Below are 72,089 nucleotides of genomic sequence, written 5' to 3'. Positions count from 1 at the left end.
TTGTTGCATCCAAGTGGCAATTATGATAAAAGTCACATCAATAAGCATCCACTTTCTTTGGAATCTCGATTATTATATTCCTCTTGAAGTCTGATGATATATCTCCTTTGTCATACATTTTGCTCACCAGCCTTGTCATGTCTGGCTCTCCCAAGGATAGCTGTGATGGAATGTCGTGTATTTCTGGGCCTCGTTTCGACTTCGGTCTTTTCTTGTATGGACTCTCTATACACTCCGACAACCTTTCACCTTTCCTTTCATTGCTTAGGACTGGTATTCCAACAGAGATCATGCTGATAAAATATTCTATGTTCCCGGCAAATTTTCCTGTTTCTCGTTCTCTCTCGTAACTTTCGCTTGAAGCCTAATACTTTGCGAAGCGTATTAGCGAATATTACCGCATATAATTTCATTATTGATACCAACTGTACGAAATGGAGTTTGAATTATTATTGACATGGTATGCATCGTTTTCACGACTCACAGATACGGGCTGTTTGGCTGTTACAATACCATGACGCTGCAGCTACAGCTTATTCCTCCTCTGGGGCGGAATCCAGTGTGAGAGAGGGCAGTGAAGCTGCACGCTAAATGCTAATGCCGGTAAGGTGATTTGAGAGCTAAAAGGTTCCAGCATCTACGTATCGTAACACTTACACGCGGCTGAACTTGAAGAGACGTAATATCTCCGCTGGCAGGAGTTTCTAATGAGGTAACAACAAAACACCTCAACAAACTACCTCGAAGAAACGATTTACTGACACAGTCAGCACAGATTCAGAAAATATAGTTCTTGCGGACCACAACTAGCTCTTTATACTCATGAAGTAATGAGTGCTATTGACAGGGGATGTCAAATTGACTCCATATTCTTTAGATTTTCAGAAGGCTTTCGATACCGTTCTTCACAAGCGTCTTCTAACCAAACTGTGTTCCTATGGAATATCGCCTCAGTTGTGGGGACTGGACTCGTGATTTCATGTCAGAAAGGTCACCGTAATAATAGACGGAAAGTGATCGAGTAAAACGGAAGTAATATCCGGCGTTCCCCAAAGAAGTGTTTTAAGTCCTCTATTGTTCCTGATCTATATTAACGACATAGGAGACAATCTGAGTAGCCCTCTTAGATTATTTACAGATGATGCTATCATTTATCATCTTCTAAAGTCATCAGATGACCAAAATGAATTGCAAAACGATTTAGATAAGATATCTGTGTGGTGCCAAAAGTGGCAAATGACGGTCAAAAAAGAAAAGTGTGAAGTTTTTCACATGAGTACTAAAAGAAATCCGCTCAATTTCGATTACGCGATAAGTCACACAAATCTGAAGGCTGTAAAATCAACTAAATACTTAGGGATTACGGCCGGCTGCGGTGGTCTAGCGGTTCTGGCGCTGCAGTCCGAAACCGCGGGACTGCTACGGTCGCAGGTTCGAATCCTGCCTCGGGCATGGGTGTGTGTGATGTCCTTAGGTTAGTTAGGTTTAAGTAGTTCTAATTTCTAGGGGACTTATGACCTAAGATGTTGAGTCCCATAGTGCTCAGAGCCATTTGAACCATTTTGAACTTAGTGATTACAATTACAAATAACCTAAATCGGAACGATCACATAAATAATGTTGTGGGTAGAACAAACCGAAGACTGCGGTTCATTGGCAGAACACTTAGAAGGTGCAAGAGATCTACTAAAGAGACTGCTTACACTACAATTGTCCGCCCTATTCTGGAGTAATGCTGTGCGATGTGGGATCCGTATCAGGTGGGACTGACGCATCATATTGAAAAAGTTCAAAGAAGGGCGGCTAGCTTTGTATTATAGCGAAATAGGGGAGATAGTGCCACAGACATGATACGTGAATTTAAAACAAAGGCGTTTTTCGTTGTGACGGGATCTTCTCATGAAATTTCAATGACCAGTTTTCTACTCCGATTGCGAAAACATTCTGTTGGCACCCACCTACATAGGGAGAAATGATCATCACGATAAAATAAGAGAAATCAGGGCTCGCACAGAAAAAATTAATTGCTCGTTTTTCCCGCGCGCCGTTTCGAGAGTGCAACGGTAGAGAGAGAGCTTGCAGGTGGGTCATTGCACTCTCTGCCAGGTACTTAATTGTGAATAACAGAGTAATCACGTAGATGTAGATGACGAAGTTTATTTCCGCGCAGAACTATTAATCGCCTGACGACGGTCGGTCTCGCTATGCCCGAACCTGGAGCTCGGTTTCTCAATTGGCACTGTGCGGGATCTGTTATCGTGTCTGTGTACTGAGGCGTACAGGAGGCTCAGACAAGGGAAGTGTGTTGAGACTGGTGTGGATCACATCACCAGCCAGTCATCTTGAGTTACAGGTTTCGTGGTAGGGAGTTGACGATGTAGTTCCTGGGACAAGGCAGCTGTTGCTTTCTTTCGCCTTACTTGTTCAACTCGCGAGAATTCAATATCTACTAACCTCGATCACTGACATGTTACAACATAAAATCCTTTTCTTATGACTGAAAAGATTAGCGTGTATGTGAACTCTTGTCTCAACCAGATATAGCTTTTATTTGACGCCACATGGGCGGCTTCCGTTTCAGATGTGTTAAGTACGAGGATCTGTTCAAAAGTAATGCCTCCCAATTTTTTATGTGAAAACTCTTGAAGCTTTGTAAATAAAATGAACGTTATTAACATTCTCCATCTTTGTTCTTCATGGCTACTTGTTTGCACTCACCTGGCGCTGGAGGAGTCCGAATTATGCATAGCGGCATGTAACGAACTATTTCGGTGCGTGAGAAACAGCGTTTCGAATTCGAAGAGTTGGTCTACACGTGGAGCACCCCCTGCTTCAGCGTTACAACGTCAGACCGCCCACGAGCGCTGCAACGTCTGCAATAATCCGACGCCCTGGTCTCGTTGTTGTCTACTATGCTCTGTACTAGTCCCGACTTGGCCGCGTCCGATTTTCATGTTTCCAAAACTTGAACATTGGAGGAGTTAATTGTGACGGCAACGAATCGGAGAAGTGAGGTTGTGGCTCCGTCATCAAAGTGAAAGTGACGGCATCAACAAACTGGTCTCCCTTTTGCACTCGTCACGAGGGTGACTATGTCGAGAAACATGTACGTACACGTGAAGGACAAAGACGTTGAATGTTAATAACGTTTGTTCTCAGAATGAGATTTTCACTCTGCAGCGGAGTGTGCGCTGATATGAAACTTCCTGGCAGATTAAAACTGTGTGCCCGACCGAGACTCGAACTCGGGACCTTTGCCTTTCGCGGGCAAGTGCTCTACAGCGGAGTGTGCGCTGATATGAAACTTCCTGACAGATTAAAACTGTGTGCCCGACCGAGACTAGAACTCGGGACCTTTGCCTTTCGCGGGCAAGTGCTCTACCAACTGAGCTACCGAAGCACGACTCACGCCCGGTACTCACAGCTTTACTTCTGCCAGTACCTCGTCTCCTACCTTCCAAACTTTACAGAAGCTCTCCTGCGAAACTTGCACAACTAGCACTCCTGAAAGAAAGGATATAGCGGAGACATGGCTTAGCCACAGGACACGAGGTACTGGCAGAAGTAAAGCTGTGAGTACCGGGCGTGAGTCGTGCTTCGGTAGCTCAGTTGGTAGAGCACTTGCCCGCGAAAGGCAAAGGTCCCGAGTTCAAGTCTCGGTCGGGCACACAGTTTTAATCTGTCAGGAAGTTTCATATCAGCGCACACTCCGCTGCAGAGTGAAAATCTCATTCTGGAAACATCCCCCAGGCTGTGGCTAAGCCATGTCTCCGCAATATCCTTTCTTTCAGGAGTGCTAGTTCTGCAAGTTTCGCAGGAGAGCTTCTGTAAAGTTTGGAAGGTAGGAGACGAGGTACTGGCAGAAGTAAAGCTGTGAGTACCGGGCGTGAGTCGTGCTTCGGTAGCTCAGTTGGTAGAGCACTTGCCCGCGAAAGGCAAAGGTCCCGAGTTCGAGACTCGGTCGGGCACACAGTTTTAATCTGCCATGAAGTTTCAACGTTTGTTCTATTGAAAAAGCTTTTAAGGACACTGACAAGAAATTGGGGCGCATTGCTTTCGGGCACACTTTCCTAGATGTCTGATTGAGGTCACTGTAATGTGTGTGTGTGTGTGTGTGTGTGTGTGTGTGTGTGTGTGTGTGTGCGTGCGTGCGTGCGTGCGTGCGCGCCGCGCGCGCGCGCGCTCCCACCCTTTCCTTATGTCATTAATGTCTCCATCCAGCGCAGTGGATCACCGTAACCGGGACCATATATCCTCACGGCATGAGAAACTGCAAGAATATTTGGAATTTAATTCAAAATTTTAGCTTAGAGTCAGGTGACTAACAATCCTGCTCCCCTTGCCAGCCAGTTAGTCACCTACTTATGAGTCAAGCGCCATTTCAGGAACCTGTATTAGCAAGATCTGCTACATTAAATTTATTATTGATTTTTAAATTTTAAATTTTTGTTTATTCTTCTTTTCTCGGCCAATCGGTCGTCAAACTGGCCTTCCTTGGCCTAGCTTCTTTGATCTACCCTCCCAGTACAATGCAGTTTTTCTGTGAGCAAGGTAACTCGAGTTCCTTCATTCCAGAATTGTCTCGGAAGAGCTCTTCTTGTGGAGTAGAAAACTCCTTTTCCAGAAAGTAATAGCTTTCTTTCGAAAAGCTCACAAGTTCCTTTCGTAAAGCTAATAAGCTCCTTTCGAAAAATTAATATCTTCTTTTCAGTAATCTACTAACTCCTATTCGAAAACGTTATAACTTCTATTAGAAAATCTAATAACCCTCTTTCGCAAACCTAACATCTCATCTACAAAAATTTGGGAACCTCCTTTCAAAGAAAAACAGACACCTCCTTTAAAAACTAGACACCTTCTTCGAAAACTACGCTACTGGCCATTAAAATTGCTACACAACGCAGATGACGTGCTACAGACGCGAAATTTAACCGACAGGAAGAAGATACTGTGATATGCAAATGATTAGCTTTTCACAGCATTCACACAAGATTGGCGCCGGTGGCGACACCTACAACGTGCTCACATGAGGCAAGTTTCCAACCGATTTCTCATACACAAACAGCAGTTGGCCGGTGTTGCCTGTTGAGACGATGTTGTGATGCCTCGTGTAAGGAGGAGAAATGCGTACCATCACGTTTCCGACTTTGATAAAGGTCGGATTGTAGCCTATAGCGATTGCGGTTTATCGTATCGCGACATTGCTGCTCGCCTTGGTAGAGATCCAAGGACTATAAGCAGAATATGGAATCGGTGGGTTCAGGAGGGTAATACGGAACGCCGTGCTTCATCCCAACAACCTCGTATCACTAGCAGTCGAGATGACAGGCATCTTGTCCGCATGGCTGTAACGGATCGTGCAGCCACGTCTCGATCCCTGAGTCAACAGATGGGGACGTTTCCAAGACAACAACCATCTGCATGAGCAGTTCGACGACGTTTGCAGCAGCATGGACTATCAGCTCGGAGACCATGGCTGCGGTTACCCTTGACGCTGCATCACAGACAGGAGCGCCTGCGATGGTGTACTCAACGACGAACCTGGGTGCACGAATGGCAAAACGTCATTTTTTCGGATGAATCCAGGTTCTGTTTAGAGCATCATAATGGTGGCATCCGTGTTTGGCGTCATCGCGGTGAACGCACACTGGAAGCGTGTATTCGTCATCGCCATACTGGCGTATCACCCGGCGTGATCATATGGGGTGCCATTGGTTACATGTCTCGGTCACCTCTTATTCGCATTGACGGCACTTTGTACTGTGGACGTTACATTTCAGATGTGTTACGACCCGTGACTCTACCCTTCATTCGATCCCTGCGAAATCCCACATTTCAGCAAGATAATGCATGACCGAATGTTACAGGTCCTGTACGGGCCTTTCTGGATACAGAAAATGTTCGACTGCTGCCCTGGCCAGCACATTCTCCAGATCTCTCCCCAGTTGAAACCGTCTGGTCAATGGTGGCCGAGCAACTGGCTCGTCACAATACGCCAGTCACTACTCTTGATGAATTGTGGTATCGTGTTGAAGCTGCATGGGCAGCTGTACCTGTACACGCCATCCATCCAAGCTCTGTTTGACTCACTTCCCAGGCGTATCAAGGCCGTTATTACGGCCAGAGGTGGTTGTTCTGGGTACTGATTTCTCAGGATCTGCCCGCATCTCGTGGTCGTGCGGTAGCGTTCTCGCTTCCCACGCCCGGGTTCCCGGGTTCGATTCCCGGCGGGGTCAGGGATTTTCTCTACCTCGTGATGGCTGGGTGTTGTGTGCTGTCCTTAGGTTAGTTAGGTTTAAGTAGTTCTAAGTTCTAGGGGACGGATGACCATAGATGTTAAGTCCCATAGTGCTCAGAGCCATTTTAACCATTTTTTCTCAGGATCTATGCACCCAAATTGCGTGAAAATATCATCACATGTCAGTTGTAGTACAATATATTTGTCCAATGAAGACCTGTTTATCATCTGCATTTCCTCTTGGTGTAGCAATTTTAATAGCTAGTAGTGTAGGCATCTTTGAAAGTAAACTAGAAGCCTATTTTCAAAACTAGAGACCTCCTTCGAAAGTAGACATCTCCTTTGAAAGCTAGACATCTCCTTTGAAAGCTGGACATCTCCTTTGAAAGCTGGACATCTCCTTTGAAAGCTAGACATCTCCTTTGAAAGCTAGACATCTCCTTTGAAAGCTAGACATCTCCTTTGAAAGCTAGACATCTCCTTTGAAAGCTAGACATCTCCTTTGAAAGCTAGACATCTCCTTTGAAAGCTAGACATCTCCTTTGAAAGCTAGACATCTCCTTTGAAAGCTAGACATCTCCTTTGAAAGCTAGACATCTCCTTTGAAAGCTAGACATCTCCTTTGAAAGCTAGACATCTCCTTTGAAAGCTAGACATCTCCTTTGAAAGCTAGACATCTCCTTTGAATGCTAGACATCTCCTTTGAAAGCTAGACACCTCGTTTGAAAGCTAGACACCTTGTTTGAAAGCTAGACACCTTGTTTGAAAGCTAGACACCTCACCTTGATTGAGCACTAGACACCTCACCTCGCTTGAAAACTAGATATCACACCTCACTTGAAAACTGGATATCACACCTCGCTTGAAAACTAGATACCTCCTTTCGAAAATTAGTGATCTTCTAAAACTAAAGCATATCTTCGAAAAGATCAAAATTCTTGTTTGTTAAGGGTAAACTCATCAGAAAAAAGAATCTCTGAGAAAACTAAAGACTTTCCTTCCAGAAATAAAGCTTCCTGGTTAAGGGTGCGGGCGGCGAAATTGGCCACAGTTATATAGATTCGTTCTATAAGTAATTTTGTTAAAATAAAGTTCGTTCCTATACAGTTCACAGCAATACTCAATTGCAACATACACAGAATTAGTCGCTCTGTATTGGCATTAAATGTACTGTACCGGAAAGATGTAAGCACCGCGTACGTTTGAGAGGGCCGAGGTTCAAACCCGCATCTGGTCAGCCATTTTCATGTTTACAGCGGTTTCATTAAATTATTTAAGGTAAATGCTGTGGCGACCGTTTGAGAAAGACATACGTTATTTCCAGCCTCATCTTTCCGCATCCAGAGCTCATACTACGTCTATAAAGTCTTTATTCCTCATTTTCTTCATTTTTACATCTCAGGTACTTTCAAATTTGAAACTGAGTTCTATCTATGGGCTTGGTTAGTTCCTTTCGTCACATTACTTCACTTTTCTACGCTTCAGGTGTTCAGCTAAATTCAAACACATCTGACACATAAAATTTCATGACTTTTTCTTTTTTTCTTTTTCTTTTACGGATATGAGTGCGAGGTTAGTCGGTTTTATATACAGAAAACTGTTTCTTCCAACGTATCACATGAGTTTTGGCACCCAGCGTTAGATACATCAAATTTTGTGCGTGTGTCATCTCTTCCTTTATTACTTCCAGTAAGATTTTGCATATGGCGAGCTGCTTCCAGGTGCCGCACACTGATAAATGATGGCTACCAGGTGTGACCACGTCTACTCCGAAACTTGGAGGTGGTCTGCAAACTTTGGCTGCCTTGTCACTGGAGCTTAAGTGCCCCTCAGTAACTTTTAAAATTGAGCAGTACTCACCGAACTTAGAATGGCGCAGTGACTTCCGCAGATTAACACATATCAGTCAAAGATGAGGAAAAAATGACGTAAGCAGTGAAGACATAAAACTTTCGAAGGTTCCGAAATTTTGCATCATGGCGTGACAAAAATTAGGCAGGTGACTGAAAAATGTTTAGAGAGGAAACGTTACTACTGCAAGTAACATGCGATTAAGACAGTACCTAGAAATAAACACAGAATCGGACTACGTAGTTTTTCGTGGTGATGTTCTTCAATAAATGTTTCACGGATTTCTTGCCGCCTCAGGGTTTGTCGATATCGAGCTTTCGACGATTTCCTCCATCGTCAGTCGGATTTCAGAAGGCGGTTAAGTACTTTATTTGGACGGATCATGTCATGGTGACGTTACAGAATCACGGAACTTCCATATGCTACTAGAGTTTATGCCTATGTCTCTCACTGAAGAACACTAGTAGTGACGTAGTTTCCAAATACGACACACCAAAAATCACGCATTTGAAATAAGCTGCTTTTTTATGGTAGTTTATTGTATCAGACTACTTTCACGGGTATGCCCGTCGTCGGTGGTGTCTTTACTACAGAAGACAAATATTTGTTATGAAATGTTATTTTTAATACATAGTGTTTCACAATTAGTGCTTTCCTACATAATCGTAATATGTCTTGCCTTATATGTACTTCTTTTCACCGCACGTGAATATCGTTGTGTGATTTATATATGCATATCTGCATGTACACTGATGGAAAAAAACCAATATCAAATAACAAGTAATCCAGAGTAATGAAGTTATGGGAATACATTTGTCTACATAACATATTTAAGTGATTAATGTTACAAGACCACATGTTAATGTAAGCGAGAAAAAATACTTGGCGAACGTGAGATGTTGTACATTATTAACCGGTGTAACCACCAGAATGTTGGATGCGAGCATGCAGACTGCATGCATTGTTTTGTACAGGTGGCGGATGTAAGGTTGGGGGATGGAGTTCCATACTTGTTGCACTGGCACGGTCAGTACAGGGTTGGTTAATGCTGGCTGTGGTGAGTGGCGCTGCAGTTGTCGTCCGATGATGTCCCCTTTGTGCTCGATTTGAGACAGATCTGGTGATCTAGCAACTCAAGGACGACACTTGATTGAGCGTGTTGGGTTGCAACAGCTGTATGTGGGCGAGGGTTATCCTGTTGGAAAAAGCCCACTGGAATGCTGTTTCTAAATGGCAGCACAACAGGTCGAATCACCAGACTGATGTACAAATTTGCAGCCTAGGTGCGTGGGATAACCTCGAGAGTGCTTCTGCTGCCATACGAAATCTCACTGTAGACCACAAATCCAGGTGTAGGTTCAGTGTGCCTAGCACGCAGCCTATCCCCCTCCTAACCAACACACGGCCATCACTGGCACTGAGGAAGAACCAGTTTTCATTAGAAAACACAACAGACCTCCGCCCTTCCCTCTAATGAGCTCTCGCTTGACATCATTGATGTCAGAAATGGCAGTGGTTTGGGGTAAGTGGACTGCACGCTACGATGCGTCCGGCTCGGATCCGTCCTTGAAGTAACCGATTTGTAACAGTTCGGGGTGCCACTGTGCTGACAACTGCTGCTCCGATTGTTGCTACAGACGCAGTACTATGTGCCAGAATCATACACCAAAAACGTTGGTCTCTCCTCTCCGTAGTGCCACGTGGTCTTCTGGAGCCCGATCTTCTTGCGACAGAACATTTTCGTGACTACCCAGCAGTAACGTAGTGTGGCTACATTTCTGCCAAGTCTTTCTGCAGTATTGCAGAAGGAAGATTCAGCTTCTCGTAACTCTATTACAAGATCTCGCTCAAACCCAGTGAATTGATGATAATGGCCTCTTTGTCACCTTAAGTCATTGTTGACTAACAACAACTCAACACGTTCTACCTCAAAGGTAACTAACGCTCAGGACCGTTACAACGTGTATTTGAAGCAAACCTGATGTTTATCCTCATAGTGGCGCTGCTAGTGTCACTCTTATGCGACTGGCGTAAAATTTGAATAGACATCGTCCTTCAGATATAGGATCACGCCTACCAACTTTCGTTTAAGTCGCACAACTCCTCTGTGGACTTGCTATTTTTTTCGTCTGTGTATTGTAGCGAGCGTAAGAAATTTTTACGAGAATGTGTAGCGATTACTACGCTTTCAAAGATTATTATTTGTTGAACGTACCAGACTATATACGAGAGTCGGAACTTAAATAGTGGCAACTATTTATCCACAATCGATACAAAGATTAACATGGTCGCACATAATGCTAAAAAAAAAAACCTTTTCGAAAGAAGCGGCGCCACTTTCTACGCAACCCACCCATCATTTTGCACGACAATGCGCGGGCGCTTACAGCGCAAACTGTGGCTGCTCTGTTCGATCGATGGGACTGGGAAGTACTGTACCATCCACCAACCGTTCCATTCGCACCATCAACAAAACAGGCTCTGCTAACGGTATACTACGCCTCCCACATCGCTGGTAACGAGTTCTACACAACGCTGGTGACTACTTTGAAGGACAGTAACAGGTGCAAACATGTAACTCTTTCGTAGTTGTTATGAATAAATAGCTGCCACTATTTAAGTTCCAACCCTCGTATATGTTGTTGCTTCTAATATTACTATGTCTTTTTACAAAGCAAAGAAATGTGTGATATGCTAATTACATATACAGAGTGTAACAAAAAAAGGACAGCCAAACTTTCAGGAAACGTTCCTCACACATGTTTGAACTCATGTTAGAACTCGTTTTCTACTTGTCTTCATAATCACGTCAACCATGTGGAACACACGTAAGCACAATGTTCCAGCATTACATGAAACGTTTTCTTACTCGAAATACCCTAAATATCTTTGGTTAGAATGTGCACTAACTTGTAATTATTAGGCTCACCCCCAGTATTCTTTTTTCCAGTTGAACGAAGGTGATGTAGACATGCGAGTATCTTCATTGGTCTATCAGCATCAAGTACGTTGCATGAACGGTTCAGTGTTAATCACGAACTTGGTTTCCAGAACAGTACAAAAAATGCGGTGTTACGAGATGCCAATTTGCTGTACGGATTAGCAGATGGTAACGGCCATAGCGCTCAGCGGTTGTGTCGATAGAGATTTTCAGAACTACGGTTCCCCAATAGGAGGACGTTTGAAGGAACTGGTCGTCGTCTCAGGGAGCATGGGATACTGAAGCCTACTACTCGCGTCTAGGCAAAGCGTAGAAGGTTGAGAACACTTCAGCTGGAGAAGGAACTTCTTCGTGCAGTTGACGACAGCACTAATGCCAGCGCAAGACAATTAGCTGCGACAAGCACTGTTAATCACATGACTGCCTGGAGAATGCTGTATGAGTACCTACTGTATTCGTACCGTGTACAGCGTGTGAAGGCACTATCAGCACCGAACACTTCTGTAACTAGTTCATTCAACAGCGTCTCGACCCCGACTTTAGTGCATATGGGGCTTTGATTCAAAGTAGTTCACTAATGTGTCGAAAAGTTGTAGATGGTTCAAATGGCTCTAAGCACTATGGGATTTAACATCTGAGGTCATCAGTCCCCTAGATTTAGAACTACTTAAACCTGACTAACCTAAGGACAACACACCCTGCCCGAGGCAGGATTCGAACCTGCAACCGTAGCAGCAACGCGGTTCCAGACTGAAGGGCCTAGAACCGCTCGGCCACAGCGGCTGGCGAATAGTTATAGAAACTGAGCTCTAACGTAGAAGTAAGGCATTTTGGAACCCATGTCCAAATAATGCATTTTCTTCCTCTACGTGTAAGGAATGTTAGCTAAAAATTAGGTCATGCCTTTTTGTTTACACGCTGTATAGGCACATATAATCATCTTATTATATGATTATTACGGACATCGTTTTTGGCATACGCTAAAGTTATACAGTAGTACATATAAACCAAGTCACGTTACGATAATACAGAAGTTCACATACTCAAAAAACACTGAACACTATAAAAATAACATGTTATCAGAAATATTTGTCTTCCATATTACACATACCACGCATGACGATGGAAAGCCCGAAACTGTTCTGATAAAATAAATTACCTTAAAAAAACACCTTACGTCAAACATGTGATTATTAATATGACATATTTGCAGATTATCTAATCTGCAGAGAACCAAGTGTACAAAATACTGATTTTATTAAATGGTGGATGCCTCAATTGACTTTTCTGTTGTCATTCAGCATCAAGCTCCCGTTCCCATGCGTCTCTAAGAGTGTAACCATTCCATTCGTTAAAGTAGTCGTTACACATTCTGAACCCAATAACTTCAACTTACTGCGCTTCTGTCAGCCGTTGAGATCAGAATGTGTGACAACGATGTCAACCAATACAGTGGCTAAACGATCAGTGACGTGTGGAAACCAGCATTTGATGCTAAAGGTTACAAAGAAATCTACTGGGTCATCCAGCATCTAACGAAATCAGTGTGGCTTCCAATGTTCTTCAGTAACAAACAGCGACATCGTTTCTGGTAGCATATGGAAGTTCTGTGAATTCTTGACATCACCATGACATAATTGGGCCAGCTACACCACCAACAGCCTTCGGAGGTCTCCTGATGATGACGATGGAAGAAGTTGTCGAAAGCTTGAAACTAAATTTAACGCGGAAAAAACTTAGTGAAGCAATTATTCCAAAACCCACAACCGTCCTAAACAGAAACACAAACAAGATCCAGTCATATTAATGCGACTACTGTCTATGCTCAACGTCATCTTGCAATAACCCTCCCACACACAGCAGGTGGCAGTAGAAGGTGCGTAACGCGTGTCGGAGGAGGAAGCAGAAAGCAAATCAGTCGTTGTCGTAATGTGAAACAGAACGATTTACGAGGGTTGTCCAGAAAGTAATTTCCGATCGGTCGCTAAATGGAAACCACAGTAAAACCAGAAACGTTTCATTTGAAACAGTTAGGTACACCTTCCACCTACTTCTCTACATAGTCGCCACTCGAACTTAGAGTTTTGTAGTAGTGTCGTATCAACTTTCCAATATCCTCGTCACAGAATGCAGCCGCCTGTGCTTTCGGCCAATTATTTGCACAGGTCTGCAGCTCGTTGCCTGTGGAAAAATTTTGTCTTCATAGCCAGCGGTTATTGTGAGCAGAGATGAGATTCATGGGGAGCCAATTACGGACAGTATTGTGGGTGATCAAATACTTCTCACCGGAAACGCTGCAGGAGCATCTTCATTGCCACTTCAGTGTGCGGCCGAGAATTGTTGTGTAGAACGAACCGCGTGACAGTTCTGTTATGTGAATTGCATAGCTTCAGGAGAAATCTATCGCCAGGCCCTCATAGCTGGCGGAAGACGCTGTTCCCTGGGCACCTTTACGTGTTCACTGTTCAAAACTGAAAAGAGCTACACGGCACGATCGACGAGCATACTAGGGATACTGTCCAACACATCTGTGCAAAGCTTTACCGGATTTTCCTAGTTGTTTCCATTTTGGGACCGATCGGAACTTACTTTCTGGACTACCCTCGTATCTGACGTTCGAAATGGCACAATGCTTGCCTTTCGGACCAAGGATGGAAACACTTCCGAAACGGCCAAGTTTGTAAAGTATTCGCTTGCCGAAGTAGTTAAAGTATACCATGCATGGCAAAATGGTGTTATCCAGAACTGGTGGAGAGGAAGATGACAGGGGTCAAGGACGAGTGCGGAAATGTGTGCCATCGAATAGATGTGAAACTGCTGAGCATCTTGGAGCCCACGTAAGAAAAGATGCTACTAGTAGCGTCCCCTAAAAGACCGTTCAGTGAACTTTGCTGCGTGTGGGCCTCCACAGCAGGCTCCTGATTCATGCACCCGTGCTGAGTCCCGTTCATCGGTGACGAAGGCTGGAATTTGTCCGCCATTACCACAACTGGATGTCAAACGAGTGGTGACTGCTGGTCGTATCAGGAGAATGGCGTTTTATGGTTCATCGCATAGTTGGCCGTGGGCGAGTACGGCGTGAAACTTCTGAAATCAAGCTTCCTACAACGAAGAGCGAGTGTTTTGGTCTGGGGAAAGTTCACATGGCATTTACTGGCTAGTCTCCACATTCTAGAGTTCACAATGCATCGATACAAGTATGTATGTATAACTTTGCGGACCACGTCCGACCGTAAGCGGCTTACCTTTTTTACTTTTTTTTACACAGGCATCCACCAGTAGCACAATACAACGAGTCAGACATCGCGCTGTGTACGTCTGTGGTTCAAAGAGCACAAGGATGAGTTTAGCCTTACTCCGCTGGCCACCGAACTCCCCGGATTTAAACCCAGTCGAGAATCTGTGGGACCATCTAGGTAATGCTTTTCGCGCCTTGGAACTTCAGCCGACATACCGAGCGCAGTTGGCCACGGCAGTGGAATCGGCCTGGCTCCAGCACCTCTTTCGGTACCTTCCAGAACCTCACTGATTCTCTTACTGCGGGTCTCGCACTGCAAAAGGTGTTTATTCAGGCTTCTGACAGTTGGTCCCATTAATATGACTGTACAGTGTACAATGAGAGTTTCAGATTAAGTGCAGTACAAGGAAATGAGGTAACAGTTGTATAAGAGAATTAGAGTACGGATGATTCGGTAAAGAGGCGTGAATAGCCACTGTAACATGACAGCCCGTTGGGAAAGGGGGCGTAGCAACACGCATGGGTGATAAGTTGGAACCGTTGGAACCGCAGAATTGAGGAGCGAAATAGTGCATAAGGACTACATGTCTGTCCAAAGCGATGAGCAGACATAAAGAGTTACCCAGAAGGCAAGAAGGCGGTCACGTGCAACTGGAAATAACTGAGCGCGGAACACGAGCGCTGAGAAAGCACCAGTCCCACTGCAAAAGTACACGCGAAAATATACACGATAATATACGTGATAATGTATACCGACGAAAGCGTCTCTCAGAGATAAAAAGAATGAGACTATGAAGCAAGTAATACCACTACACGTTCATGAGTTACAGACCATCAAAGTGGGCGAAAAGTCATTCACTTAGAAAATCGATAACAGTCCACGGACCTGGAAAACTCACATTAAAGATAGTGACGCGTATTTATAGACATTTGCTAAATTGCATAAACATTTTTTCAGCCCATGTAGCGAAATTCTTGTATTTTTTGTATTTGTTGATATTACATTTGAAGAGAAAATTATCGTAGAAAATCGCTATACATTACATGAAACTACTGCAAGAAATAAAGCAGTTGTTTTGGAACACCATATAGTGTACATCATCTGTACCTGAAAAATCGATACTTTGTAGTTTCCAAAAAAGAATGAAAATAGTCTAGTCCCATCATTATACACGATACCAAATCTGTCCTGTCAAATGATCCAATAACTGAGAGAACAGAGATGCTGTCTTTGTAAATCTCTACATATAAAAGGCTACGTCCCGACTGAATGACTCACTGACTCATAATCCCCCAGCCCAAAGCGCTAAGGATAAAAGCTTCGAGTTTGGATAGGACGTTGATCATATACTGTAGACGTTTAAGAAGTGGTTTTTGCCAATTCGACTTTGGCGGGATGAAATAGAGCATGAAAAGAAATGTCGCTATTAAGGAAATTTTGAAACCAGACCTACCAACTGGTATTCGGTTTTTGGGTCAGAAATGAAGAAATCCGTGTTTCGACATTTTTCGACATTTACCCCATATGCGGGTGAAACAGTGGGTGCAAGTTTTTTTCTTAAATGAATCATTATTAAAAAACTACTAAAGTACTTTTAAAGCTACATCTATGAAAACTAGTTACAAACAAAAATATGTGTGTTTCACTGCTTTTGAAAATTCAACCCATATGAGGGTGATATAGGAGACAAAATGTTCTAGGAAATACGTCATTAAGAACACTTTTTCAAAGCTAAATCTATGAAAATTTCCATTTGGCTTCTCGGTTAGAAATAGAAGATACGCCTGTTGCTCTTTTTCAGATTTCAACTGCTGTGGCAGCGAAATAGAGACGAAAGTGTTTGTGGAAATATTTCATTGTGTAAGCACTTTTGAAGTTAAAGCTTTGAAAATGTGTATTTGGCGTCTTTGTTGGAAATTTAAAAAATGCACATGTCTTTGTTTTTGGAAATTCACCCCCTTACTGGCCGAAATCTTTTACGAAAATATTTCAATGTGACAGCATTTCTAAATCTAATCTATGAAAATTAGTATTTGCCTTCTCCGTTAGAAATGAAGGAAATACGCGTTTCACTGTTTTTGGAAATTCGATCTAAATAGGCCCAGACAGATTTACTGATTCATCATCGACCAGCTGAAAGCGCCATGGACAGACACTTGCAATTTGGAGAGGCTGCAAATCTTTTACTGTAAGTATCGTTTAAGAAGGGATTGTTCGAAATTCCACTCCTAGGGAGTGAACTAGGCGATGAAAAGCTTTTTGAAAAATGTGGCTATTAAGGCAGTTTTGAAAATTGAACTACGAAAACTGATACTTGTTTTCTCAGTCAGAAATTTAAAAAAATTACGTGTTTCTGCATTTTGCAAAATCAACCATTAAAGGGGTAAAATAGTGGGTTAAAGTTTTTTGGGAAATAAATCGTTATTAACGAATTACCAAAGCATATTTAAAGCTACATCTATGAAAGTTCGTATTTGATTCTCCGGTTAGAAATTAAAAAAAAAAAAAATACGTGTTTCGATGCTTTGGAAATTCGCCCTCTAAGGGAGTGAAATCGGGGATGAAAAGTTTTATGAAATTATTTCAGTATGGAAACACTTTCGAAGCTAAATCTATGAAAATCGGTATTTGGTTTATCTGTTAGAAATTAAAAGATACGTGTTTCATTGTTTTTGAAAATTGAACCACTTGGGTGTGAAATAGGCGGTGAAAATTTTTAGGAAAATATTTCTTTATATTAGAAAAATTTTAAAGCTAAATCTATAAAAATTGGTGTTTTACTTCTGGTTAGATGTGGGTGAGAGTTCCTATGGAAATGTCACCACAAGAACACAAAAATCTTTGACTGCAGCACCAGAATCGCATTTTGGACAGAAATACGTTCTGAAAAGACTGTGCTTCTATGACCCTACTTAGCGTGGAAAGTTTAGATGTTGCGATTTGTGGACAATATAAAGATTTGATTTCAGAATAACAAAACAATCTGTGCCGGTCATGCAGACTACGCTAGCGAAACAGCGGTTAGAAGTTTAATAAGACAGAATACCATACCGTTGTTTTAAAGATTATGACAACCCTACTAATAATTGCGTATGCGTAGCCAGACACGTGGCACAAAGACGCATCAAATGTAAGATGACCATGTAACTTATAATAAACTCAAATGAGCGAAAAAATGTGATTTTGGAAGTCGCTAGCAACGATATTCAACCAGCATCCACTACTTCACGTAATGGCTGATCGGCCGATAAATTTACAAGAAAGCCCAAGTGGAGATTCTAGCTTATGTTGTGATGAAAATATTTTTAAGAAGATGGAGTATCTTGTTTTTTCCTCCTCAATTTGATTTCTGACTGCTCTATCGAGCCGCCGCTTCTACTAAACCTAAGTTGTCTCGTTAAAATACGTTTCATTTCCCCTTTATCCTTACATTATTTTATTTTACATCATTTTGTAAAAAAAGGAGGATGTGTAAGAGTTTCCCAGCGAAACTTCTGCACAGTAGTCGAAACAAGCCTGTTAACATGTGTGCCCCGCCCACATAATGTCCGTGATTATGAAGCCCTGAAGAAAGGCTCAAATGGCTCTGAGCACTATGGGACTTAACTTCTGTGGTCATCAGTCCCCTAGAACTTAGAACTACTTAAACCTAACTAACCTAAGGACATCACACACATCCATGCCCGAGGCAGGATTCGAACCTGCGACCGTAGCAGTCCCGCGGTTCCGGACTGCGCGCCTAGAACCACTAGACCACCGCGGCCGGCCCCTGAAGAAAGACATTCCTAGCCGACATTTTCCTTCGGAGGAAGACGTGGCATGCCTGCGTGCAATAACGTTTCCGTAAGCAACCGCAGACGTTTCCTATGAAGGCACTACCGTCTAGTCTTACAATGGGATAAATATAGTAACAGTTATGGCGATTACTTTTGATATAATTAACAGTTTACTTTTTTTTCCCATTTGTGTCATCGGCATTCTATGCGGTGCAGTCATCAAGGCAGGGACTCCACATCATTGCAAATTAGGAGGAACGAATAATGCATCTGAACCTACAGCCAACAATGCTGCAATACCTTTTTTTCCTTTCTCTAGGTCTGTTATTGATGCTGTGTTGCCCTACACATCGAAACATCACCATGACGTAAATTAAGTAAGAGCGGGAAACAGCTCGATGCATGGTCTTTAGTGCTAGAAACAAACAAAAGGAAATATTAGAGGTTCGCATTTATACTATCAAAATATATCAGAATGACATTTTCTAAGCAATGATGAACTGAACCAATACCCGCACGTCACTGAGTTTTCGTTGGTAGCGAGTTTTCGGAAATACTGAGCTCCAAACACCAACTTATCCTGCCCATTTGTGCCAGCACCGGTATACGGATAAGTAAGGACGACGATTTCTTAACTTCGCTGCTTGTGTTGATCTTCTGGAAATGATATGGTTATGTGTTCTCTTGCTGGAATGCAAATCGACTACTGTATACTACAGACTTTCCTGCACTATTTTGAAAATTGCAATTTTAATACACCTTTCACGACTTCGAAATAGTCCGTAATCGATTGCAGAGCTTGCTATCGATCTGCGATGTGTCGTTCACCGCGAGGTGGCGAGGGTGCAACGGTGAAGCTTAAAGAAAGAGAGTGGGTACCGCTGGGAAGAGCGGGCCACTGAATGTGCTGGTTTACACCGAGCGGACTGCAACGCTTATTCGAAGCTGAGTTTGCTGCAAAGACAAGGGGAAGTGGTGCTGAAATATATTTTAAAACTCGTACAAGTACATAGCAATGGAAGTCGGGAAACGTTGTAACGTACGATATTGAGTATATCCAGCCCAGTTGTCAATCGTGTGATTATTGCCACAACATGTTTCGATACGACGTTGTCCCATTTTCAAATGCTAAAAACATGGAAACCAGATACAATGTCGTCCTCATACCGACAGACACGTTAGGATTACAGTCGTCTTGACTTATAAGGTACCGTAACAATTTTTTATGTCATTATGGCAAAACAAGCTGCATGTATGTATTGTCAACTCAAACCAGAAAACATAAAACGGCATAAGCCGGTGCATCCACTGTTCCCGAGGTACAGTTGGAAACTGAAAGCCGCTGTCATCACGCGCCATTGATGATACTTACTTCAAGCCTAATGCTCAGCACCAATGATACAACTGTCTGTCATAAAAGCCTTACGAAATGACTGTCTGATCCTAGCCAATTCTGCTTAAAACTACCTCTACGCACCAATCTGGGCAAAAATATCATGCGTAAACCCTATGTCACTAGGTAAAATATGTTGATGGCTGCTTTTAAAGGAGGATATCGCCAAAATGCGCCCAGAAACGCACTTCAGACACTTCTGTCCTCTCATTCAAAACGCCGACGCACTTCTCTTTCAAGGCATAATAAATCTCTACCTCCTCCAAATTTGGCAGGAACCACCATTTTTCTTCCACATGCAACACCCGCATGCTTTCTCTTATATCGCCCAACGAGTGCTGCTCATTCTTGAGATGCTTTGCTACAGAGGACGAGCTGTTCTCTCTACTATCATGCTCTTTTAATCCAAATTTAAAAACTCGTCTCGTCTGCCCCACAAATTTCCCTTCACAATCCTGACATTGTACTTCATACGCTCCCGATTTCCTCATCCAGTTCTCATATGTGTCGATCTTACGACTCAACCTATGTACTAATTTATTGTCCGCCTTTAAAGCAATTCTAACCCATTCCTTGCTAAACGACGTCGCTAATTTGCGTGAGATGGTTCCCCCAATTACGTGAGAGGACAGGAGTGTCTAAAGGGCATTTTTGGGCATATTTTGACGATATCCTCGTTAAGAAGCAGCCACCAACATATTTTTCTAGTGCCATAGGATTCACGAATGGTGTCTCCGTTCATATTGCACAGTATAGGTAGTTTTAAGCAGAATGGACTAGGACCAGATAGGCATTTCTGAAAGATTTTATGACCGTCGTTGGCAAGTATCATCGCTGGTAGGTGATGGCAGTGGCTTTTGGTTTCCAACTGTACCACGGGAACGATGGATGCACCGGCTTGGGATGTTTTATGTTTTATGGTTTGAGTTGACAATACACGTATGCAGCTTCTTTTTAAGTTGTGACGAGACCTAACGGCATAAAAAATTTTTTAGATGGGTTATAAGTCAGGACGTCTGTAATCTCTATACGTCTGTTGGTAGAAGGAGGATGTTTTATACGGTTTCCTTGTTTTTAGTACTTGAAAAACGGGATAATCTTGTCCCGAAACATGTTGTGGCAATAGTCACACGATTGGCAACTGGGCTGGATATCCTCAATATCGCTTGAATAAAATTTGTATGATAGCTACACATCAGTTGTGAAGTGCATTTCCGCCGTCGGAAACGGATTTACATGGAGATACGGCGCTCGGAGTGACGGAAGTTCGTCATTGCAGTGGGTCGAGTTGACGTTGTAACCTTACTGGGCGGCTGCATTTTGGTGGCCCGCTACAGCGTAAGACGATCACTGCTAAGCGCCTTTGCTTGTTGTCACAATGGGAACGCGTTATTCTACGTGACTAAACAAAACTGAGCTTTGCTTCGGCGTGACATGGGTGAGGATCAGCAAGTCTGTAAAGCTTTGTTCATTGCCTGTGCTTTAGCTGTTTATCGTGTTCTGCCCTGCTCCTAACAGCACTGTGCGTTATTAGCCTTATGTAATTTCGTACGTCATTGCGCTGGTTGCTTTAAAAAATAGGTGTTTATTTTCATGTGCATGTTAAAGTCCCTTTTGAAAGATTTTGTGCGATATCCAGTATTTTAATTATCTTAAGCGGGCCGAATTTATCGAAAAACAATATTGTTTAATAACCTTAAATTTGCTCTCATTGGCCCATTAGCTTATCACAGCAATCATTCACTAATTGTTTATTATTGGACCGCTGTTGTTGGAGTGTATTGACTTTTTCGCGGCGCTAATAACTGACGCCGTGTACATTTTAGTTACACTTAGCTTTTAAAAGTTTTCACATTTATGAAAACATTTCATTAATGATACTTATTGCTGTTGTGTGTTACAATCTCGAGCTCGAAGTCGGTTGTGGTCTTGTGACTTCACAACGTCTGTTGTTGCATGTATGCTCGTCTCTTGTATCCTGCTGTTGGATAAGCGGCTGCTGCAGCAAGTCGTATACTCTTAGCTCACTTATTTGTTACATAGTTTAATTCTTAATTTCTTTGCGTGTTTTTGGTACTTGCATTGTTTAATTCATAAATTTCGGGCGTATTATAGTATTTGAGAGTTGTAGCATCGTGTTTTAGTACCTGAATAGTGTAAATTCGCGTAGTCGTTTGTCTTCTGTTTTTGTTTTGAACGGCCAGTGTAGGTTGGTCAGTCAGTGTGCTCCCTGCCGTCGTTGGATAAGCAGCTGCAGCAGGAAGTCGTATACTCCTAGCTCACTCATTTCTTACATAGTTTAATTCTTAATGTCTTTGTGTGTTTTTGGTACTTTCATTGTCTAATTCATAAATTTCGGGCGTATTATAGTATTTGAGAGCGTAGCATAGCGTTTTAGTACCTGAGTAGTGTAAAATCGCGTAGTCTCCTTCCGCCGCCGAGCAGTGTGTCAGCAGTGCGCAAGTAGCAGCATTACTGCATCTATTAGGCAATCTTGTATTTAAATAACCGTTAAATTTTGTGTCGAATTGTTTGTGCTCTCTGTAGATTAGTTCAGACGTTCTTTGCACAACAGTTTTTAGCATGGATAGGGACTGCAACTGCTGTGTTCGGATGCAGGCTGAGTTGGCATCCCTTCGCTCCCAGCTTCAGGCAGTGTTGGCTTTGGTTACACAGCTTGATGCTGTTGTCAATGGGCATCACTGTGGGGGTCCGGATGGGGTTTTGTCGGGGACGGCCAGCTCGTCCCACGCAGCCCCCAATCGGACTACGACTGTGGCTACCCGGGATACTGCCCACATTGAGGCTGATCCCTCACCTGTGGTAGAGTGGGAGGTCGTCTCGAGGTGTGGCAGGGGGCGAAAGACATTCCGGAGGGCTGAACGGAAGGCCTCACCAGTTTGTCTGACAAACCGGTTTCAGGCTCTGTCTCAGGCTGATACTGATCTTCGGCCGGACATGGCTGCTTGTCCTGTTCCAGAGGTTGCCCCTCAGTCTGCAGGATCCAGGCGGTCGCAGAGGGTGGGCTTACTGGTAGTTGGGAGCTCCAACGTCAGCTGCGTAATGGGGCCCCTTAGGGATATGGCAGCAAGAGAGGGGAAGAAAACCAATGTGCACTCCGTGTGCATACCGGGGGAGTCATTCCAGATGTGGAAAGGGTCCTTCCGGATGCCATGAAGGGTACAGGGTGCACCCATCTGCAGGTGGTCGTTCATGTCGGCACCAATGATGTGTGTCGCTATGGATCCGAGGAAATCCTCTCTGGCTTCCGGCGGCTATCTGATTTGGTGAAGACTGCCAGTCTCGCTAGCGGGATGAAAGCAGAACTCACCATCTGTAGCATCGTCGACAGGACTGACTGCGGACCTTTGGTACAGAGCCGAGTGGAGGGTCTGAATCAGAGGCTGAGACGGTACTGCGACCGTGTGGGCTGCAGATTCCTCGACTTGCGCCATAGGGTGGTGCGGTTTCGGGTTCCGCTGGATAGGTCAGGTGTCCACTACACGCAGCAAGCGGCTACACGGTAGCAGGGGTTGTGTGGCGTGGACTGGGCGGTTTTTTACGTTAGATGGCCTCGGGCAAGTACAGAAAGGGCAACAGCCTCAAAGGGTGCGGGGCAAAGTCAGGACATGCCGGGACCAAGCAGCAATCGGTATTGTAATTGTAAACTGTCGAAGCTGCATTGGTAAAGTACCGGAACTTCAAGCGCTGATAGAAACCACCGAAGCTGAAATCGTTATAGGTACAGAAAGCTGGCTGAAGCCAGAGATAAATTCTGCCGAAATTTTTACAAAGGTACAGACGGTGTTTAGAAAGGATAGATTGCATGCAACCGGTGGTGGCGTGTTTGTCGCTGTTAGTAGTAGTTTATCCTGTAGTGAAGTAGAAGTGGATAGTTCCTGTGAATTATTATGGGTAGAGGTTAATAGTTGGCTCCTTTTACCGACCTCCCGACTCAGCAGCATTAGTGGCGGAACAACTGAGAGAAAATTTGGAATACATTTCACATAAATGTTCTCAGCATGTTATAGTCTTAGGTGGAGATTTCAATTTACCAGATATAGACTGGGACACTCAGATGTTTAGGACAGGTGGTAGGGACAGAGCATCGAGTCACATTATACTGAGTGCACTATCCGAAAATTACCTCGAGCAATTAAACAGAGAACCGACTCGTGGATATAACATCATGGACCTACTGATAACAAACAGACCCGACCTTTTCGACTCTGTAAGCGCAGAACAGGGAATCAGTGATCATAAGGCCGTTGCAGCATCCCTGAATATGGAAGTTAATAGGAATATAAAAAAAAGGGAGGAAGGTTTATCTGTTTATCAAGAGTAATAGAAGGCAAATTTCAGACTACCTAACAGATCAAAACGAAAATTTCTGTTCCGACACTGACGATGTTGAGTGTTTATGGAAAAAGTTCAAGGCAATCGTAAAATGCGTTTTAGACAGGTACGTGCCGAGTAAAACTGTGAGGGACGGGAAAAACCCACTGTGGTTCAACAGCAAAGTTACGAAACTACTGCGAAAGCAGAGAGAGCTTCACTGCAAGTTTAAACGCAGCCAAAACCTCTCAGACAAACAGAAGCTAAACTATGTCAAAGTTAGCGTAAGGAGGGCTATGCCCGCATCTCGTGGTCGTGCGGTAGCGTACTCGCTTCCCACGCCCGGGTTCCCGGGTTCGATACCCGGCGGGGTCTGGGATTTTCTCTGCCTCATGATGGCTGGGTGTTGTGTGATGTCCTTAGATTAGTTAGGTTTAAGTAGTTCTAAGTTCTAGGGGACTGATGACCATTGACGTTAAGTCCCATAGTACTCAGAGCCATTTGAACCATTTTTGAAGGCTAAGCGTGAAGCGTTCAGTGAATTCGAAAGTAAAATTCTATGTACCGTCTTGACAGAAAATCCTAGGAAGTTCTGGTCTTACGTTAAATCAGTAAGTGGCTCGAAACAGCATATCCAGACACTCCGGGATGATGATGGCATTGAAACAGAGGATGACACGCGTAAAGCTGAAATACTAAACACTTTTTTCCAAAGCTGTTTCACAGAGGAAGACCGCACTGCAGTTCCTTTTCTAAATCCTCGCACAAACGAAAAAATGGCTGACATCGAAATAAGTGTCCAAGGAATAGAAAAGCAACTGGAATCACTCAATAGAGGAAAGTCCACTGGACCTGACGGGATACCAATTCGATTCTACACAAAGTACGCGAAAGAACTTGCCCCCCTTTTTTACAGCCGTGTACCGCAAGTCTCTAGAGGAACGGAAGGTTCCAAATGATTGGAAAAGGAGCACAGGTAGTCCCAGTCTTGAAGAAGGCTCGTCGAGCAGATGCACAAAACTATAGACGTATATCTCTGACGTCGATCTGTTATAGAATTTTAGAACATGTTTTTTGCTCGCGTATCATGTCGTTTTTGGAAACCCAGAATCTACTCTGTAGGAATCAACATGGATTCCGTAAACAGCGATCATGTGAGGCCTAACTCGCTTTATTTGTTCATGAGACCCAGAAAATATTAGATACAGGCTCCCAGGTAGATGCCATTTTCCTTGACTTCTGGAAGGCGTTCGATACAGTTCCTCACTGTCACCTGATAAACAAAGTAAGAGCCTACGGGATATCAGACCAGCTGTGTGGCTGGATTGAAGAGTATTTAGCAAACAGAACACAGCATGTTGTTCTCAATGGAGAGACGTCTACAGACGTTAAGGTAACTTCTTGGGTGCACAGGGGAGTGTTATGGGACCATTGCTTTTCACAATATATATAAATGACCTAGTAGATAGTGTCGGAAGTTCCATGCGGCTTTTCGCGGATGATGCTGTAGTATACAGAGAAGTTGCAGCATTAGAAAACTGCAGCGAAATGCAGGAAGATCTGCCACGGATAGGCACTTGGTGCAGGGGATGGCAACTGACCCTTAACATAGATAAATGTAATGTATTGCGAATACATAGAAAGAAGGATCCTTTATTATATGATAGCGGAACAAACACTGGTAGCAGTTACTTCTGTAAAATATCTGGGAGTATGCGTGCGGAACGATTTGAAGTGGAATGATCACATAAAATTAATTGTTGGTAAGGCGGCTACCAGGTTGAGATTCATTGGGAGAGTCCTTAGAAAATGTAGTCCATCAACAAAGGAGGTGGCTTACAAAACACTCGTTCGACCTATACTTGAGTATTGCTCAACAGTGTGGGATCCGTATCACATCGGGTTGACGGAGGAGATAGAGAAGATCCAAAGAAGAGCGGCGCGTTTCATCACGTGGTTATTTGGTAACCGTGATAGCGTTACGGAGATGTTTAGTAAATTCAAGTGGCAGACTCTGCAAGAAAGGCGCTCTGCATCGCGGTGTAGCTTGCTCGCCAGGTTTCGAGAGGGTGCGTTGCTGGATGAGGTATCGAATATATTGCTTTCCCCTACTTATACCTCAAGAGGAGATCACGAATGTAAAATTAGAGAGATTCGAGCGCGCACGGAGGCTTTCAGACAGTCGTTCTTCCCGCAAACCATACGCGACTGGAACAGGAAAGGGAGGTAATGACAGTGGCACGTACAGTGCTCTCCGCAACACACCGTTGGGTGGTTTGCGGAGTATAAATGTAGATGTAGATGTAGAACCTCTGATCGGTGTTCTTGATGCTTCAGGCGGCCGCTGTTGGCATAAAGTAGCGCCTGGGAGCGTGTTTTGATCGTTTGTAACTACCTTTGTAGTTAACCACGTTTTCGCTACAGTTATTTATTTGATGTAAAATGTTGTTTGTGAATTTAAAATTGTTGCCACTGTGTCATGTTTCGATGCACTCCCGAGCTCTAACATAATTTTGTCCTTCCTCTTGAGTACATGATTGTTCTTGGACTCCATGTAATTTTTTTTAATTTAATCCTTGAGTTTGGATTCAAGGAAGTTTCACATTTTCATTTTGTATTTGGTTGGTGAAAAAGAGAAATAGTTCAACATTCCCGGATGTCAACATACAGATTTAAATGTTTACGTTATTATGCCCTGCAAAGTTTAGTAAGAGGACTTTATACTCTCTTATCTCCGTGACCTTTAAAATGTACACTGAAGTGGCAAAAGTCATGGGATACTTCCCAATACCGTGTCGGACCTCCCTCAACCTGGGGTAGTGCAGCAACTCAACATGGCACGGACTCCACGAGACGTTGTAAGTCCCCTGCAGAAATACTGAGCGATACTGTCTCTATATCCGTCCATAATTGCGGAAGTGTTGCCGGTGCAAGATGTGCACGAACTGACCTCTCGGTTACGTCGCATCCACGTTCGATGCGATTCATGTCGGGCGACCTGTGTGGCCAAAACATTAGCACGAATTGTGCAATGTATTCTACAAACTAATCACGAACGATTGTGGCCCACTGGCTTGGCGCCTCGTCATCCATAACATTCCATCGTCATTTGGGAACATGATGTCCATGAATGGCTGCATATGGTCTTCAAGTAGTCGAACACACTTCCAGACGACGATCGGTTCGGTTGGACGAGAGGACCCATTCCATTTGATGTAAACACAGCCCACGGCATTATGAAGCCTCCACCAGCTTGCTCAGTCCATTGCTGACAACTTCGGTCCATGGCTTCGTTGGTTCTGCGCCTCACTCAAACCCTACTCTCAGCTCTTACCAGCTGAAACCGGGCCACGATTTTCCAGTAGTCTACGATCCAACATCTACGATCACGACCCCAGGCGAGGCGCCGCAGGCGATGTCGTGCTGCTGGTGAAGGCAGTCGCAGCGGTCGCCTGCTGCCGTATCCCACTAACGCCAGATTTCGCCGCACCGTCCTCACGAATACGTACGTCTTATGTCCCACAATAATGATTCAAATGGCTCTGAGCACTATGGGGCTTAACATCTGAGGTCATCAGTCCCCTAGAACTTAGAACTACTTAAACCTAACTAACCTAAGGACATCACACACATTCATGCCCGAGGCAGGATTCGGACCTGCGACTGGAGCGGTCACGTGGTTTCAGACTGAAGCCCCTAGAACCGCTCGGCCACACCGACCGGCCCCACAATAATGTCTGCGGTTATTTCACGCAGTGTAGCTTGCCTGTTTGCACTGACAACTCTACGCTGCTCTCAGTCGTTAAGTGAAAGCCGTATGGCACTGTGTTGTCAGTGATGATAGGTACTGCCTGAAATTCGGTATTCTCGTCACACTCTTGACGCTGTGGACCTCGGTATACTGAATTGCCTAACGATTTCCGAAATGAAATGTCCCATGCATCTAACTCCAGCTATCATTCCACGTCTAAAGTCTCATAATTCTCACCGTGCGATCATAATCACGCCTGGAAGCTTTTAGCATGAATCACCTGAGTGCAAGTGACAGATCCGCCAATGCGTTGTCCTTCAGTATCTGTATAAGTCCATACTGCTATTCCACGACTTCTGTCACCTCATTGTATGAAACATTGCAAGTAGATATGAAAGAGAGAGGTGTACAGATACTCGGTCTGGATAAATGCAGCCACCCTGTTGTAATATGACATAGAGCGAGTAAACTACGGATGAAACCTCCTCACACATTAAAACTGTGTGTTGCACAGGAATTAAAACACCGTAATGGTGTTTTTCTGATGCAATCTAGATGCACCTCACAGTTTCTGTTATGCCTGTATATCTCTCCTAGTTTCCAAGCTTCACAGACGTACTGCGTATCTTGATGGAATATCCCACCTGGAAGAAAGGATATTGGAGCGGTTGTTTCCAGATTTAATTTTCTACTGTATACCATAGAGCATGCTTGACATATAAATACTATTTATCGGAATGAATTAGTCTGTAAAGATGGAGGGAGGTGTAATATGTTAATTTCCTGGCCGTACCTGTTTCACAGCGTTGTTCACTATTTAGTCTCAAGGAGCACTTTCCGGTAGCAAGGAAAAGATGGTTCTTATTCAGCCGGGAGGTAATGAATCATATTTCCTGTATTCCTCCTAAATGGGTGGAAGGCTGACACCAAGGAAGAATAATTTTCCCACGGCGAGAAATTTCTGCCTTACAGTGGCACTACAAGGGGGAGCAAGAAGCGGCTCTTGATACCAATTGACTGGAAAACCTAAAGTTAAGTATTTTCTGGTGGGCATTTTGGGAACTCACACAATGGAGGAGTCGGCCGCCACTTGTTGAATGTGTGTGTCGTGTGCCCTCTAGGAAGGAGGCGGCACGATGGTATTGTGATAAAGCGTGTTTCTGAAAACAATAGTTGGTAGTTTGACTGCCGAAGGAAGCTTTCTTTTTGTAGAACTGAAAATTGAAAGATTACAAAAAGACGTTCCCGGTGTTGTAGCGGAATATTTCAGTTTAGCAAGCGTGCGAACACTCAGAAAGTACGGACCTGAAGTTATGCTGCTGAATCGAACGAGACGGACTTACCGATATTTTAACTGAAATCAATAAATTACGAGGTCGAGTAACGTTAATGTGATCTCCACCTCTGTTCGACATTAACGTGCAATAACCACTCTAGACGGCAGGTGGGCAGTGGACGATACATAAACCGTGTCGGGAGACGCCGAAAACAGTGGAGTGATTACCGTAAGACGGAATTGGAGCCATTTATCTGACGTCCAAAACGGCATTATCAGTGGCTTTGAGGCCCAAAATGGAAGCAATTCTGAAACGGCTGATCCTGTGAACTGTTGGCGTGCCGCTGTGGTACACGGCAAAATGGTGCTATCCAAAATCGCCACCAAGGCAACTGAGGTGCATCACAGGCCATAGATGACAGCGAGGAATAAATGTTGTGGGGATCTGTGCGGGCGAATAAGTATGCAGTTGTTGACCAATTGACGGTGTAAGTGAATCAACGGGATACCAACAGTGTCTCCTCAACGGACGTTCCAGCGAATATTGCTCTCCGCCGCTGGCGCCTGGTCCATGCACTCATGTTCACTGGTCTTCGTCGGAGACGAATGCTGGAATTTACATTCTAGTAGCGCAACTGGTGATCTAGGGGTAGGGCCTTTGGCTATTAATGGAACGCCACCTCTTAAATTTTTATTAATAACCAACATCGGCGGCTGAAAAAAATGGCTGTGAGCACTATGGGACTTAACATCTATGGTCATCAGTCCCCTAGAACTTAGAACTACTTAAACCTAACTAACCTAAGGACAGCACACAACACCCAGCCATCACGAGGCAGAGAACATCCCTGACCCCGCCGGGAATCGAACCCGGGAACCCGGGCGTGTGAAGCGAGAACGCTACCGCACTACCACGAGATGCGGGCTCAGCGGCTGAAGACTTCCAGCATAAGGACTTGCCCTCATTCTGCCAATGGCCTTGTCAAAGAGGGCAGGGGAGCACAGAGAGGTTCAGGGAATTCTCGCGACCTTCGGTGTGGGAAACTGCCCCTAAAGGCGGAAGAATCGACAATGATCATTGGCATGAAGATGCAGAGGCCAATGGAAACCACTGCATTAAAGACACATAACGTGTATCCACAGGACATGTGGTCTGTAATTGAAAAACTGTCATGATGATTTCTCCATAGACAAAAGATTCCAGAATAGTCTCCCATTCGGATCTGCAGGATGGGATTACCAAGATGGAGGTGATTGTGAGAAAAAGACTGAATAACAACGGAACGATAACGTTCTACGAGTCGGGGCGTGGAATGTCAGAAGCCTAATCGTGGTAGGGAACCTAGAAAATCTGAAAGAGCAAAGGCTTAATAGAAACACAGGAGGGGTGAGTGAATGATGTGGAAAGAAAGATTTCTGGTCAGATAAATGTTGGGTAAAATCAACAGCAGTAGAAAGTGGTATTATGGAAGTAGGATTCGTTATGAACAGGATGGTAAGGCAGAGAGTGTGGTATTGTGAGAAGTTCAGTGACAGGGCTGTTCTTATCAGAATCAACAGCAAACAAACACCGACAATAATAATACAGGTATACCTACCGACGTTGAAAGCTTAACATGAAGAGAAATAGAAAGTACATGAGGATATTGAAAGGGTAATACAGAAAGTAAAGGGAGATGGAAATATAATAGTTATGGGGCCCTGGAATGCATTTGTAGGGAAGGAGCAGAAGAAAAGGTTACAGGAGAATATGGGCATAGGACAAGGAATAAGAGAGTAGAAAGATTAATTGAGTTTTGTAATAAATTTCACCTAGTAATAGCGAATAGTCTGTTCAAGAATCAGAAGAGGAGGAGATACACTTGGAAAATGCCGGGTGATACTGGAAGATTTGAGTTAGATTACATCATGGTCAAGCAGAGATTCCGAAATCAGATACAGGATTGTAAGGCTCACCCGGGAGCAGGAATAGACTCAGATCACATTGTAGTAGTGAAGATGAGTAGGTTGAGGTTTAAGATAACAGTCAAGTAGAATCAATATGCGAAGAAGCAGGATACGGACGTACTATGGAACGATGAGACATGCTTGAAGTTCTCTAAGACTATAGATACAGCAACGAGGAATATCTCAGTGGGCACCACATTCGAGGAGGAATGGACATCTTTAAGCATGGCAGTCACAAAGGTTGGAAAGAATAACTTTGGTACAAACAAGGTAACTGCGAAGAAACCATTGTTAACATAAGAAATACATCAGTTGGTCGATGAAAGAAGGAAATATGAAAATGTTCATGGAAATTCAGGAATACACAAATATAAATCCCCGAAAAATGAAACAAATAGAAAGTGCAGGTAAGTTAAGACGAAATGGCCGCATAAAAATATGAAGCTATCGAAAAAGAAATGATTGTCGGAAGGATGGACTTAGCATGTAGTAAAGTCAAAACGACCTTCGGTAAAATTAAAAAGAATGGTGTAACATTAATAGTGCAACATGAATTCCACTGTTAAATGCAGAAGAGAGAGCGGATATGTGGAAAGAATACAGTGTAAGCCTCTACGAGAGGGAAGATTTGTCTGATTTGATAAAAGAAGAAACTGGAGTGGATTGGGAAGAGATAGGTGATCCAGCATTATAATCAGAATTTAAGAGAACTTTGGAGACCAAATAAGGCAGAAGGGATAGTTAACATTCTATCAGAATTTCTAAAATCACTGGGGTAAGAGGCAACAAAACGACTATTCAAACTGGTGTGTAGAGTGTATGAGTCTGGCGACATACCATCTGACTTTACGAAATATATCCTCCACACAGCTCCAAAGACAGTAAGAGCCGACAGATGCGAGAATTATAGCAGAATGAGATGAACAGCTCATGCATCTAAGATGCAGACAAGAATAATATACAGAAGAATGGAAAAGGAAATTGGGGATGTGTCAGATGAGGATCAATTTGAAAGAAAGGTAAAGGCACCTGACTTTGCAGTTGATAATGGAAGTAAGACTGAAGAAAAATCAAAACATGTTCATAGGCCTTGTCGGACTGGAAAAAGGGTTCGACAATGTAAAATAGCGCAAGATTTTCGAAATCCTGAGAATAGGGGTACGCTATAGGGGGAGATGGGTAATACAATCCTGGAAATGGAAAAAAGAACACATTGACACCGGTGTGTCAGACCCACCATACTTGCTCCGGACACTGCGAGAGGGCTGTACAAGCAATGATCACACGCACGGCACAGCGGACACACCAGGAACCGCGGTGTTGGCCGTCGAATGACGCTAGCTGCGCAGCATTTGTGCACCGCCGCCGTCAGTGTCAGCCAGTTTGCCGTGGCATACGGAGCTCCATCGCAGTCTTTAACACTGGTAGCATGCCGCGACAGCGTGGACGTGAACCGTATGTGCAGTTGACGGACTTTGAGCGAGGGCGTATAGTGGGCATGCGGGAGGCCGGGTGGACGTACCGCCGAATTGCTCAACACGTGGGGCGTGAGGTCTCCACAGTACATCGATGTTGTCGCCAGTGGTCGGCGGAAGGTGCACGTGCCCGTCGACCTGGGACCGGACCGCAGCGACGCACGGATGCACGCCAAGACCGTAGGATCCTACGCAGTGCCGTAGGGGACCGCACCGCCACTTCCCAGCAAATTAGGGACACTGTTGATCCTGGGGTATCGGCGAGGACCATTCGCAACCGTCTCCATGAAGCTGGGCTACGGTCCCGCACACCGTTAGGCCGTCTTCCGCTCACGCCCCAACATCGTGCAGCCCGCCTCCAGTGGTGTCGCGACAGGCGTGAATAGAGGGACGAATGGAGACGTGTCGTCTTCAGCGATGAGAGTCGCTTCTGCCTTGGTGCCAATGATGGTCGTATGCGTGTTTGGCGCCGTGCAGGTGAGCGCCACAATCAGGACTGCATACGACCGAGGCACACAGGGCCAACACCCGGCATCATGGTGTGGGGAGCGATCTCCTACACTGGCCGTACACCACTGGTGATCGTCGAGGGGACACTGAATAGTGCACGGTACATCCAAACCGTCATCGAACCCATCGTTCTACCATTCCTAGACCGGCAAGGGAACTTGCTGTTCCAACAGGACAATGCACGTCCGCATGTATCCCGTGCCACCCAACGTGCTCTAGAAGGTGTAAGTCAACTACCCTGGCCAGCAAGATCTCCGGATCTGTCCCCCATTGAGCATGTTTGGGACTGGATGAAGCGTCGTCTCACGCGGTCTGCACGTCCAGCACGAACGCTGGTCCAACTGAGGCGCCAGGTGGAAATGGCATGGCAAGCCGTTCCACAGGACTACATCGAGCATCTCTACGATCGTCTCCATGGGAGAATAGCAGCCTACATTGCTGCGAAAGGTGGATATACACTGTACTAGTGCCGACATTGTGCATGCTCTGTTGCCTGTGTCTATGTGCCTGTGGTTCTGTCAGTGTGATCATGTGATGCATCTGACCCCAGGAATGTGTCAATAAAGTTTCCCCTTCCTGGGACAATGAATTCACGGTGTTCTTATTTCAATTTCCAGGAGTGTATATAATACGTACAAGAGCCAAAAGGGAATAATAAGAGTGAACGACCGAGAACGAAGCATTACGATTAAAAAGGGTGTAAGACAGATGGTGGTGATGGTGGTGATAGTATATTCCTATGAGACCAAGCTGCTGACTTCATCATTCCCTAGGCTTACACACTACTTAATCTTATTGAAACTAACTTACGGTAAGGCCAACACACACACACCGATGCCAGAGGGAGGACTCGAACCTCCAACGAGGGCAGCCGCGCGAACCACGGCGAGGCGCCTCAGAGCACGCGGTGTAACACAGGGATGTAGTCTTTCGCCCCTACTGTTCAATCTGTGAATGGAGGAAGCAGTGATGGAAATAAAAGAAAGTTTCAGGAGTGGAATTAAAATTCAAGGAGAAAGGATATCAATGATAAGAATCGCTGATAACACTGCTATCTTGAGTGAAAGTGAAGAAGAATTACACGGTCAGCTCTAATGAGTACAGAATAAATCGACGTGAGACAAAAGTAAAGAAAAGTAACAGAAATGAGAAACTTGACATCAGGATTGATGGTCATAAAGCAGATGAAATTAAAGAATTACACTACCTAGGCAGCAAAATAATCAATGACGAACGGAGCGAGGAGCACATCAAAGGCAGACTAGAACTGTCAAAAAGAGCGATCATGGCCAAGAGAAATCAACTAGTATCTAACATAGGCATTAATTTGAGGAAGAAATTTCTGAGGAAGTACGTTTGGAGCACAGCATTGGATGGTAGTGAAACACGGATCATGGGAAAACCGGAACATAAGACAATCGAAGCATCTGAGTTGCTGTGCTACAGACGAATGTTGAAAATTAGGTGGACTGATAAGGTAAGGAACAAGAAGGTTCGACGCAGAATTGGAGGGGAAAGGAATATGCGGAAAACACTGACAAGAGAAGGGACAGGATGATAGGACATTTGTTAAGACATGAGGGAGTGACTTCCATGATACTGCAGAGAGCTGTAGAGGGCAAAAACTGTAGATGAAAAGGGAGATTGGAATACATCCAGTAAATAATTGAGGACGCAGTTTGCAAGTGCTGCTGTGAGATGAAGAGGTTGCCACTGGAGAGGAATTCGTGTTGGGTCGCATCACGCCAGTAAGAAGACTGATAACTCAAAAAAGAAAAAAAAGGAACTGGAACTAAACTGAGTGGCGACAGGTGGCCTTACACGTGAATCACGTTTTCTTCTCCATCTGACCCATGGCCGTTTGCGTGTGCTGCGTGAAACACCTGAAAGCAAACAGCCTTCAAAGACGAGGAAGTGTTGTGATCTGTGGAATGCTTTCCCGCCATTCCCTTCGTGATCTAGTTATCCCAGAATGCACAGTCGATCAGCACGAGTATGCATCCATCCTTGGGTACCAAGTCCTCCCGCAATGTAGTCTGTTTTTCGTTAGCACGATGGCGCCTACCACCAGGATAACACAAAGTGTCACACAGCTCAGGATGAGTTTACCGTACTCCCCAGGCCACCAAAACCCCCGAATTTATATCAAGTTGAGGGTCTGTGGGACCACGTCGATCGGGCTGCTAGTGCCGTGGATCGTCAGACGAAAAACCTAGCGCAGCTGGCCACAGGATTGGAGTTGTCATGACTCCACATCCCATTCGGTAACTTTCAGAATCTCACCGACCTCTCTTCCTGAACGTTTCGCGCTGTAAAAGTTGGTTATTCAGGCTTTCACAGGTGGTCACATTAATGTGAATGCACAGTGCACATTCATATAATGCTTGACATGGTCATGATTGTGGAAAAGCTATTTTATTTTTCAGTATAAACTTTGTTCGTCTATTTGTCTAGATCGCGGGTTCATAAAATTATATGACCTGTTTAGATTGTGCTAGCAAACATGTTCAAATCCTAAGATATCGTTACTCATTGTAACACGTCAGATGTTTTACAATCAGGTTAATGAATGAGTACTTGATTGCACAACGCGTGACATGTTCCATTCCGCGGCCGTACCTTATCATCTGAAGATGACTGCTAGTACAATGGAAACCGGGGATATCATTCGTTTATAAACTCGCTGTCTAGACAAAATTCCTTTCTAGACAATATTCGTTTCCGTCAAAATCTGCGGATGGCATATTTGTGGGATCCTTCCCTACTAACTTTGAATTGTATTCCCATTTTCTTATTGTGGACATTATCGGCAGAACTTACGATGTGTCAGTTGCCGGTAGTATACGAACCGCTAGCGGTGTACATATTCCTGTCGAGTGGTCGTACCTCGGAATTTTCGTCAGAGTGGTTAGATATATATATCTAGGCCTCTTAATTATTGACTTCGGAGCACTGGGAAGTTTACCTTTGACTCGTGGGTCAAAGCGAGGGGCGAGGGTGGCGACCCTTATTTGGACTCAGTCTACATGCGTAGCAGTGCAAACAATTAGTCCAGGTCCGTCAATAAACGTTTCCGATTAATCTGCGGAGCGGTTTGCGTAGCTTGTGTCTCGCGCCGCACGTCGCCAAGGGGACTCAGATCCTGCCCGCGCCCGCGGATGTGATTTCACGGCGTGCCACGGAAGCTCCGGGGCGCGGAGGAGAGCAAAGTGTCAAGTTACTGGCTGAAAGGAAGTTGCGGAGGGGAGGCGTAGAGGGAACATTATTCGTTCTTACATATTTCTTTGAGAGACAAGGTGACTGAGTCATCTTACGACCGAACATAATTTTAGCCTCTCAAGATGCATCATATTAGCTTGGACTCCGCTGGTATTATTGATAATGGTCATCTGTATGTACACTTCTGTATGATATCCCTGTCAACCACTTGTTTCACCAAATTAATGCCTGATAACCAGTTAGAAAGGTTTCGTACCGGCCAGGCTGTCGTAATTTCGTAACCATTTCTCCAACGTGCTCGGACGTTTCCTGCACCCCTCCTATCATCACAGGTGCAACTTGGGATTTGACTTATTTAGTATGCATCAACAAAAAATTGGCCAAGTGCAAGAAGGACTCGCGCACTGACGATGCCATACACTTAGAGTCACTTAGGGCGTAACAACCCTTTTATTTCGGTAACGGCCACACATTTCGAAACGCGATTTTCGGGAAATATCAGAGCGTCGAGGGACACGTATTTTTTGTTTCATTAATATTTTTAGCGCTGGTATCAACGGAGATACTAAAGCAAGTACGTTTTTCTAAATGGAACCGTTTATCTTTTATAACTGCATTCTATAGCTCTTTGGATGACAATTACAGTGATACAGTGTTTGTTAATGTCGACTTTGAAACCTGTCGTAGAAAAAGAATTCGAGCAATGTGCTAGAATTTGAGAGGACGGTGGCCAGGATCACGATTAGCGCTGAAAACACCACCAAGTAAAGCTCTCGGGCTATGTTGTGTCAGAATGTCAACCTATTTGCTTGTTTAGATGTTTGTGCCGGCCGCTGTGACCGAGCGGTTCTAGGCGCTTCAGTCCCGAACCGCGCTGTTGCTACGGTCGCAGGTTCGAATCCTGCCTCGGGCCTGGATGTGAGTGATGTCCTTAGGTTAGTTAGGTTTAAGTAGTTCTAAGTTGTAGGGGACTGATGACCTCAGATGTTAAGTTCCATAGTGCTTAGAGCCATTTGAACCATTTTGAACTTGTCTGCACTGCAGGCCGCTCATCTCTGCTTCAATATTCATTGCGTGCAGACATTTACACCAATGAGGAGACGTTGGATGTACTACTTTTATATGGAGTGTGTGAAAGAAACGCCGTAAAAGCAGTACCCAGATCGCAAAAGAAAATCCACGTGGTGCCAAACCTCCAAGGCTTGTGGGTTGCCAAAATACCAATTGAAGTGGGTCCTCTTACGTCTCCTGTCAGTGCCATTTACGTAAGGCAGATGGAACATCTGGCAGGTTTAATACCACCACTGGTGCGACACTCCTTTTTTCTTCTCTTGTTGCTCAGCATAAGACTAATCGTCTAATTTCTCATGACCAGCCGCTTTGATGTCCAAGCGTGGAAGAGCCAAAAGTGGCCGCCACGAATCCTTGCGTCTACATCCACCGTTGCCCGTGTCCGCCACGTGATGAAGACATTTTTTAAGCTTTTTTTACTTTATCGTTAAGAAAACGTATTTCACAATCCAGCCACATTAATGTGACCGCCCGTATATTCGACTTCAACGTCCAGTAACCACTCACAGAAGACAGGTGACAGCACAAGCACGAGATACATGAAGCGTGTCGCGGGGAGGGGAGGGGGAGGAGGCGAGTGGAAAACAGAGATATCTATCTCTTCTGAATTATGTGATCTTATGTCCTCTTTTAAATTCTGATTCTAATACTGCATACACTATCTGTTCTAAATCGACTCCTGTTTCTTCTTGTACCAAATCACACAATACTTCCTCCTCATGAAGACCTTCGATGTATTGTTTCCACCTAAATTCTAACAGAATTTCGAAAATCATTAGCGGAAGAGGCAACAAAATGACTATTCACGTTGGTCTGTAGAAAGTATGATTCTGGCGACATACCATCTGTATCATCCACACAATTGCGAAGACTCAAAGAGCTAACAAGTATCGCACAATTAGCTTAACAGCTCATGCATCCAAGTTGTTTACAGGAATAATATACGGAAGAATGGAAAAGAAAACTGAGGATGTGTTAGATGACGATCAGTTTGGCCTTAGCAAATGTAATGGCATCAGAGAGACAATTCTGATCTTGCGGTTGATAATGGCAACAAGACACGTTCATAGGATCTTCGGACGAGGAAAAAGCGTTCGACAATGTGAAACGGAGCAAAATATTCCAAATTCTGAGAAAAATAGGGGTAAGCTATAGGGAGGGACGGATAACATACAATATCTACAAGAGCCAAGAGGGAATAATAAGAGTGGACGATCAAGAGCGAAGCGCTCAGATTAAAACGGCAATAAGACTTCCTCGCGTACTTTTCAATCTGTACATCGAATAAGCAATGATGGAAATAAAATAAAGGTTCAGGAAACGAATTAAAATTCAAGGTAAAAGGATATCAATGATATTCGCTGATGACATTGCTGTCCTGAGTAAAAGTGAAGAAGAATTGCATGTTCTGCTGAATGGAATGAACAGTCTGGTGAGTACAGAATATGGACTGAGAATAAACCGAAGAAAGACGAAAGTAATGAGAAGTAGCAGAAATGAGGACAGTGGGGAACTTAACATCAGGATTAACGGTCACGAAATAGATGAAATTAAGGAATTCTGCTACCTAGGCAGTAAAATAACCAATGACGAACGGAGCGAGGAGCACATCAAAAGCAGACTAGCACTCGCAAAAAGGGCGTTCCTGGTCAAGAGAAATGTACTAGTATCTAATATAGGCCTTAATTTGAGGAAGAAATTTCTGAGAAAGTACGTTTGGAGCACAGCATTGTGTGGTAGTGAAACATGGACAATGGGAAAACTGGAACAGAAGAAAAACGAAGCATTTGAGATATGATGCTGCAGACGAATTTTGACAATTAGGTGAACTGATCAGGTGAAGAACAACGTGGTTCTGCGCAGAATCGGAGAGGAAAAGAATATCTGGAAAACACAGACAAGGAGAAGCAACAGGATGATAGGACATATGTTAAGACATCAGGGAATGACTTCCATGATACTAGAGGGAGCCGTACAGGGCAAAAGCTGTAGAGGAAGCCAGAGACTGGAATACATCCAGCAAATAATTGAGAACGCAGGTTGCAAGTGCTACTCTGAGATCAAGAGGCTGGCACAGGAGAGGAATTCGTGGCGGGCCGCATCAAGCCAGTCAAAGACTGATGACAAAAAAGGAAGTTTTCATTTTGGCTGATCTTGTCCATCCCGTGGTATAGTATTTGTTCCACAAAGACGATGCAGTTTTGCAAGACGACATATCGCATCGTCCAGGGCTCGCTTTGTAAGCACGAGGATGAATTTTCGCATCTACCGTGGGCATTACGGTCACCAGATCTTACTGCTATTGAGGATTTTTGGTCTACTTTCCAGAGAAATTGCGTGATCGATTTTCGTCCCCATCATCGTTACCTGGACTTGTCACTATTTTGCAGGAAAAGTGATACAAGATTCCCATTATAACCGCACAGAACTTGAATTTATCCATTTCTAGACGACTGGCTGCTATTTTGAATGCCTACACCCTGTTAGGCTTGCTGATGTGTTGTGTTTTTAGTGTTTAGATATTTTGTGGAGCCCTGTAGATCTTCGTGTGCCCGTCGCATATTTTTTCCCACGGGATGCGGTAGCATCTACCTAGGCCAGTCGACTCGTAATTACGCTGAGCATTCTGCCGTGCATATCACACATCAGACAAAGCGACCTCCAGAAGTCACCCGTGCGTGAACAGTGACTAAACAGCAGATACGTAACAGGAATTAAAAATACTGGGGTCTTGGCCCGAGCGTCTACATTTAGGGATTCACAGTTAGAATAAGTTGCGACTCTTTTAGCGGAGATCGAAGGTAGACAGTCAGGAATGTGGGCAGAATTCGGACATCGAGTGGAAACAACAACGAATTCTTGCCGAGAGAGGCAGTTTCAAACTCGCCTGCCAATTACCCCATCTGAAGTCAGTCTGGGCGAGGTGCGCAGAAGCTCCCACAAGCTGCCCAACTGGCCTTCCCTAGTATGCGGTTACGATGTGTTTCAAAACAGCGTTTTTCAACATCTGGACTTGCAGAGTACCATGCCAATAAACGTTATTTCCAGCCTAAATAAATAAAAAACTTAGTAAGAGATACTGATGCTGTTAATATTTCATTAACATGTTCCGTTTGTTACCATCATGCTTGTTACATTTCCATCGTACATGACAGATATCTGTACTCACGTGAAACTGTGAAGGAGAGATGGAGACGTGAGGAGCGGAGAATCAGTGGCAACGAGTATCACAGTCGGTACTGATGCTCACCTGGAACAAAAAAGGAGCGATTTTTAAAAATCCAGGATGTGTAACTTTAGGATACGTTGCACCCCAGTCTATTGTAGCAGTGCAGAAGGTTTGCCACAAGATATTTATAGTTTTCTGCCGTCTTAGTTAGTAGAAAGTTTGTTGTCACTTAAACAAAGGCATCCCAAGCCAGATTTTTATCACCTATCAGGATGTTGTTGAAATGCTCATCTTTGTACAGTGTGCATGTCTGGGGGTCCACGAAAATCTGTCTCACTAAGACCTGGAAATTTCTCGCGCAAATAGAGAAACGCTTCCCCAGTTTCCTTCATACACTTAACGAAATTTTTCTCAGGTTTAATCTTATATGAATAACAGGGAGAATTGTGTTCTTGGATTCAACAAGTGCTTAGTGCGTAACATTGTGAGATCCTCGTTCAACTGATCTTTTTATAACGACGTGCTTTGGAGCGATTACCCCAGAGGCACAGGAGGAAACAGAATGTAGTGTAGTCGTGTTGTAGCCCACGTAAATACCTGTAGCTTTCAGATCCCCGGACATCTGCGATTTAAACTTGTCGTAGTTCAACCTTAATAACAATTATTGTTTCATGTTACCATATGTTTGCCTCATGTAAGATGTATACCGAAGTAGCACATACTTGAACTTACTCTGGAGGAATCAATGAACAAACTATACCGACTACTCTTATAGTCAATACTGATAGCTGCCATTCGTCCTTGAACAGCTCTACAAAATACCAAATTCTTTTCACTTTCGAAAAATGGAAGGAACGCAACGTGACGGTTACGGAACGCAGTCACATTTACTGTCATATCAAGACAACTCCACTGTTGTAGAAAAATTGTTGAAATGGCTCTAAGCACTATGGGACTTAACATCTGAGGTCATCAGTCCCCTAGAACTTAGAACTACTTAAACCTAACTAACCTAAGGACATCACACACATCCATACCCGAGGCAGGATTCGAACCTGCGAGCGTCACAGCAGCGCGGGTCCGGACTGAAGCGCCTAGAACAGCTCGGCCACAGCGGCCGACTCCATTGTTGTAGACATGACGCCAATGCTTCAGCTTCACCTTTTAGCAGTTCCAGATCTCTCACTACGTGATTGAGTCCAAACTGTGTTATTTTGTGAATCTTTGTGCGCTCATCGTCACACGCAGAATCAGGATCTATCCAAGTACTGGGATTTGAAGGTGATAGTTTCACTATCGTCCTAGTGGCTATCACAGTAAGATGCGACTGGAATAGGCTGCCCGTCTCCATGAGGCACGAGTCATATGGCTGACGGTACTTTAGGACATGTCAAGGAAAACTTTAGCTTCTTGGAAAAATCATGTGATAATGGAGTTGTGATACCAAAGTAACAATCATTTTCATGGTTTGATGGTTCTCATCAGACCATGCTTGTAGCAAAGCCTGTGGAAAATCGTTGACGATTCATTCACGAATGAAGACTCGAGACACAAGATATGCAACATACATGATGAGCCCAGGGCTTGTCCTGGTTCCTGATTTAACAGCCAAGGTACACTCCGTACGCCTTCTTAACATACAGCGCTATTGGCCTCCTTTGCGATTTAAATGTAAGCTGTATGGAAATGTAGCAAAAACTGTCAGCATTGCTTACACATTTGGGAGGAGTATTGAATCACAGCATTTACAGTGACCACATGCACTAACTAAACTTCAGTAACACATTCTTCCACCATACGAACAGAATACAGCTTGTAACAGGCTGAAACTACGGATAAGTGAAACATCCTCTCATGGACTGTGCGGCTGGTCACGGCGGAGGTTCGAGTCCTCCCTCGGACATGGGTGTGTGTGTTTGTCCATGGGATAATTTAGGTTAAGTAGTGTGTAAGCTTAGAGATTGATGACCTTAGCAGTTAAGTCCCATAAGATTTCACACACATTTGAACATTTTGGAACATCCTCCGTTCCTCCTTCCTCTTCTTATTCCCCTATAGCTACGAGCCCGGGGTAAAAATGAGTGACAAAATACAAACAGCTATCTTTGCCTGAAACTTCACCTCTCTGTCTACCGTCATCAGCGAGGTTTCCAAGCCTATTTGGGAAGGGATAGACAACGAATGCTAATAAAGTATAGTTATAAGCTTTAACTTGGAAATGAGAGCAATTCGAGTTTTTTATTGTCGTTTTCTTAATCAACTTGGTTCATATAAGCTGGAAGGCCGAAGGAACTGGTATACCTGCCTAATGCCGTGTAGGGCCCCAGCGAGCACGCAGAAGGGCCACAACATGGACTCGACTAATGTCTGAAGTAATGCTGGAGGGAACTGATGCCATGAATCCTACAGGCCTGTCCATAAATCCGTAAGAGTACGTCTTCTGATCAGCATGTTGCAAAGCATCTGACATATGCTCAATAATGTCCATTTCTGTGAAGTTTTATGGCCAGTGGAGTTGTTTAAACTCAGAAGAGTGTTCCTGGAGCCATTCTGTAGCAATTCTGGACATGTGGGGCGTCGCATTGTCCTGCTGGAATTTCCCAAGTCCGTCGGAATGCACAATGGACATGAATGGATGCAGGTGAGCAGATAGTACCCTTCCGTACATGTCACCTGTCGAATCGTATCTAGTCGTATCAGGGGTCACATATCAGTTCAACTGCACACGCCCCACGCCATAACAGAGCCTCCACCAGTTTGATCAGCCCGCTGGTGACACACACGGTCCACTGACTCATGACGATGTCTCCATACCCCTACACGTTCATTCACTCGATATAAATTGAAACGAGACTCGTCCGACCAGGCAACATGTTTGCAGTCATCAACAGTCCAATGCCGGTGTTGACGGGACCAGGCTAGGCGTAAAACTTCGTGTCGCATGTTCAACAAGGGTGCACGAGTGGGCATTTGGCTCTGAAAGTCAGCATCGATGATGTTTCGTTGAATGGGTCGCACGCCGACACTTGTTGATGGCCCAGCATTGAAATCTGCAGCAATTTGCGGAAGGGTGGCACTTCTGTCACGTTTAATGACTCTTTTCAGTCGTCGTTGGTCCCGTTCTTGCAGGATCTTTTTCTGGCCGCAGCGATGTGGGAGATTTGATGTTTCACCGGATTCCTGATATTCACGGTACCCTCGTGAAATGGTCATACGGGAAAATCGCCACTACATCGCTATCTCGGAGATGTGTCCCATCGCTCGGGCTCCGACTATAACACCTCGTTCAAACTCAGTTACATCGTGATAAACTGCCATTGCAGCAGCATTAACCGATCTAACAACTGCGCCAGACACTTGTTGTCTCATAAAGGCGTTGCCGACCGTAGCGCCATATTCTGCCTGTTTACATATCTCTGTATTCAAATACGCATGCCTATACCTGTTTCATTGGCGCTTAAGTGTAGTTAACATAGATTTATTTCATCTCACTTACATTTTCACTATTGGCTAGTGAAATCGTCCACTACGCAATAACACTAATAATAAGAAGAATATGAAAAAGAAACTAATAATGATCCTTATCGAAGCATGCATTCTGAATGCTGTAGCACTGAGGGGAAAAGGAAACAGCTCGAGTATATGGTACTTGTTTCATATGATTGCTGGACCGGTCCTCAACCCTAATTTGTGTCCTGTAATGGAGTTTTCAGAATCTGAATCCGACACTTTCGACCTTCTGAGATGGGACGAAAGGGGCCACGTGTGAAAAGCCTCCGATGTTTCCAATCAAGTAGAAGGGGAGCCCCGCCTGCTCATATCGGCGTCTCGCAATATCGGGAGCAGGGAGTTGGGGAACTGTGCAAACAGATCGAGTGGAAGTGAGGGAACGACTCGGCAAGGCAAACAGAGGGAGCATCCGCAGCGTGGTAAAGGCTCGCGCTCGGCGCAGCGATCTGTTTGCGGGTTGGAGCTAGTCAGAGGTTGCTTGTCCGCAATGACCAAAACACACTACTAGAAATCGATAAGTGAACTCCGTAAACTCACAATTCCATATGAAGCACACATGTAATACGCAGATTTGGAGAAGGCTATTGACGTATACAGTGTGACTAAACTGTAGTGATTATTGTTGCGTGCGCAGTAGGCTGTGGTTATGTGGTTATGGAATGTTTTCTGTGCCTAACATTTCCTCTCCAGACGCTCCTAACCCTCAGACGCTTCAGAAACTTCGTTAGGTGAAGGTGAATTCGAACAAGCTCCGAAAGCCTAACTACACTACTGGCCATTAAAATTGCAACACCACGAAGATGACGTGCTACAGACGCGAAATTTAACCGACAGGAAGGAGATGCTGAGATATGCAAAAGATAAGATTTTCAGAGCATTCACACAAGGTTGGCGCCGGGGGCGACACCTACAACGTGCTCACATGAGGAAAGTTTCCAACCGATTTCTCACACACAAACAGCAGTTGACTGGCATTACCTGGTGAAACGTTATTGTGATGCCTCGTGTAAGGAGGAGAAATGCGTACCATCACGTTTCAGACTTTGATAAAGGTCGGGTTGTAGCCTATCGCGATTGAGGTTTATCGTATCGCGACATTACTGCTCGCGTTGGTCGAGATCCAATGGCTGTTAGCAGAATATGGAATCGGTGGGTTCAGGAGGGTAATACGGAACGCCTTGCTGGGTCCCAACAGCTACGGATCAATAGCAGGCGAGATGACACGCGTCTTATCTGCATGGCTGTAACGGATCGTGCACCCACGTCTCGAACCCTGAGTCAACAGATGGGGACGTTTGCAAGACAACAACCATCTCCACGAATAGTTCGACGACGTTTGCAGCAGCATGGACTATCAGCTCGGAGTCCATGGCTGCGGTTACCCCTGACGCTGCATCACAGATAGGAGCGCCTGCGATGGTGTACTCGACGACGAACCTGGGTGCACGAATGGCAAAACGTCATTTTTTCGGATGAATCCAGGTTCTGTTTACAGCATCACGATGGTCGCATCCGTATTTGGCGACATCGCGGTGAACGCACATTGGGAGCGTGTATTCGTCGTCGCCATACTGGCACACATTTCAGATGTGTTACGACCCGTGGCTCTACCCTTCATTCGATCCCTGCGAAATCCTACATTTCAGCAGGATAATGCACGACCGCATGTTGCAGGTCCTGTACGGGCCTTTCTGGATACAGAAAGTGTTCGACCGCTGCCCTGGCCAGCACATTCTCCAGATCTCTCACCAACTGAAAACGTCTGGTCAATGATGGCCGAATAACTGGCTCGTGACAATACGCCAGTCACTACTCTTGATGAACTGCGGTATCGTGTTGAAGCTGCATGGGCAGGTGAACCTGTACACGTCATCCAAGCTCTGTTTGACTCAATGCCCAGGCGTCTCAAGGCCGTTATTACGGCCAGAGATGGTTATTCTGGGTACTGATTTCTCAGGATCTATGCACTCAAATTGTGTGAAAATGTAATCACATGTCAGTTCTAGTATTATATATTTGTCCATTGAATACTCGTTTATCATCTGCATTTCTTCTTGGTGTAGCAATTTTAATGGCCAATAGTGTATTTATTCACTAAAAGGCATTTTATTCTGTAGAATATATTCACTAGGGGAGGAACAGATATTCATTTACTATTTTTCTCTTTTTGGCACCGGGTGTATTTTTCTATAACGTGGAACTGTTTAGCGATTTTCTTGTTGATGATGCAACCAAAAAATTTTAATCACATCTGTTCCGGCGTAACGTGAAGCGCCGGCATGACGGCAGAGAGGGCTGTGAAGAAAACGTCAGCCAATTTTACCCTGACGGACCCCTCTCTAGGACGACTCCGAGACAGCAGCGGCACCTAGGTGAAGAGAACATAAGCGCCGCTCCGCCTGGCCGTCGCCCAGTTGAAGACTAGCCGTTGTATGAGCTCTACAGCAGCGACTTAGGAACTGAATTATTTCACTTGTATTACGAATTGTATATACTGAAGAGCTTGCTTATGTCTTGCTTATGTCGCCCATTGCTTGCAACACGTCTCTGTCACGCAAAGTTAAATATTGTTATCATTTCGTTTTGTAATAAACGTGATTAAAACGATTTGCTTGAATTCTTGTCTAGTGATCCGAGAAGCAGGTTTCGCAGGCACCAAATATTCGAAGAGTAGGCAGAACACAACAATATCCGTTGTTAACGGCAACAGAAATTATAACAGTATTTTTATTCTGTAAATTATTCGGAGAAAGAGATAAGTCGACACTTTCTGGCAGGTTTCAGTCCGGTACTTCAGACAGACTAATGTTGTTGCAGTTCGTTGATGGCCTCCTCTCGTCATTCATTCTCATCGAATTACTATTTTTTCTTGTAAAATATTTTATCTCTCTCGCTATTTATCATCCGTTTTACTGTTACATTCCATTTTTAAAGTTATTCCTCCTCTCCCCTGCCATCCACCACCCCATTTTCCTACTTAAAAATTTTCTCATTCTCTTCTCGATACAACGACACGCTGTATCTGTTTGCTCTGTACGGATGTTTTCTTGAGGCTACGCCACCTACTATGTTCCCTATTTCGTTCACTGCGACAACTTTTTCAGTCGTCGCATGGCACCAGGCAACCAAGACCGTTTGTTGTTTTGTTTCCATGTACATTTTAATGTAAAGTCTTTTACGTTTAGTCCAGCTCCAGTGGAAAGTTTTTAAATATATTTTACTTGGTTTTAATGATAGTCACACACATCATGTTACCTGACATGTTGTTGTTGTTGTTGTTGTCTTCAGTCCTGAGACTGGTTTGATGCAGCTCTCCATGCTACTCTATCCTGTGCAAGCTTCATCTCCCAGTACCCACTGCAACCTACATCCTTCTGAATCTCCTTAGTGTATTGATCTCTTGGTCTCCCTCTAGGATTTTTACCCTCCACGCTGCCCTCCAATGCTAAATTTGTGATCCCTTGATGCCTCAAAACATGTCCTACCAACCGATCCCTTCTTCTAGTCAAGTTGTGCCACAAACTTCTCTTCTCCCCAATCCTGTTCAATACCTCCTCATTAGTTACGTGATCTACCCACCTTATCTTCAGCATTCTTCTGTAGCACCACATTTCGAAAGCTTCTATTCTCTTCTTGTCCAAACTGGTTATCGTCCATGTTTCACTTCCATACATGGCTACACTCCATACAAATACTTTCGGAAACGACTTCCTGACACTTACTTGACATAAGCTTCTATATTCTGAAGTTTGTCATCATCAATATGAGACTTTCCCTGTAAGTAATTTTCGTTCGTTACATTTTTTCCAGTGGTTGTGTGAACATCCTTTAAGCCTTCGTAATGCTTTTTAGCTGTGATGTAAAAGATTTCATCAATTGGTTTATGTATTTTTGAACAAGACAATTTTACAATTGCAAACCTTTATACCTGCAACTGTTTGGCTGATTTTCTCAAATTATTCATTTACTGTTCGATTATTATATTAACGGAATATCACTGGAAGCAGTAACAACTGTAAAATGCAACTTTGTAACCATATCACACGACATAAAGTAGAATGACCGCATAAAACAAATAGCAGAAAAAGCAAAAATTCATAGGCAGATTCTTATGGAAACGTAATTCATACAGCAAGAGTGTTAATTGCAAAATAATCGTAAGCGAGACACTTACAAATTACGATTAATAGAAGAGCGAGAGATAACCCAATGAAGAGTGGCGTATTTCGCCAAAGAATGTTTACGTGGTGCCACAGCATTACGGTGATGCTCAGTGAGCTCCAGTGGCAGATATTACAAGAGAAGTGTTGAGCATTTCGAAGAAATTTGCCGTTGAAATTTCAAGAGTTTAAGTTCCAATAATAGTCCAGCAACCTACTTATCATGATGAGAAAACCAGAAAAATTAGAGCTGATACGCTTTACCGATGATCATTCTTCCCATACGCCATTTGTGAATGAAGTAGCAAAGGCGAGAGGAGATAGTGGGGGATCCTGGCGCGGAGAGGTAAGCGGCTGCAGAAAGCGAGACGGAGTGCATGGCGTTCGAGAATTTGGAGGGATTTACAGAATGCAGCATTTGCATAGCAGACGCTGGGTCGGATCAGAGTTTTGTAGATGTGGAGAGTGGTGAATGGGTGTAATCCATAAGTTAGGTCTGTTAGTAGTTTTAGTGTACTGTGGGCTTTCTCTTGGATGGTTAGTACGTGAGGTTTTCCACGTTAGTTGCAGTCGAGAGTTAGTCCGAAATATTTTAGCGTGTTAGCTGGACAGGGCAGTTGGAAGTGGTAAGGCAGAATAATGGAGGCGAAAGGTGTCGATGGTTCATACCATAATTATTGGCTGGGTTTTGGAGGGATTGATCTCGAGGCTTCATTGGTTACACCACGAGATAAACCTGATTGATGTGGATTTCGAAGGATCTTTGGGATTTCTAGAGTGTAGGGTAGAGGGCAAGGAAAGCAGTGTCATCATAATACTGAAGAGATGGACTGTTTGGGGTAGTTTGGGCACATCAGCAGTATAGAAGAGGTAATGGAGAGCAGAGAGGACGGAGCCTTGGAGCACTCCTGCAGTGGATCAAAGTTACAGGAATAGGTACTGTTAAAAATAACAAAGGAGGTGCGATTAGATGTGAAGGATTCAATAAAATGGAGATAGTTAATTGGAAGTAAGTATGTCTGGAGTTTGAAAAGTAGACTAGGATGACATACATGGTCATAGGCCTTTTCTATGTCGAGAGAGACAAAAATAGCAGATTTATGGGAGTTGAGTTGATGGGATAAGAGGTGGGTGGGATGCAGGAGCTGGTCATCAGAGGACATCAGAGGAGGTATTGGGACAGAAGCCACACTGGTTAATGAGAAGAAGGCAGTTTTGGTTCAATGTGTTGTTGGATGCATCAGGAGAGAATGGATTCGAAGACCATGTGATGAGGCAGATGGACAGTAGCAGAAGGTTTGTGGTGTTCAAGGAAAGTAGGATTTGGGATGTTTTCCATTTTTGTAAATAGTAGCCTATGGAGATAATAGTTGTGTGATGAATATGAATGGTGGGCTTCATGTGGTTCCCAAGTCGGGCAGCGACCGTAAGCCATAAAATTACCAAATATGCAGCAACCAGTCGCAAAATCATGTTTTGATTATTCACTTTTACAAATCGATTTCAACAGATTAACAGCCATCATCGGTGCTTTCAACCAATATGTGCCCTGAGTAGCAATACTGTCTTAAGCAGAGATCAAACATAAAGTGATCTGAGATCTCGATAAGTAATGCAGTTGGGACCAGGGGAAGTGTTGTCTTTTTTGTAGAAAACTTGCTTAATGTCACTTGCTGTAATTGGTTTATTTAATTATGTTTGTGGTATTTTGTCCAAGTTCTGGAAACTGGGAGCTAGCAGTGGACAGCAGTATCTGTGCATTCGTGGACGGTAGGGAAAGTGAGATATCAAGATGTGGGTCATCAGAGTTGGAAAAAATGTCAGACAGGCAGGATGCAAAATGATTAACCTTGTTCATGTTGTCAGGATTGGATGGTTATCATGGAGAAACAGGCAGTAAGGTCTGCGGTTATTACCAGTGAACTGATATGCATGGAATGCTTCCCAGTACTTGGAAGAGTTACTGGGGAGTGTAGCAGTGCGTTTGGTGCATGTCTGGTGTCAATCTCGGCTTTTTTTTCTTTTTTTGCATTTAATAAATGAACCATGGACCTCGCCGTTGGTGGGGAGGCTTGCGTGCCTCAGTGATACAGATGGCCGTACCGTAGGTGCAACCACAATGGAGGGGTATCTGTTGAGAGGCCAGACTAACGCCTGGTTCCTGAAGAGGGGCAGCAGCCTTTTCATTAGTTGCAGAGGCGACAGTCTGGATGATTGACTGATCTCGCCTTGTAACACTAACCAAAACAGCCTTGCTGTGCTGGTACTGGGAACGGCTGAAAGTAAGGGGAAACTACAGCCGTAATTTTTCCCGAGGGCATGCAGCTTTACTGTATGGTTAAATGATGATGGCGTCCTCTTGGGTAAAATATTCCGGAGGTAAAATAGTCCCCCATTCGGATCTCCGGGCGGGGACTACTCAAGAGGACGTCGTTATCAGGAGAAAGAAACTGGCGTTCTACAGATCGGAGCGTGGAAAGTCAGATCCCTTAATCGGGGAGTAGGTTTAATAATGAATAAAAAGATAGGAGAGCGGGTAAGCTACTACAAACAGCATAGTGAACGCTAAGATAGACACGAAGCCCATGCCTACTACAGTAGTACAAGTTTATATGCCAACTAGCTCTGCACAGGATGAAGAAATTGATGAAATGTATGATGAGATACAGGAAATAATTCAGGTAGTGAAGGGAGAAGAAAATTTAATAGTCTCGGGTGACTGGAATTCGAGAGTGGGAAAAGGGAGAGAAGGAAACATAATAGGTTAATATGGATTGGGGTTAAGAAATGAAAGAGGAAGCCACCCGGTAGAATTTTGCACAGAGCATAACTTAATCATAGCTAACACTTGGTTCAAGAATCGTGAAAGAAGGTTATATACATGGAAGAATCCTGGAGATACTAGTAGGTATCAGATAGATTACATCATGGTAAGACAGAGATTTAGGAACCAGGTTTTAAATTGTAAGACATGTCCAGGGGCAGATGCGGACTCTGACCACAATCTATTGGTTATGAACTGTAGATTAAAACTGAAGAATCTGCAAAAAGGTGGGAATTTAAGGAGATGAGATCTGGATAAACTGAAAGAACCAGAGGTTGTACAGAGTTTCAGGGAGAGCATAACGGAGCAATTGACAGGAATGCGGGAAAGAAATACAATAGAAGAAGAATGGGTAGCTCTGAGGGATGAAGTAGTGAAGGCAGCAGAGGATCAAGTAGGTAAAAAGACGAGGGCTAGTAGAAATCCTTGGGTAACAGAAGAAATATTGAATTTAATTGATGAAGGGAGAAAATATGAAAATGCAGTAAATGAAACAGGCAAAAAAGGAATACAAACCTCTCAAAAATGAGGTTATAATCATCATTATCATGTTATAATTATCATTATCAGATTATCATCATCATTATCACTACAAGTAATGCCAGTTTTAACTTCTATCGTGAAAAAATTGTCTTCTTATGCAACTACAATATAATATATAATGTATGTGAGAAACCCAGGTCCAATGCAAGACACAGAAGATGGCGTTAATCAAATCAGTTTAATAAATAAAGTATAATCCACGCAAATGAGATCGACAGGAAGTGCAAAATGGCTAAGCAAGGATGGCTAGAGGACAAATGTAAGGATGTAGAGGCTTATCTCACTAGGGGCAAAATAGATATCGCCTTCAGGAAAATTAAAGAGACCTTTGGAGAAAAGAGAGCCACTTGTATGAATATCAAGAGCTCAGATAGAAACCCAGTTCTAAGCAAAGAAGGGAAAGCAGAAAGGTGGAAGGAGTATATAGAGGGTCTATATAAGGACGATGTACTTGAGGACAATATTATAGAAATGGAAGAGGATGTAGATGAAGATGAAATGGGAGATACGATACTGCGTGATGAGTTTGACAGAGCTCTGAAAGACCTAAGTCGAAACAAGACCCCGGGAGCAGACAACATTCCATTAGAACTACTGACGGCCTTGGGAGAGCCAGTCCTGACAAAACTCTACCATCTGGTGTGCAAGATGTATGAGACAAGCGAAATACCCTCAGACTTCAAGTATACACACTTCAGATATTTATGAGGATCATCTCTTCACGTGAGGCTGTACTGACCTTACGACTTATATTAGAAGAAAGAGTAAGGAACGGCAAACCTACGTTTCTATCATTTGTAGACTTAGAGAAAGCTTTTGACAATGTTGACTGGAATACTCTCTTTCACATTCTAAAGGTGACAGGGGTAAAACACAGGGATTGAAAGGCTATTTACAATTTATACAGAATCCGGGTGGCAGTTATAAGGGTCGAGGGACATGAAAGGGAAGCAGTGGTTGGGAAGGGAGGGAGACAGGGTTGTAGCCTCTCCCTAATGTTATTCAATCTGTGTATTGAGCAAGCAGTAAAGTAAACAAAAGAAAAAATTGGTGTAGGTATTAAAACCCATGGAGAAGACATAAAAACTTTGAGGTTTGCCGATGACATTGTAATTCTGTCAGAGACAGCAAAGGACTTGGAAGAGCATTTGAATGGAATGGACAGTGTCTTGAAAGGAGGGTATAAGATGAACATCAACAAAAGCAAAACAAGGATAATGGAATGTAATCTAATTAAGTCGGGTGATGCTGAAGGAATTAGATTAGGAAATGAGATACTTAAAGTAGTAAAGGAGTTTTGCTATTTGGGGAGCAAAATAACTGATGATGTTCAAAGTAGAGGGGATATAAAATGTAGACTAACAATGGCAAGGAAAGCGTTTCTGAAGAAGAGAAATATGTTAACATCGAGTATAGATTTAAGTGTCAGGAAGTCGTTTCTGAAAGTATTTGTATGGAGTGTAGCCATGTATGGAAGTGAAACATGGACGATAAATAGTCTGTACAAGAAGAGAATAGAAGTTTTCGAAATGTGGTGCTACAGAAGAATGCTGAAGATTAGATGGGTAGATCGCATAACTAATGAGGAGGTATTGAATAGAATTGGGGAGGAGTTTGTGGCACAACTTGACAAGACGAAGGGACCGGTTGGTAGGACATGTTCTGAGGCATCAGGGGATCACAAATTTAGCATTGGAGGGCAGTGTGGAGGGTAAAAATCGTAGAGGGAGACCAAGAAATGAATACACTAAGCAGATTCAGAAGGATGTGGGTTGCAGTAAGTACTGGGAGATGAAGAAGCTTGCACAGGATAGAGTAGCATGGAGAGCTGCATCAAACCACTCTCAGGACTGAGGACCACAACAACAACACAAATTCTTAGTATGTATCTGTATTTGTTGGTGGCATGTGCATATATCCTGGTCATGAGTGTGCCAGTATGAGTAGTGCATATGATGGGATTCTCAGATTTTATGGGTAGGGTGGGGCAGTGGGGCCATATGGTCTTACTAGGCATGTGGCTGGATATCGCATCTGACAAGGTCTGCTGGAGGAAGGATATTGTCAGGTTGCTGGAAGGACAGGGAGTGACTTCCAATCTGGGTGTCCAAGGATTCCCAGCAGGCACTCCAGGTGTCATCTTGGATAACTCATGAATTGAGTCGGGTATGGGGTGAAAGGGGATGAGGTTGAGTGTAGGAGAAGGTGAGTACAAGTGGGCAGTCACTTCCAGTCAGATTGAGGACTTCTGCAGTTTGGTGTCCAAGAAGGTTGGGAGTGCTAAGATGATATAGGGAGTATTGTTGCTTTCAGGACACCTGTGATATGCGATGTGGGATGCAGGCACCACTGGAGGTCTGCAGGATGTCTACTACAGATGTTGAGGTCTGTGCCAATAATACATGTGCAGAAGGTATGATCTACGTGGATGAGGAAGTCATAGGGGACAGGGTGATTAGGGCAGATGTGGATGGTGACACAGGTAGGTTTGGGGTTTGGAGAAAAGAGGGTGTACTGTATAAGGGTCGTGGATGAGACACAGATGTTCTTGTTGCAGCCAACTGCAACTCTGCTTTTGATCAGCGAAAGGGAGTTATCCATGCAGAGAAGGCTGCAGGGAGAGGTTCAGGTGGAGTTATAAGGTTGGAGGAATGTTTCATTGAGGGTAAATGTACGGACATTGTGTTGGGATAAGGTATGCATTAAAAGATGTTAATTGGTGTAGAAGGAGCGGATGTTGTGGTAGTGGATTATGTAGTGCTGTTGTGCCGTTAGGAGATTCAGACAAAGTTGTATGAAGACGATATGGACCTGGTTGTGGGAGTAGGTAGATTGGGTGTTGAGATGGAGTGGGCAGCAAGGGAGATTTGTCAGAGAATGTGTGGACAATGGAATGAGTGGATGTTTAGGAAGACAGTTGTAATTGATACTATCTTCAGCAGAGGGAGTTGGGCAGAGGGAATTGCTAGGGTGAGTCAAGGGGACGGATTGGGACAGTGAGCTCAGGTTTGGTAGTTTGGTGGCCGAGCGGTTCTAGGCGCTTCAGTCTGGAACTGCGTGACCGCTACGGTCGCAGGTTCGAATCCTGCCTCGTGGATGGCTGTGTGTGATGTCCTTAGGTTAGTTAGGTTTAATTAGTTCTAAGTTCTAGGGGACTGATGACCTCAGATGTTAAGTCCCGTAGCGCTCAGAGCCATTTGAACCAATTTTGGTAGTTTGTGGCTTAGCTTTGCATTTCACAGAGTATGCGGCGTGGGAGTCATTGCTGGTGTTGCAGGTAGGAGGGGATACTGGCTCAGGGTACTATTTAAGAAAATGGGAGGCTATTCAGCCTTGTACAGGTAGGTGGATTTTTACTCCCTGCAGTAAGATTCGACTTCTCATAGATTTCTTAACGCAACTGGAGGGAAGGATGGTTGTTGGATAGGGAGTGCTGAGATATGATATTGTTAATGATTACTGTGGAGTTGTGCAGGTCCTTCAGCATGGCCTGCATTGGTCAGTGCAGTGAGGCTCGATGAGATGATACATGTGATGTCATCTGTTGCAATGGTAAGTAGAGGGCTGTGACATATCGGCAGTGGCAGAGGTGGCTGAAAGACAAAAGATAGGTGAAACTGGGGACAGAGATAGGTGCATGTTAACTGCTGTTGTAGGTCTAGATACAGTAGGTAAAGGGGTGGGTTAGAGGAAGTGCTCCATGTGGTGACAGTGGAAACAGGAGATGGAGAAGCGTGGATGATGCCAAAGAATGATGAATGCCTTTGGTTGTGATGAGTGGCCGCCGAAGTGGTGCTGGGACGATGGCGACGAGCTGTGGTAAAGTTGAGCACGATGAGAATAGCTTCATTGTGACAGTCATGGAAGCAGCTACGTCAGGCATACAGCAGTGGCGGCGATCAATAGATGCAGGGGGCGAGAACGACAAACAGGCGATGAATCGGCGATGACAATGATGGAGGCAAAGACTAGCAGTGAAGGTGTGGGCTGGTGATGGTCATGAGGGTGAGATGTTGACATGAAGATGATGACTGGCAGTGAAAATGATGATGGGTAGCAAGCACTGGTGGCAGAAGCAATGGCATAGAGCATGGCCTGACAGCGAAGGCGATGACGAAGACGATTGGAAACGATTCCCTATTGGAATTTAAACCATGAGATCAGTTCAGGTAGTTCTCATCCCCGAGAGGAAAAGGGTTTCAAACTATCAAATTGGTGCTGTGCTGACATTTGGGCTTGCTACACCCTACATTGCTGGGGCGTGGAGAAATTCTTGTCTATCCAGTTCTGCACATGTGACACGCTTATCCTGCTGTGTCGTTCATTTTATGATCGAAAAAGTCCAGTGAGGCAACGCCTTGTACCTACGCAAAGCCATGGTGCTTCAGTGACTGAGGGGTTGCCAACTTCTTTAGGCAAACAGCAGATACATAGCAGCAAGTAAATTAATAACTGGTGTAACAAACAGAACGTTTAATCCAAGCATGGAAACGTGCAAGCATTGCGTTATATAGGTACTGGATGTAAGATAGTAAGATGGAGTTCTATACCTGTTGCAGTTGGTAGAGCAATACGTGGATGATTAATGCTGTTTGTGATGATGCTGGAGTTGTCTTCCGAAAATGTACCATATGTGCTCGACTGGATCAGATGGCCAAGAAGGCCGTGTTCCAATGCCTACGCTCTCTAGAGCATATTGGATGACGACAGTGGTATGTGCTCAAGCGTTATCCTGTTGGAAAACACCCTTTGAAATGCTTTTCATGGCAACTAGACTGACGTACAGATTTACACTCAGGTTGTGTGGGGTAACCACGATAAAGCTTCTGCTGTCATACGAAATTGTACCCCAGACCATATCTCCAGGTGTAGTTCAAGTGTGTCTAGCACCCAGACAGATTAGTTGCAGGCTCTCAAATGGTCTCTTTCTAACGAGCATAGGGCCGTCATTGACACCAAAGCAGGATCAACCTTCATCAGGGAACACAAGAGACTTCCACACTGCACTCTAATGATCTCTCTCTTGACACCACGGAAGTCGCAAATGGCGATTGTTTTGGGTCAGCGGAACGCACGCTACAGGGCGTCTAGCTCGGAGCTGTCCTTGAATTAACAGACTTGTAACAGCTCGTTGCGACGATGTGGTGCCAACTGCTGCTTAAACTGCTGCAGGTGCAGTATTATCCACGTGACCATCTGGAGGCAGATCATCTTACGACAGTACATTATCGTGACAGTACCGCTGACAGCAGTCATGTACAGCGGCTACATTCCTGTCAAGTCTTTGTGGAGTATCGCAGAAGGAACATGCAGCTTCTCGTAGCCCTATTACACGACCTCGTTCAAATTCGTGAGCTGCTGTAATGGTATCCTTGTCTTAAAGGCATTCTTGACTAACATTAATTCACCACGTCCAATATCAAAGAAAACCTGATTCATATCCTCACAGAGACGATACTAGCGCCATTCTTATGTAATTGGTGCGAAATTTAAGTGGATCTCTGATATATAGAAAGATGCCGCAAACCTTCATCCGTCGCGCAACTCCTTATAGCTGTTGCGATTTTATTTCCGGCAATGTGTTACGAAATTTAGAGGAACCGAAAAGAATATATTAGGAAAAAAGTCTACGGAAAATGCTTAGCAGATTAAGAGGTAGATTAGTAGACATTAGCTAAGCATTGGCTGTTCTAGATCGCGTCCCTTTACAGGGGCTGTGGTGCCGACACGGGCGCAGGTGGGCAACGGTGGACAAATGGCTGCTATGTGGACAGCGGGCGACAGTGCCGCAATGTAAGCAATCGTATTCCATCGGCCTAGCGACCGCGAGGAGGGGTAGGCAAGCAGCTCGTGCTTGCACAGATCGCTTGCCGTATGGCGGGTAGCCTACACTGCCTGCGCCATCCCGCGAGTGCTCTGGTCAGTGGGTAGGAGCATCTTTCCCCCATGGGACGATGGTGGATCAGCTTATGCTATGGCGTTCAGGAAGGAGGTGGAAGATGCAACACAGGCGAAAAATAGTAGAGACAGGCTGAACTGGAATACACAAAACACACTGTAGAAATGGTCAGGTGTAAAAGTTACATAGAAATACAAGGAAGATTATCACTTAAGGTCCCTTTGAGGGCGGGCTCATTACAGAGAGTGTACAACGTCAGATCGGGTAGGAATGGAGGAGAAATCAAGGAAAACACAAATCTGGTTGGCCTGATGGGGATTTTAAGTGCTGTTCTCCTGAACAGGAGTTGACTGTCTTACCACTGCATCATTTTCTGCCGTATCTACGGCTGGATGACGCAACTGGCATAGTGGCAGTATATAACAGAGATGATGCACAAAAATATGAAAACATCAAAATCATGACACATTACAATGCCTAACACGCTGCAGGAAAACCGTTAGCATTCAAATCAGCTTCAACTCGAATTGAATAAGTACAGGTCCTGCATATTTTTTAAGTGAGTCTAATACCATACTTCCTGCAATATAGTGGCAAGATCCGGTAACAATGATGGAGGTGGAAGCTATCACTCAACCTTGCCTCCGATGTATTCCACAAAGGCTAAATAACCTCACTACCATGTGGGGTAGCCGCACGGTCTTAGGCGTCTTGTCAAGGTTCGCGCAGCTCACCCCGTCGGAGGTGGAGTCCTCTCTCGGGCTTGTGTGTGTGTGTGTGTGTGTGTGTGTGTGTGTGTGTGTGTGTGTGTGTGTGTGTGTGTGTGTGTTTGTGTTGTCCTTAGCGTAAGTTAGTTTAAGTTAGATTAAGCAGGGACCAATGACCTCAGCAATTTGATCCCATAGAAACTTAACACAAATTTCCAAATTAACCTCACTGTTTGCTCCACTCCTGCAAATCAGCCTACCAACCAAAGCCTCAATAGTATGGAACCTGAGGAATGAGGTGGCAGGGGAGGTCTGACAATTCATCCTGGTGCTCACGAAACGAGTCCTGTGTGAATAGGGACTTGTTGTCTTGGCTCACAGCATCACCATTGGGGAACCCTGATCAACCAAATTGGCCACATAAGCCTTCGCAGTAATGTGGCCTTGCCGACTAACCCTGCGGCCCACGCAAAAGCACGACATGGCTGTTCAAACCATCACAGAACTCCCGCCATGTTCAACTCTTGAGGTGTAAACCCGGCCGGACACTACGCTCATTCGACCGGATGACACTCTTCCATAGTCCTGCTTTCATGACATCGGCATCACGATTTCCTGTTACAGACATTTGCATCAGTGATGCTCGGTTTTGGAATTCCAACTCTCCCTACAATTCTCAAGTTACGGAGCTCCCTTTGTGTTGTTTTAATGCTGACACGGTTTGCGAGTGCAACATTCAATTCTACAGTGACATTTTCAGCTACCGGCGTCTTCTTTTTCGTCGCAATCCTCATCAATGACCGTCTGTCAATCAACACACGCCTTCGCCCGCGTTGTGCTGTATGCGGTATGTATCTTTGATCTAGCGCTTCTTGAAACTTCAAACGCCTTGGCTACATATTTTACATGGCACCAACCATAACAGTACCAACAATTTCCGACTTTCGAATACACCAGCTCTGACATAACGCACTCACAGCTACAGAGAAAACTGTTCTGTGGACGACTTATAGTTGCCACGTGTTGAAGACACTGCGCAGGTGACGTTCGTGGTTATACACAAGACCACAATCTGCAGTTCGGTCACCGTCCACATTTATCTTCAAGCATATATTACTCGCATTGTTTCTATATTTTTGTACAAGATTTGTATAAAAAACGTTCCTTGTGAAAAAGTTTAACTGTTAGTGAAAAACAACGTCCAAATCCCTAAAGTAGTTCCTGAGATTAGCATTCACGTACAGACAGGAAAACGCTTTTGAAGACTGATTTACAAAGGGCGTTCAAAAAGTTTTGCACAGTGGTCTCTAATTTTTTATTTTTTGCAGGAGGGCAATGAAATTTTTTATTAAGGTACTTGGAACATTTAGCTATACATAGAGCCTATTCAATGTGGCCTCCATCAGCTGTGGCGTATCTGACCCAACGTTCTTTCCATGATCTTTCTCACTATCAAATGTTTTACCGCGTAGGTTAGGTGCCTCTTCAGACGACCAAAGAGGTAAAAATCAGACGGAGCCAAGTCCGGACTGTGGGCAGGATGAGGAACAATTTTCCAACACATTTTCCTGATTTTCTCCTGCGTCATAAGGGCTGTATGGGATTTGGCATTGTTATAGTGTAGTCTGATGAGCTGATCCTGAAGCTGTGGTCTGAGGGTCTTGATGGCACGTCGCAGCTTGTCCAATGACAAACAGTAACGGTCCCGGTTAATTGCGGAGCCAGGTTCAGAAAAGTAATTTTCATTGACACCACACCGATCCCAGAAGAAGGAGGCCATCACCTTTCGGCCTGCTGTTCGTGAAAGTCTTGGTTTATTCTTCCGAGGGGAACCCGGATGACGCCACTCCGTGGATTGGGTTTTGCTCTCAGGTTCGGATAAAAAAAAAACGTGTTTCATCTGGGGCAACGACGCCGTCGAAACACTGTTTCCACCCTTCAGTAATGGTCTTCATGAGACCCTTGCACACATTCTTCCTCATAGTTTTCATTTCTCTTGTCAATAATCTAGGCACCCAATGTGCACAGTTTTTTCTGTGCGCTGGTGACTGTACCAGTGATACCACACTAAGCAGTTGCAAACGAGTCATTTCAGCAAGCTGTCGTGTCGTCATACATCTGTCATTTTGGATGATTTGATCAATGGTATCCTTATTCACATCACTCACTACCGTCGATGTTCTACCTCATCTTGGATTGTCTAGTAGAGAGCAATCACCTTCTCTGAACCTCTGCAACCACCTCTGGATACTGCTGCGATCCACTGTGTCCTCCCCATAAACAGGGAGCAACTTCCTATGAACAGATGTGGCGGAGTCATCATCGGTCTTGAAGAGGAACTCCATCACCGACCGTTGTCGCAACCTGACATCTACTTCACGGTCCATTATGGCTCACCTGTAAATAAAAGTAAATACTTCTATACGCCAACTTATAGCTAAATGTTCAAAGTATTTTTGCAAAAAATTCGTTCTCCTCCTGCAAAAAATAAAAAAATTAGAGACGACTGAGCAAAACGTTTTGAACGCCCTTCGTATATAATACATAGTCTCTTACGTAAGATCGTGGTCAATTTAATGCATAGAAAAATGTACTTGACAACAAATATAAATATACCATATACGAAAGAAAGAAAAATTTCGTTATAATTAATAATACGTCGTCACGCGCAGCGTCCATAGTTGCTTGGCACCTTCGAGGCATGTTTGAAATAAAGTTTTCCACATATTCCCGTGGAAGAGACCTCTACATGCGTCAAATTTGCGTTGACAGCTGTTGCAATATGAAGGTCTTTTTCCTTGCAACTTCTTTTTGATAAAGGACCGTACATTTTCAATAGGATTACCGTCAGGCGATTGTGGGGTCCAATCCAGTACCCGCAAACATTTGTACTTTTTTCCAGTCGCTGCAAAACCTGTTTCGGTGCTTCAGTTTATCGTCGTCCTGTAGTATGCAGTCTTCATTTTTGTCGTTGAACAAACGTTTCTCAGTCAATGCCAAATGTTTTTCATGAGCTCGACGCGTAAGCTGCACTCACATCTCTTCTTGTGTATCTCACTCATGAATTCAAAGCAAAACTAGTGATATATGGACACTGCATGAAGGACAACAGGGGAGTGTTATAAGACCATTGTTTATCACAATATATATAAATGACCTAATAGATAGTGTCGGAAGTTCCATTAGGCTTTTCGCGTATGATGCTGCAGTATACAGAGAACTTGCAGCATTAGAAAATTGCAGCGAAATGCAGGAAGATCAGCAGCGGATAGGCACTTGGTGCAGGGAGTAGCAACTGGCCCCTAACATAGACAAATGTAATGTATTGCGAATACATAGAAAGAAGGATCCTTTATTGTATGATTATATGATAGCAGCAGAACAAACACTGGTAGCAGTTACTTCTGTAAAATATCTGGGAGTATGCGCACGGAACTATTTGAAGTGGAACAATCACATAAAATTAATTGCTGGTAAAGCGGGTGCCAGGTTGAGATTCATTGGGAGAGTCCTTAGAAAATGTAGTCCATCAACAAAGGAGGTAGCTTACAAAACACTCGTTCGACCTATACTTGAGTATTGCTCATCAGTGTGGGATCCGTACCAGGTTGGGTTGACAGAGGAGATAGAGAATATCCAAAGAAGAGCGGCGCGTTTCGTCACAGGGTTATTTGGTAAGCGTGATAGCGTTACGGAGATGTTTAGCAAACTCAAGTGGCAGACTCTGCAAGAGAGGTGCTCTGCATCGCGGTGTAGCTTGCTGTCCAGGTTTCGAGAGGGTGCGTTTCTGGATGAGGTATCGAATATATTGCTTCCCCCTACTTATACCTCCCGAGGAGATCACGAATGTAAAATTAGAGAGATTCGAGCGCGCATGGAGGCTTTCCGGCAGTCGTTCTCCCCGCGAACCATACGCGACTGGAACAGGAAAGGGAGGTAACGACAGCAGCACGTAAAGTGCCGTCCGCCACACACCGTTGGGTGGCTTGCGGAGTATAAATGTAGATGTAGATGTAGATATAGATGTAGGCGAACGTTCCCTCACTTCGGCTGTGAATGAACAAAGGTGATAACCTGTACCATTTGTGTGTAACGTTGATCCACGGTCTTGCTTAACAGACTATATGTAGATTCGGGTCAAGTTTCGCTGCTGTCGGTGTCGTGGGGTTTCCTACCGTGGGGTTTCCTACGAGCAGTGGCACACTAAACCTGTCAGAGACACGGACCGGCAAAACAAATCGAGGCTCCCCTTGCTGCCCCCTCCCACCCTCCTCACAACACAGGGTTTCTCCGAGAGTTTCAAACGCAAACGGAAGGAACTCCCACATTGCTTATCATCTTCATTTTGTGTCGTGATCATTTACAAGGTATAACGTTATTTTACCTAACACTGAAAAAGTGACTGCTCTCGTAATCTCGTTACTGTTATTTAATAGCTATCTTGCCCCTTATACGACAGAAATCATTACATGATTTCTGATGTTCGAATCTATCATTTATGTTTCGCAGCTAAGTCGGCATAGAGCAAGCGGGGTGTATATAAATGAATTCCTATTTCCCAAACCAAGAGGAAGGTCACTGTCTACATAAAACTTCGTTCAGTGCATGGTGGAGGGTACTTTACTTACGGATTTCAACAAAATCCACAGTGTTGCTCCGATCTTGATGAAATTTTGTTCATTTGATCTTCAAAACAAGGGGAACCTCGCCGTCTACGTGAAAGTTCATATGGTGTATGGCGGAGGGTGCCTTCCAACAGAATTACACAACCATTTGACTGATCAGCTTGGGAATTGGCTCATGCATGTGTGTTTTCGTGGTGAAGGCATTTACACAAACGAACCTATGCTGGATTGCGGTTGGTTGGCCTACCTTTAAATAAATTCAACATTGTATCGTCAATCAGCATGAAAGTTGTCAGATATACGTATTTTTTAATAGACGGGGAAAGAGGAGATGGCATGACGGAGGCGGAGGAGGCGATATACATAGAGAGGAGAACGTGATGGGGGCGGGGAGGGGGGAGGAGGTGCATCCAGAGAAGTGAGAGAAGCAGATTAAAAGAGAGAGGGAGCAGCAGGTAAACAGAGAAAGGGGGAAAGTGGTGAATGACTAATGGAACGCTGTAATAAATACATAAATTAGGGGTGTTATTTTGAATTTGATGTACTGTTAGAAAAAGCGGAGAAGGGGGTGGACAGAGACGGGAAGATGGAGGGAGAAGGAAAGGAGGATGGAGAGGAGGAGGAAGTGTTGTGAGGGAGGGGGGCAAATGGAGGAGATGGAAAGAGAGACGGATGGGCGGAAGGAGGAGGTGGGTAGAGAGACGAGATAGGACTAAATGGACAAGAGAGATGAGGGAAGAGGGCATGAACTGACATAAAACTGGGATGAATCAATATCCGGGCAACGCCGGGTTTACAGTTAGTAATTAGATAAAGATTTACGCGACAATGGGCGTGTTCATCTGAAAGAAATTACAGAATATTTCCCTATAGTTAGATGCGGCGCATAAAGTCTCGATAACTAGAGTGTTATTCTTGATGTCTACAGATGATAAAATTCGTTGCTTAATATAGATTACTCCACCAAAGTTTATGAAATGAACTACATAATAATCATCTGAAAAATGCTCCTGTTTGAGCACAATAAAGGCAAATATGATCGTATTTAAAAGTTTCTGACAGAAAAGTGGGCAACCAGCTGTGTGAGTCCTCATTCCGCCTTCCTCACCAAAAATTCTGGATGCTTCACAGGACGAGTGACCATGTTATGTAAGAAATTTACCAAGTAAAATTTCAGTTCTGTTGAGATAAAAATTCAATAAATAGCAGATTGTCTATTACAACTTTAGAAATACCGTTAAAAGCGTACTTTTGTGAATGAGATCCACCAATTACAAATAATTAGTTGACGAAACTCCAGAATCGGCAAGTTAACTTTGCGAAATTATTGATGCTGATCGACGACGACACTGTCTGAGAAACGGTGACAACACCTGCACTGAGGGTGAGCGACTGGGGTAGGCAAGCAGTGGGGGAGGCTCAGTTCGCAAACGTCTCGTTAGGGAACCGGTTGCTCTGGACAGCTTCGCTACCTGCTGCACCCTTGTAGGAAACCCCACGGTAGGAAACCCCACGTAGCTATGCTGTCTGGATCTGCGACGGCAATTTACTATTTTCCTGTCAGATCCCACCTCCTCTGAAGCTGATCATTACCACGAGATGCCGTACCAAACGCAGGTATATGGAACACATAACAACACACTCATCGTCCCTATAGTTATAGGTTATGCACACAAACCTTCCTCAGGAGTCAATCTGTGAATAAGAGAAAACTGTATCTGTAGTAGAGAAAACAGCATCAACAACCCTAAAGTGGTTCCTGAGAAAAGACTTCACATACAGACAGAAAAACGCAGCGGGCTAATCAATTCAGTAATAATTGGAGACACTAAAAGGTGGAGGACAACGCGACACAGTCGAAAAATTGCGTCTTTGTAAAAAAAAATGATAAGTTTAAATTGTCCCGTACAGGGCATTAATCGTGAAACGCATATCGCCGGGCCGCTGGAAACAGCGGGGCACCAGCCGCGAACGCAGAGCTAAATGCAGTCGCGAGGCGCCGCTTCGCTTTGTCCTGCGCAGACAGGGGGTGATTATCTTCGCTGATCCGGCAGGCGGGCACCTGTTGCGTGGCGCCCACCGTTCCACAGACACGGAACGTCGCATTTTCCGACAAGCGCATCACTTTCAAATGGAACGCAGCTGAACGTTATGCATGAGAGTCCTGCATCCTTTCAAAGTGTTCTCTTGCTAGGTGTAGAGCATATTCTTTTTAGCAGGTTTTGCGCATCGTTCTGCGTCTCTCTGTTGCCGAGCGCCTCTCGGAGTAGTCAGAGCCGCAGTAGAGTCAGAGTTGTCAATTGTAGCATTTCGACTGCTTGTACGGTTTCGTGTCACCTCCATATCTGAGGCTACAACCGCACTGTCTTAACACCTGTAAGTGGGCTGCTTCTGTGTTTGCAGCGCTGTGTAGCGCTTTGCATTCGATCTCTCACTGAGGTTTCTTTGTAAGAGACTCTGTGGCTGGTTGGACTCGTTGTTGGAAGTTAATCGCCAGTACTGTTGGGCAGTTGGAAGTTAGTCGCCAGCAGTGATGGAAGTACTGTTGGGTAGTTGGAAATGAACAGCCAGCAGTGATGGATGTTAAATGTGAAAGTTAGCATTGATTGAGGGTAGAGGTCTGAAGTGTTAGCGTAAGCTAACGATCTGGAAGTATCCGACTTGGAGACTGGAAATTATTCATGATTATATATCTTTGTACTGGATGTCAATGACGATCTATATTCGTGTTTTACCTGGATGTGACATTATTAAGGTAAAAAACACATTATTTGATTTGCAACAAAATCTTTCCTTTGCTGGCCACATGCCTATTAATAGTTAGTGACGTTAGTAGTTAGAATCTGTTATTTAGCTGGAAGTATTGACGCTCGCTGTGTTACAGTAGTTCGCGTAATGAAGATTTTTGTGAGGTAAGCGCTTAATGAAATGTATGGGTTATTGTTAAGATATCTTTTTAGTCAGGGTCATTCTTTTGAATTAATTATTTGAAGTCTGGTTGTAATTTTTCTGAGCAGTCAGACTGCGTTGCGCTAGAATATTATGGGCCAGTGTTGACATGATAAGAAAAAGTAAAGACAAAGTAGGCTCAGTACGTTCAGTTTTACTCAGCTGTTTCAGAATCAAATAACGCAGAAGTTTCACACTGTTATGGGGCGGAAGCAAAGTACTTACAAATACTCTGTTCCTTATTGCAGTTTAGTTAGGCTTTATGCACCTACAAATAAAATTGTAGACGATTTACTTAGATGGACACAAACAATCCAGAACTATGAAACTTTCGCAAGGTGTACGTAAAGATGTACTTGCTATATCAGTTATCGTGGGAACATGCAGCCGTACTATCATTTTTGTTCAACTCTGACACTGGGTCCAATGACATACATATCAATTCCCTTTTTTTAATAAGGAAAAATGCATTTTCTTTGTCATCGGAAATATCTGCCCTGTACGCTGCACTTTTTAACTCTTGAAGACTTTTTTTCCAATGACATTTTGAAAAACGTTGTGAGTACCGCCTTTAGTTACTGATGAAATTCGTTTAAGAACCACTTTCGGCCGATAGACTATCATCAAATCTTTGTATGTCGATCCTTCACATAGATGGTTTACAAGGACTTAGGCTATTCAATATGAAATGAAAATTACACCTGCAGCAGACTCTTTTGCATTTAATTTATTTACCCAACCCGTTTCGCTGTTCCATTACACCATATTCTGGCCTCTTGACCTACGTAAATGTGGAGGAAACCAATATCGAGAGCAGTCATAACAGGAGCAAGTACAGGGTGTTTCAAAAATGACCGGTTTATTTCAAACGGCAATAAAAATTAAACGAGCAGCGATAGAAATACACCGTTTGTTGCAATATGCTTGGGACAACAGTACATTTTCAGGCGGACAAACTTTCGAAATTACAGTAGTTACAAATTTCAACAACAGATGGCGCTGCAAGTGATATGAAAGATACAGAAGACAAAGCAGTCTGTGGGTGCGCCATTCTGTACTTCGTCTTTCTGCTGTAAGCGTGTGCTGTTCACAACGTGCAAGTGTGCTGTAGACAACATGGTTTATTCCTTAGAACAGAGGATTTTTCTGGTGTTGGAATTCCACCGCCTAGAACACAGTGTTGTTGCAACAAGACGAAGTTTTCAACGGAGGTTTAATGTAACCAAAGGACCGAAAAGCGATACAATAAAGGATCTGCTTGAAAATTTCAACGGACTGGGAACGTGACGAATGAACGTGCTGGAACGGTAGGGTGACCGCGTATGGCAACCACAGAGGGCAACGCGCAGCTAGTGCAGCAGGTGATCCAACAGCGGCCTAGGGTTTCCGTTCGCCGTGTTGCAGCTGCAGTCGAAATGACGCCAACGTCCACTTATCGTCTCATGCGCCAGAGTTTACACCTCTATCCAAACAAAATTCAAACGCGGCAACCCCTCAGCGCCGCTACCATTCCTGCACGAGAGACATTCGCTAACGATATAGTGCACACGATTGATGACGGCGATATGCATGTGGGCAGCATTTGGTTTACTGACGAAGCTTATTTTTACGTGGACGGCTTCGTCAATAAACAGAACTGGCGCATATGGGGAACCGAAAAGCCCCATGTTGCAGTCCCATCGTCCCTGCATCCTCAAAAAGTACTGGTCTGGGCCGCCATTTCTTCCAAAGGAATCATTGGCCCATTTTTCAGGTCCGAAACGATTACTGCATCACGCTATCTGGACATTCTTCGTGAATTTGTGGCGGTACAAACTGCCTTAGACGACACTGCGAACACCTCGTGGTTTATGCAAGATAGTGCCCGGCCACATCGCACGGCCGACGTCTTTAATTTCCTGAATGAATATTTCGATGATCGTGTGATTGCTTTGGGCTATCCGGAACATACAGGAGGCGGCGTGGATTGGCCTCCCTATTCGCCAGACATGAACACCTGTGACTTCTTTCTGTGGGGACACTTGAAAGACCAGGTGTACCGCCAGAATCCAGAAACAATTGAACAGCTGAAGCAGTACATCTCATCTGCATGTGAAGCCATTCCGCCAGACACGTTGTCAAAGGTTTCGGGTAATTTAATTCAGAGACTACGCCATATTATTGCTACGCATGGTGGATATGTGGAAAATATCGTGCAATAGAGTTTCCCAGACCGCAGCGCCATCTGTTGTTGAAAATTGTAACTACTGTAATTTCGAAAGTTTGTCTGCCTGAAAATGTACTGTTGTCCCAAGCATATTGCAACAAATGGTGTATTTCTATCGCTGCTCGTTTAGTTTTTATTGCCGTTTCAAATATACCGGTCATTTTTGAAACACCCTGTATTATATAACCAATGTCCGTAGATCTCTTGTTTACGTGACACTATCCCTTTGTTCAACAACCGATGACTCTACGAAGTCCAGATCCGCAGGGACAGCCTGAAAAGTCATAGTTTCGTATTTCTCACAACACTGTTGCACGTGCATGGCGAGCGTTCCGAACCACAGGCACTGCTGGCCGAAGTAGAGGAGATGGTCGACCACGGTTAACTGTAGCACCAATAACCGCTACATCGTGCAACAGGCAAGAAGAGACCCATGTCAAACAACGCGTGAAATTGCAGTCACATTTAACAGGACTGCAGGGAAGCAACCTCACGCTCCGCCCATCTATTATGACGTTGGAGTCAACGGGACGATAAGCCCCAGGGAAATTGTCGAACATCGTCGTTTTGGTGGTCCAGGTGTTGTGTTACGCCGAGGCATAATGTTGCATTTTCGTACTGACCTCCAAATTTCTGAACGGGTACGCTTACCGATAAGCGTTATTGAGCCTTGTACTCCTTCCCAGTGTACAACTATTCAGGTTTGTATTCGGCCGTGACTTCATTTTGTGAATTAAATGTGCGATCCTACCGAACAGTGCAGATGAAGGAGCTCTTGGAGCGAGAGAATTTTTTTCAATCGACTGTCCCGACTTCACGTGATTTGAATCCTGAAACGTCCCCTTTCAACGAAACGTCCCCTTAGAAAAATTACAAATGAATGTGCTTAAACTGACACACGATAGTTTTAGCGCAACGCAATCTGACTTTCAAAAATCCCTACAAAAGAATGGCCCTGACTAACATTAACCTATACGTTTCACAAATCACTTACCTCACCAAAAATCTTCGTTACTCGAACTACTGCAATACAGCGAGCATCACTACTGCCAGCTAAATAAAAGATTCAAACTACGGAAGGCACTAACTACTGATAGGCATAGTTAGCAAATGAAAGACTTTAATAGAGAACAAACAATGTATTTACGTTAATAGTCATAATATACATATCAGTTCATGACATCCAGTTTTAAAAATTTCAAAACTCCGCCATCTCTCTCCCCACATCCACCACTGCTGGCGGCTCACCGCCAACTGCGCAACACTACGCTCTGTTCACATCCAGCTGCCGCTGCCCAACACTACAATGGCAGACAACAATGCAAACTAGCCATAGACTGCACACAGCACAGCCTGTGATTTTCATACAGAGCGCTACGTAACGTTGCCAAGAAGAAAACATAAACAGCCTACTTACAATCCTATCTAGGATGCGGAGGAGGCGTATTGCAACAAGTCCACAGGTGCCACGGCCATCCAGCCGTTGATAAGCTCTCTGGTGGAGGGTTGGAACGCCTTAACACAAGGACTTCTAATCAACCTTGTGGTCGGTATGGGAGCACGTTGCAGGACATACATTCCCATCCGTGGCAATCACAAATCGTATTAAGAACCAAGTCCCGCCTAAAGTAATGTTCAAGGGACCATTATACGAGGGCTGTTCGGAAGGTAAGGAACGATAGGTTTTTCCTGCGTGGAACGGTAGAGAGACAGCATGAAGGTGGTTAATTGAACCCTCTGCCAGGCACTTCATTATGAACAGCAGAGTAATCACGTGGATGTCTCGAAATGGAAACCACAGTAAAAATCAAAACTGTTTTTTTGCAGCAGTTAGCTGCAACTTCCAGCTACTTATCTCCACAGTCGCCGATGCGACTTCGACGTTTATCGTAGCGTTGTACCAACTTTCGAATACACTCGTTACAGAAGGCAGCCGCCAGTGCTCTCCGCCAATTCTCTACACTGGCCTACAGCTCGTTGTCTGCGCCAAAACGTTGTCTTCATAGGCAGCGGTTCATTTGAGCAGAGATGAAACTCAGAGGGAGACAATTACGGGCTGTATTGTGGGTAATCAAACATTTCCAATTGAAAACGATGCAGGAGCATCTTCATTGCCCCTGCAGAATGCGGTTGAGAATTTTCTTGAAGAAATGCACGACAGATATGTAATGTTGGCTGCATAGCTTCAGGCGAAATTTCCCACCAGGCCCTCGTACTTGACGGTAGACACTACTGTTCTAGGTATCTATATGTGCTCCATGTGTGCCCAGAACTAAAAGGAAAGGCGTAACGCGATCAACGGGCATCCAAGAGACACTGCCCAACACACCTGTGCAAAACTTCATCGGATTTTCACTGTTCCTCACTTTCCAAATAACCATTGTATATCGTGGTGACTTCAGTGTAATTATTGTCTTTGAACAAAAGTGTCGTCTCATTGCATCTTACTTTCAATTATCATTTGCAGTATAGAGCAGCAGATCTTCCTAAGTGTGGTGAAAATTTCATCGAGCTATCTTAGTTGGCACATCATGCGAAAGTTTCTTCCACAAATTCTTCGTACCACATATTTCACAGTATGTCTTTCCACGTCCTCCACTTCCAAAACTGTAATTATACTAACAGATTGTTCAATGATTGTTTCCTCCAATGATAACTGTATCATTATGGACCACATGTGCTAGTGATCTGAGGATTTTTCTAGAGTTTTCCGTTAAATGTTGCAGCAATTCTGGTTGTCAATACAATGACCCAATTGTAAGCTTATTTCCGCCATTGACACTGATTATTCTCTAATAATCTCGCAATCTGCATCAATTTCTGCCTCGATGCCTTTGTATTTCTTGTGTACTGCTACAAATAGACTAGTCCCAATTTCCATTAGCCAGTTCATTCCGTATATGCCCAGATTTATTCCAAAACTCTCAGTGCTCTAAATTTCGGGTTTAATGCATTTTTTCTTGCTGGTAATGTATGAGAATCATTGTTTTTAGGACTGCTTTAAACTCTAGGAAGTATCTTATCTAGGGCGCTACGGCCGGCCGCCAGCTGCCAGAGGCAGCGGTCTGCTGACACAGCGACTCGCCAGCTTGTGGTAGCAGCACCTAGGGCAGAAACTTCTGAACTGTGTGTCTTCCGGCAGCTGTATTTACATCCTGGGCCCACTCGAGCATACCGTCAGAAGGCTACGTTACGTCGTCCACTCTGATGTTGCCATAGGCGATACAGCTGGACTATGCTCTTTTTGTGATACAGTCAAGGCTAAGCAAACCGCTGCGGTCCGAGGCTTGCCGGCATGCGGCCGGTGTCCAAAAGCCAGAAACTGCTGCTCTTCAGTGGATGGTCCAGAGTTTGAATCTCGTCAACAATACCGCATGCCGCATCTGTGCGACGCCGGGACATCATAGGCAGAAGATGTCGCAGGCCGCCTCTTGTCTGCAGTCGAATATTTTGATCGGCTGCAGCTTCGTCAGGAAGCAGTGTATGGGTATTCTCAGAGCTCAGCCTATCATCCAGCTGTGAATGTAGTCACCGAGCCAAACCCTATAGATGACGCTCTCGCGTAGAGAGACCATTAGACAATGCCGAGCTATGCCCTGCGAGAGGACACGCTCACGTAATGGGACTTAACATCTGAGGTCATTAGTTCCCTAGACTTAGAACTACTTAAACCTAACTAACTTCAAGACATCAAACACATCCATGCCTGAGGCAGGATTCGAACCTGCGACCGTAGCAGCAGCGCGGTTCCGGACTGAAGCGCCTAGAACCGCTCGGCCACAACGGCCGGCGTAATTGTTCAAGTCTAATGGCGTAATAAAGAACCAGTAGTTTTGCTGCAGCAACCCAAAACTGTGAGAATGTCGGCAACGCAGAACCGGTGAATGGAGCCCAAATTATTACTAAAGAATCAATGTGAGGAGAAACATGTTCTCAGGGCCTTATATAAATCAAAGGTGAAGGTTGAAAATTTGTGCCGGACCGGTATTGAAACTTTATGTTCTACCACTCTAGAACGTTTGCTTCAACCGCCTCAGCCATCTGGACACGCTTCACGGCTGACCCAAAGTCTAGGCCTGTCACTTGCAATCAGCACCCCCATCCAATTAGCCGCACTGCTCGTAGCATTCGCTATGTTCCATAGGGGTTCGGAAGATGCGGTGCATCCGCACTGGAAGTACCTAGAGCCGTCCTCGCTCATTATTAAAATGTGGTGTCTGTTCTGTCAGGTTAAGAATCTGACACGTTGAGAATCTGAGTAGGCTATGAAGCATGCCCAGATGGTCAAGACGGTTAAGACAACCTTCCAGAGAAGTGTAGCATTCAGTTTCAAGTCCCAGTCTGACACAAATTTCTAACCTTTAGCTCAGATTTATTTCAATGCCCGTAAGGCAGCTGAAGTCCAGTTCTTCGTAATATCGTATCCTTCCGGTCGCTATACCACATGTGGCATATTTTCTGTAGAACATGTCCGA

This window comes from Schistocerca piceifrons, chromosome 8 (genome assembly GCF_021461385.2).
Source record: "Schistocerca piceifrons isolate TAMUIC-IGC-003096 chromosome 8, iqSchPice1.1, whole genome shotgun sequence".
NCBI lineage: Eukaryota > Metazoa > Arthropoda > Insecta > Orthoptera > Acrididae > Schistocerca > Schistocerca piceifrons.
The sequence above is the reverse complement of the archived record's forward strand: the minus strand, read 5'-3'. Positions refer to the sequence as shown.